Below are 60,948 nucleotides of genomic sequence, written 5' to 3'. Positions count from 1 at the left end.
ATATAATGTTCATATGGGTACCTCACTATGGTTTTAAGACTAAAAAATGTTGAACTGTTAATTAACTACACCTGTATTTATTGTATGCATCACTAACACACGTTATAAACTGTGATGATATGGGCCTTTATGCAATGCCAGATTGTTTACTTTTGAAGAGGGGCGGAGCAATCTGGTTATTTTATGTTTGATGTAATCTCAGTTTAATGAGTACAGTATTATCACAACCCAGAGCAAATATAAACAGGCTGATTCCATCCTGGTTCAAACAATAAGGATAAGGGCCCATACACATGGTTAAATTACATCTATTCACAGTGTAGGGTTAAAGACACCACTGTGTACAAATTGCAATACATACACAAGATGAAGGATGAAAATATTGGTTTAAAAAAAACAAACACATGACAGTTGGAGCTGGAAAACTCACCTGCGATCAGAGTTAGGGCATCAGTTGCTCAGCTGCCACAAAGGAAACATTCAAGCCTTATTGAAGGCCTTAGTGTTTATTTATTGCTCAGATTAGATTTTTTTTGTTTGGCTGTTCATTATTTTTTAAATGTGGCCCCTATTAGATTCCAGTGTGAACAGGTCCTGAAGTGAACTGCATGACGAATGTAAGTCTAGAGTGCATTTCCATCCACCGGTTTTTAAGCACATTTTAAATGTGTGCATAAAAATGGTAAGTGAAAACACAGGAACTTTAAATATGATGGCTATATATTGCAAAAAGGAAGTGTTTATGCCTGACTGAGGTGGAAACGTTGGTGTATCAGTAAAGAAAAAGTGCAATAAAGTGCAATGAAAACTGCAATTAAACATCCTCTGAAGCTTAAAGACACAAACAGCAGGAGATGAGAACATCAAATCAGTGTGGAGCGATGAGGAGACTGTAACCTTCCTCTAATGCATACATGAAATAAACATTAATATCATATTTACACATGGATTTCTATTTGAGCTGTGCCTCTGCAGTGATTGGCACCTGACTGGAGAATTAGTTTTACCTATGACAGTATGTTTTTCTGACAGTTGATGTCAGACTCCGGCTACTACGCTGACTTGCAACAAGGTCAGTTAGTTAGAAACAGTCCAAAGTGTGGCTTCATTTCATTTCACAAAGGAAGTAAAAATACTAAAGTTCAGGAGATAACAAAACAGTTACTAAAACCCTGTGTGGGCCTACTTCTTTCCACACAGAATATTTATCAGAAATCAATGTTGGTATCAATGAAATCTGATCAATTCCCATCCCTAGCAGTAAATTAGGATTTCTGACTTTGATAACAAAGGTGAGACATTGCATTGTGGGATTTCAGCAAAATAATTAGTACATGAGCGAGGGTCACTAATCTGGTACGGACAGACCTCTGTTTTCAGGAACCCCCCAAAAAATCAAGGCTCCCCTGAATTTGGTTTGAACAGATTGGTTTAATTTACTAATCCTTTGTGTAGTAGCCCCCAGCTCAGAGAGATCCCCGAGATGTAGACCCCTTAGTGTTGTGATAAACGGATTACAATTTCAGGCTAGACGTGTGAGCCACTAATTCTCTGCTTTCTCATCAGAAGCTGTTAACGCCCGGGACACACTGACTGTGTGAGCAATGCTTCTGCATTGTGGGACCGGTTGCTTTTCATTTCGGTGCAGACCCACTACGGGTGAACTGACACACTCATTCTCGTCTATATCTGCATATGTCTCAACACTTCCTGTATTCTCTGTGGACAGCTAGATAGCCATCACGCACAAGTTCGAGGTTAAAGGGCAGCGATGCGTCCCGTTCGTTAGAGCCTTATCAGACACCTGAAGGAATGAAGCATGTCAACACAACCCCCCCCCCCAAACACACACACACCCCTCCCTTCTCATGCAGTCTTGTTTGAACCACCAAGGTTAGCTGCTGTGTCCCTGGAGGTAAATTGGGGGGGGGTCTCAGCAGAAAGCACGCTTGTTTACAGTAGAGATCAGAGTCAGGCGCAGCAGACAGATCAGGTTAGGGTGGATCACATCTTGATCTGTTCAAACTGCTGATCAGTCCCACATTCCAGAGTCCTTTCACTTAAATGCCCAAGAGCCCTAACCTTGTCTCTGTCTGCGGCCCTTAGTGCGTGGCTCGCAGGGGATTTCAGCTTTGACATTCAGCTTTTAGTTAGGCTCAGGGGGGTAAATAATCTTGGGGTAGGTAAGTAATGTTAAAAGCAGCTGTTTTGTTAGCAGTTTATGAGGCTTTAAGTTAGGTATGAGACCACATAAATCTACACTTCGTCAGGTTTAAACAGAAATGTTTAAGTTTCAGCTCGGGTTAAGGATCAGGTTTTTATACCAATGAGACCTTCAACAGGTGCATCTGGGCCCTCAAGATCAGTGATGGTGGACTAAAGATGCCACTTTGTTTGGCAACATTTGGGGAGACAAAAAGAGCGGGACCATGGATTCTCTAAGCTGTTTGTGATACGCAACGGATAAAAGCTAGAGATTGTAACGCACCTGCAGCATTCACTTCTCTCTCCATTTCAAATGACTCCTCTTTCTACTAATTACGAGCCGAGCCACAACATGCAGACGAATAAGTGGAAGATGATGTGATTTGTGATGCTCCTTACACACAAGAATAGGTTCACCCCTGGGCAAACTTTTACTACATTTGTGGCCCAGGGGGGCAACTGCAGCCTCCAGTGCAGGTGGGGGAGGAGGAAGGTGGGGTGTCTCCAGTGTCCCCTGGCTGCCCCCCCTCACCCCACCGATGAGTCTGCAGCTCAGGGTCACCGAAGTACAACAGCATACCTTTGATCTCAGACCTGTTTTTGTTAACTTATGAAAAAGCCCTTGCATTCAGAGATACATGCTTTTCACTGTGTTGCAACGGTAATAATAAATTACAGCAGGATGCAGGCCTGTTGCAGCAGCATGTCACGTTTATGGCTTGGAGGTAAGTTTGTGAAAGGTTATAATCATCGCAATTTATTTTCCTCACGCAGTTTTATTTTGAGTGAAGGAGCGTTTGGTGTGTGAATCCTGTACGAAGTTTTATTAATAAGGTCAAAGTATTACTCACTCAAGTATTACACTTAATTCACATTAGTTGTTCCTGTCCTTTCAATCAATACAGCGATGGACTGACCTTGATTTTGTAATGTCTTGTAATGACTTTATTTCTTTTAGTTCAGTGGTCTTGGGGCCTCTGCAGGTATTGTCATCTCAGAGGAGGGCCCCTTCAACGTTTAAGTACAGCAGTTTCTATCCATTTTTATACTCTCACTTTATAGCATCTTATTTGCAGCCAAACATCAAATGAAGGCCTGAAACCAGCTCTCTTCCTATCAACCATTTTTTGCAGGATTTGCATGATCCATTTGATCGTTCACAGAAGAGGAAACATGGAGGGTTGCTGCTGTTTTGTGCTGTCTATATGTTCATGTAAATCTCTGGCAAAACCATTGAATTGAGGGCTGTGGGAGCAGAGTCGGCACCAGGGGGCAGTGCCCCCCGCCACTTCTTTCACTGTGCCCCCTCACTTGTGCATGCAAGCATGTCAGTGTTTTCATTGTGAAGCTAAAATCCTTCTAACATTTTACAAGTTGAGCAGGAGTTTTGAAAAATAAGTCTGTCATTGGGTCTTTAAGTTAGCTAGAGATGAGTATTTCCACCCCATTCACAGCAGAAAGTGGTTGATCGGCTCAACTGCAATAAATTCAAAGCCAACCATTGTTTATGATGTCACTTTTTTGAGTCCTCGGTGTCACTGTCAGTGTCACTGGCTAATACTAGTCCTCCTCTGAATGCTACATCCTGCAGCACTTACAGTGCAGTTGAGCCTGACACCATTGTGGATGATTTTGGAGATGTGCCTAAGCAGGTCAGCCTCCACACCTACCCCATGAGCCTGTTTAGGAGTGAGAAGAGACGTTTCCATAATGCCAAGTACCAGAGGAGGGACTAAAGCAGATGGTGCTTTCTGTCATTTGGATGCATTTCAGTCAATGTAAAACCTGTGTGTTCTTGCATTTACTTATAGCTAAGTAAATTTGCCTTGTGTTTTAGTCTGATTATTAGGAAAATAATGAGAATGCACTACTTTTGTGACTGTGAGTCAATGGTTTAACTTTCACTAGGCACCAATATGTTACCACTCTCCAGTGACTTGCCCCTCCTTTAAGCCTTGTGCCCCACTTTGACATTTGTTCTAGCTCTGACACTGTGTGGAAGCATACCAAATCTGGTGTTTGAGATGAATGTTTTTCACTGACATTCCTCCAGCAGAAACCCACCCAGCTTTGCTCGTGAGGAATATTTAGCATAACACTTATTTAATATTTTGTGTTTTTTTTCTTCAGATTTACATAATCAGAATCAGCCTTAAAAACCCAACATGGAATATGTGTAATAATTCACTTCATTAAACCCTCCAGATTTCCAGAAATGTTGCCTCAGATGTGACCTCCGTGTCCTCAGTTAGAGACCTGCCAGAAAAAACAACATGGCTTCTTTATTTGTACCCTTGTGCTGCTTTTTTTGATGATGCTACAATCGAGAGCCGCCTGCTGAAGGCTGACAGAGCATTCATCGCATGAGTTTTTGCTTCAATGATTTTGAGCCAATTTTCCAAGGAACCTTCACAGTCACATTATCACAGTTGATCCTAGCCTGAAAGAACTAAACAGACATGAGGTCATTACATGAGCACTATGTTGTCATGTCTGTGATTCTTCAATGTAACCCTCAGCCCTAGTTAGTTCTTAGCTTGGATACTTTGATGAAAGACAGACAAAAATCGAAATGATATGAAGCATCAACAGACAGGTGACACATTAAAGGAAAAACCTGAATCAATGAGTGGACAAATGCTGAAGCTTTTATACTGGTTTGATGAGAATGAAAATGTTGTAAATCAGTTAAACACCTGAGTGAATAGAGAGGGTTCCAGGAAAGTTTGTGTTCATTTTGCCCTTTTAATAGTCGCCCATCTGTACTGCATGTGGTACTGATTTCATCATGTCAACATCTTAATAAACCTGTTATCCTGTTAACTTTTTAAAATATTTTTTGCCTTCTCCTATAGTGAACGTCCTCCTTGCAGGTTAAGTCAAATCTTTCAGGATGCCATCATTTCAGTGTTGCATTACAGCACAGTTCAGCCCGACATGTTATCAGCCTGCCTTGTTTATTTTGACTCTCCTCCCATATTCTGGCATATTTTTGGCAGATCTAGAGAAATATTGATGGGCTGGCAAGAGGCTGGCAAGGAAACTTTTTTAAATATATTTTTGGCTTGTTGCCTTTATTGGATAGTGACAGCTGGAGATTGACAGGAAAGGAGGGGAGAAAGGGGATGACATGCAGTAAAGGGCCGCAGGTCGGAGTCGAACCCATGACTGCTGCAGCAAGGACTCAGGCTTGGATGGGGCTCCATCACAGATCATGAAATTAAGTTTAGTTTTTTAACATGTTATTTTTCAAATGAATCTAAATGAATGTGTTTAATTTGACAATATTTGGCACCAAAGTGGGGTGGCAGCTGGGGTCGCCAGGCATGTTTTAGGGGTGTACGTGACTTAACAAGAATGACACAGCACCTGCCCATGTGAATGTCAGCCAATAAAGAGAAATTCATTTTAACACGTTTTTATTTAGTACGGCAACAAGTTGTGTGTATGAAAATAAATCTAGGTAGTAAAAATAAGGAATTGATACAAAAATATCAGCATTTCCATCCATTCAGCATTCATCATATTCACTCCAACAAAGTAGAAGTCACAGAGCACACGCTGAATTGCAAAGCAGACCATCGAGCAAACAGCCATACCAAGAACCTGAAGAGAATCCTATTTACAGTTAAAACACAAAATAATACTGCTCATCATAGTACGTTGTAACACATTTCAGAGCTCATCTGCAAATCCCTCCTAAAATAGCTGTCCTCCACGGGACAGGGGTACACATAGTCTGTGGTGTTATAGTAAGGTGCGTATTCAGGGGCCGAGAAGCTCTCCTGCTGGGCCGGCCAGCAGTGGGACATGCAGTAACAGTCCTGGCGGTTGCAGTGCTGATAGTGGTAGTGGTCGGAGGTGACGCCGTGGTAGCTGGGCTCCATCCTGGTGGGTGAGTCGTAGCAAGAGGAGGAGGAGGAGGAGGAAAAAGAGTCCTGCGGCGAGTAGCTGTTGTGATCCACCGGGTTGCAGAGCTTCAGCGACTCCGGAGAGGAGCAGGGAGCCTGAGGGAGAGAGGAAGACATGGTGGTTGGTGAGGATTATGTCTGAGTAGGAATTCCGCAAATGTGTCATGTGATCAGACTGACACCAGGCCACACCAGGGACGCCTGTGGGCGAAATGTTCCTTTATTAAAGCTACTGAAACATTTTCATCTAGTGGTGAGTTTATGTATTGGGGCTGCAACTAATGATTAGTTTCATTAATGATTAATCTAAGTCATTTTCTTCAATCAATCGATTGGTTGTTTGGTTCAGAAAATGTCAAAAAATGTTGATCAGTGTTTCCCAAAGCCCAGGTGACATCCTCAAATGTTTTATTTTGTCCACAACCCAAAGATATTCAGTTTACTGTCAAAGAGGACAAAAGAAACCAGATAATGTTCACATTTGAGAAGCTGAAATCAGAGAATTTAAACATTTTATTCCTAAAAAATGATTCAAAACTATGAATTGATTAACAGAATATTTTTGACAACTAACTGATGAATCACTTTTTTTACTAAATGTTTTTGACTTTGCTTCTTGTAGAATAATCCAGTAACAATATCAGCTTGAGTTGTACCAGTACCAGTACGGGTCTTGTTCTTGTCTTGTACTAAACAGAGGGATTTGTAGTTGTGGTTGTGGCTGTGGATTTTTCATTTGGGTCACTGCAAACTGCATGCAAATATTGACTTAAATTTTCAAACAGTATGTGGCCACTGTGGGTATAGCCTGTGATTGCTTTGGGTCAGCTTGGATTCAAATGCTGCAGGAAAACTATAGCTTTAAAAAACCACAATACTATTAATTGATTACCAAAATAGTTGACAACTAATTGATTAATCGCCTAGCTTGTATACACTTCCCTTTATAGCCCCAACACAGGTCTGTGCTAGGGAGAAACAGCCATGCCAAACCTCTATTCCAAAGCTATCCAATTTGGTTTTCCCTGGGGTCTTAGAAATAGTACATTACGGTGAAACCATAGTTAATGGAGTAAACCAGTGGACTGAAAACACCCATATATTCGGCATACATCCTGACTTTTAAACTGTGTTTTTTAAAGAAATACATCAGTTTGAAGTAGTACAGATTTTCTTCGAGGATAATAATGGTTATATACGCGCCGAGTAACCTATAGGCTAGATAAGGATGAGAGTCATATTTATTATTTCTAACCGACCTGAAACCTTAAAATGCAACGAAATATAATTAGGTTAGTGTCAGCGGGAGAAACCTACCATCCCAGGGCCATAGTAGTCCGCATCAGAGGAGAGTCCATGGCACCAGGGCAGCGGGAGGGTGGGAGGGGGAGGCAGGGAGGCGTTGTAGCCGCCACCGCCGCCGCCGCCACCGCCGCCGCCTGTGCTGCTGTTGTTGTTATAATTGCCGCTGTAGCCGTTGCTGGGCAACATCGTGTCCCCGAACTGCTGCTGGATGTCGTTAAAGGTGCTCTCTTGGAGCTGGATGCTGCACGAGCTGTCAGGGAACGGGAACGAGGCGGCGCGCAGCTGGAGAGCTCGCTCACAACCGCTCGCCTCCGCTGTGGGGACGGCGGGAGGAGGGTCCACATAGCGACCTAACGGAATTCAAAGTAAAAGATTAGACAAAAAAATATCCCGAAAGTGAATAAAAAGAGAAACTCTGCAGTTGAGCATCATATAACTGTAATATATATTTATCTTCATATCGGCTACACACCAACTCACATCCGCTCTGGATTTCTGCCGAATATCAAATGTTGAAATGTTCAAAGTTGTTAAAAGACTCGTCTACCCACATAGCCCACATAGAGATTAAATGGTCATGAGGAAAATGTCCTCAAGAGCGCACAGTTAGTCTCTGCATGGTAACAGGAAGACATTTAAATGGGCCTATAAGTTCAGAGTGATGTCATGACACCATCAGTCACATTTAAATGTAGCCTTGGTTTATAAGAAGGGACCCTGCACCTTTGGAATGGAGCTGTTAGTAGTTGATTACATTCCAAGTAGACTTTTCTGAGTAGTTGGTCATGACTGGGGCTTTCATGTGAGTATTTTGATCCTGGTTTGGGGCGTTCAGGGCAGCTCATCTGTCATCAGGGAGTGAAGTTATGTTTTTGACTTTGCTTCCTGTAGATTAATCAACATTTGTTGTGCTGCAACCAGTGCGGGTCTTCTGCAGCAGATTACTAAACAGAGGGATTTACAGTTGTGGTTGTGGCTGTGGATTTTTCATTTGGATCGCTGCAAACTGCATGCAAACATTGACTTTAATGTATTTTCAAATTGTACGTTGCCACTGTGGATATAGCCTGTGATTGCTTTAGGTCAGGTTGGATTCAAATGCTGCAGGAAAACTATAGCTTTAATCGGTTCATTTAACATTAGACACTGTTCTGAACTTACTTGCAAAGTGAGTCGCGCAAAGATCCTGGAGATCCAGGCAAGCCTGAGATATCTGTTCACAGGAGGAAGAGGGAGAAAGAGGAGGATTATTAGATATTTTCTCTCAGAACATTTGGATTTGGATTAGAGAGATTTTTTTTTTTCCGAATTCAGTGTTTTTGCAAATGTGTGTATGTGTCTATCTCTGTATGTGTGGGTGTGTGTGCTTTGTTAAACACGTCAGGAGCTGTAGTCAGTCATTAACAGGGGCAGTTTATGAGGGATTTTCCCCTTTCATGCTTTGAGATAGTGGATGGGGCCAGAGTGACAGTAAGGGTGTACTGGAGATAGAGAGAGAGAGATAGAGAGAGAGAGAAAGAGAAAGAGAGAGAGAGAGAGAGAGAGAGAGAGAGAGAGAGAGAGAGAGAGGAGGGGGAGGGAGTTACCGTGGTTTTAACTTTTTTACGGCTGGCCTCCCGAGCTCTGTGCCTCTGCAGCAGCTCTTTGACTGTGGTCTTCACTCGGACGCCCTGGTACACCCTCGGTTTATCTGCTGTGAGGAGAAAAGCATGTCACTCATGTTTACCCAACACCCTCCATTAGAGCAGACAATAGCAGACCCTTCTCCTCTCCACCCCACACTACCCCCTCCCTCCCCACCTCCTACTCCCTCAGTTCAAACCAACAATGTGTTTTCTTCCCTTTAAATTAAAACAATATAAATAAAATGCCATACATTATTATTTTTTCCCAATAAGCTGCGATCTCTTCATGGCATTATCATGTCCCCACACTCTCATACAGCACTCTACTACACACGGTTGAACGTGCATTTTATGGTGGGAAATATATAACATGTTATAATAAACATCAAACTGTCATTTGAACCATACTGTTGCGCTTTAAGGTCTAATTTTTTGTCGAAACCGTGGTGCGTAAAAGTGCATTATCGGCGCTCAGTGCGGGCTGTGGCTCCGGGTATTTTTGCCCGCATGTTCCGACCCCAGCCCCCCTAGAGCCAACGGCCAGCGCTCCCTCTTTACGGCAGCTCGGCGCTCCCTACTTCGCCGTCAGCAGACTCTTGCACTGCAGCCTGTGTGTGCTCCGCGCTCTCAGCCTCCACGCCCAGACCAGGAACAAAGAAGCGGCACAAAATGCGCCACTGTAAGTATCTATTTCTGATCAAAAACGTAAAACGATAGAATTATCATTGAACTGGCAAACCTGGATCGAGCTAGTTGTTGGAATGCGCGTAGGATCGTTTGATAAAGTTGGATAAAGGCGCTTGGGGCGACCGCGTAGGACGCAGGAACAAAGAGCTGAAAGAGTCTGTAAATGGATCGGTTAATAAAGCTTTAAACTTTTCGTAGTGAACGCGCTGAAGTTGTCGGTCTGAGCTACAGTTGTGTGTAAAAGTCGACACCGAAGTAAAGTTTGTTTCGATAAAGTCAGCGCCACAACTATCCGTAAAAACTGTTTACGCATTACGCATTCCAGCTCTGGGTTACCTGAGTCCGCTCATTTAGTCAAAGTTCAGTTTGCTTCACTTTGATCAGATTGTTGTTGTATTATTGAGAATCTCGAGCAATTCCACCCTCGCGCGGCTTATTATTCAAACCTAAACTCTTCTCCAATCTCTGCTACTTTATTCAAATCACCCCTGCCCTCAGCTTGGACACGCAGTGTCGCTTATACAGGGGACATATTGGCCGTATTTGTCCTATAGGTGAAGCTTGATTACGGAACCGAGAAACGCCTCGCATAGGTTCACGCAATTTAGGCCTAAAGGCGTAATTTAATGCACTCAGGAGTGGCAAGCCGTTTGGAAAAAGGTGATTTGATAACAGGACGAAGCATCGGCTGCGAAAACCTCATCTGATAAATATTCATACGGCGAAATGCTACTTGATGATTTGTCTTAAATGTGGCAAATAGTGGGCCAAAAATCACACGGCAGACACATCCCACTCTTAACGCGGTTCAATCATAACGTCCTGTTACGCACAAGCAGCGCGGTGCAGAGAGGCTGAAATGTCAGTTCTAGTTGTAATTCATCTGTAATAGCAAAAGTGTCTTTAGAAACGATCATCTACATGTCCTGGTGTATGTGAACAGGCTCTGATTATGATAATAGAACATATAATAGATTCCTAAAAGTCGGTAAAGCTGTGTTAGAGTGCTTGAATGGAGAAAGCCGACTCTCCTGATCCAGCCATGAATAGGAAACAGGTGGCATTAAAGTACAAAGATTTATCCCCAGAAGTGTTATTTCACTGTTGGTCATCTTATATGTTATTTAAATCTGTGATAAAAATGAGCATTTGTAGGAAAAGCATCCACATTTTGCACGTGATTCCTGTATTGATTTTTAATTTTGCCACTAAACTTTCTCTCTCTCTTGTTTTTTTTTTCTCTTTTCTGTCTAACAGGAGAAAATAAGCCACAAAACGATTTCCAGAAGAAAATCTGACTTCAAACTCACCAGGCATGATGGCTTTAGATGAAGAGAGGCTCCCCTGGAGAAGACCTGTGGGACTCCACAACGTCCTTTTCTGCCTCAGCAAAATGGCCAAGAACGAAATTTGAGCAAAAGTCTCCAAAAATCTCAACACAAAAGTCTTACAGCAGCGTCAGAGCATACAACAATATAGTAATATAGCTGGGGACATATTAGTTTGAGATTTTCTCCCTCCATGCCTACTATTTAAAACCCCTAGAACTCAATGATTTGACAATGATTTGATTGCGCGTTACTTTCAATTTGAATATTCAGAGGCAACAGACTTATATCGATTTTTCAACAAAAATCACCTCGCATTGACATTGTATAAGCTTCACTTTAATGTAATATAATAGTATTTTACACTTTGACCAAAAGAAACCATACTTTTATTAATTTTATCCTCCTTTTGCAATATCAGGGCATCACACCCCCTCATTAAGCACTGCAGCCCTGGCTGCCTCTTGTGCGTCTTAAACACCGCAATTCACTTTATATCTGCGAACATGCGCTTACTGCAGGCACTATACACGCCAGCAATATATTGAATTGATATTTTTAAGCTTTATTTAAAAAAAAACATATTAAAGTGGGGAAGAAGTGGGCGTGTCAAGGGCAGCCATCTTTTTCTTCTCAGGTCTGGAGCTCTTGCAGCAAGTGGCTCTGAGCGCATTCACCTGCTGAAGGCTGCAGGAGAGGACACAGCAGCTCTTAGCTTTTATCACATTATCTTTTAGAAACTTTGAATTATTAAAAAGAAAATCAAATATTTCAGAATAATTACAAATTTGCCAGTGAAGATCCACAGTTTGACACATATATGTATGGGTGTATATATATACACACATGCATATATATATATATATATATATATATTAGAATAAGGGGTGCACATGATACTAACTAATTTAATAGAAATTACAGCAAAATACACAGTTTATAATAATTATTTTCTATTTAGCCAGCTGTTACATCTGAAACAATGCAGTCTCTCTAACTGGTCAAACCTTATCCCTTAAACCCCATTAGGCTATTATTATTACTATAATGATCAGGACTATAATCATAATTACTACAACTATATGAGTAGTAATATTTGTTGCAGCAGCAGCAGCAGTAGTCATACTCCATAAAGAAAATGTAAGATTTGACCAATATTAGGCTACATGTTTCTGTTTCATATTCGCTTAAAAGCTCTCTCCGGTCATCTCAAGCACTTTTCATAAATTTCCCTCTTCACTACCTCACACACACTAAAAGACTTCTTCAACTCTGTCCTCTGCTCGTTCCATCCAGCGGTGTTCTCCCTCACAGCGGCGGTGCAGGATCTCCACCTAGCGGTCGGCCATCGGAAACAACCAGCTCTGAGTGCGGTAGCAGTGTATGGACGCACTTTACACCTTTAATAAAATGGATTGGCTGATATGAAAGGTTTCTTTCTTTCTTTGCTACAGTTTTGATTCGTTTTAGATTCATTTTGCAAGGTGGTGTGTTAAAGATACACACACACACACACACACACACACACACACACACACACACGTATAAGACTGTACACAGTATGAAGCCCGTTCTGTCAGTATTTGTCTGTACTTTGATTGCAGTTGATTTTTAGGTAAAATTCCTCAATTAAAACAATGGTGTGTAATATAATAGCGGGTCTATTAATTAAACATCACAATTCTACATGGTAAACAGAACTGTGTGTTCTGTGTGTGCCAATCTGATTTGACTAAAAGCATTTGGGTATTTTATCCCCCTATATTTAGCACTTTTAGGTTTTAAGATGATCAAATTGGGGCCCACTATAAATTATAATAAATAAAAACACCCAACCTATTTCTTCCCTTGTTTTTCCACTTTCCAAAAATGTGATAAAAGTTAAAATATCCTATTAGGGACCCCCATAAAACCCCCTCAAGTACCTGTTTGTCCCTGAACACCAGTTTGAAAAGCACTGGTTTGTAACACACTGTAGTGTGGTTGTAGGCAGATATAAGGATATTTGTTTTTATTAATTCACTATAACTCCTCCCAGGAAGTGTTCATGCTAGTGTGTTAATGAATGTTTGATTACACAATAAAACATATATAACACACCGTTACCAACCAGTGTTTAAACACTTCATTTGTAATTCAGAAAAACTTTAAACAAACAACATTATAAGTCATTTTTAATTTCACTTAATGTATAACACACATTTATTTTGATATCAATAAATATTAACCCCTAATAACACATATGAATGAAGCATCGTGGACACAAACACAGACCTGACTTTAGTGAAAAGTATATTTATCATTGCACAATGCTGCATGACTTCATCAAACATAGAGAGCAAAGGACTTTGGAGAGTTTTAAATGAGTCTTACTGTTGTCTTTTTTTTTTTTGCCTTAAAAGATCTTTAAAGTTTGTGCCAGTTTTATTCATGTGAGTAACAAAGACATTATTGAACACTGCAAATGTCTGTTTTCAATTACAATATAGTAAGTAACAATGTATTAAAAACCATTTATTGATTGTTTATATGGTGCTTTTTGAATGCTAAGCTATCACAATAAGGGATTGTATGTGACAGCTGATGAAAGGCCTTTCAAGCTTTCAGATATTTTATTATTTGACGTTTTTTTATCACCTAAATTATACACACTTATGTAACTCTGTAAAAAAAAAAAAGAAGAGGATTTGGGAAAAATCTCCTCAAGCGATGGTTGTCAACCTTGTCAGACAAGCTGAAGAACCACTTCATCAACGCCACCAGTCATGCTCCCAATGTGTTCTTTTGCACTGATATTTGTTAAACAACACTATGTATTCTATTAAAGTGGGTGTTGTTACAATATGTTCTATTAGTAGGTTTGAGCAAGTATGCCTGCTGGATTTATCCATTACTTTTTAACACTCTCAAACTCTCAAGCACAACATGTGGTGTTGAAGCTGCAGTGGGTAACTTTTATGAAAATAACCTTCTGTCATATTTGCTGAAACTTTCACTATATCCTGACAGTAGAACATGAGACAGATAATCTGTGAAAAGTCAGGTTCCTCTGGCTCCTCCTAGTGCTCCTAATGGTATTTACAAAAATCAACTGCGTTTGAACAAAAGCAGCCAATCAGAGCCAAGAAAGAGTTTATTGTTGAGTCTCATTCCAAAAGAGTCTGTATTTGACAACCTGGGAATGAGACGGCAATGAACTATCTTTCTTGGCTCTGATTATTTCTTTTCGTTCAGACAATTAGGCGTAAATGCCATTAGGAACAGGAACCTAATGTCTTGTGCGGTTTATTGGTTATTCTGGCAATAAATATACTGATGATCAGCCTCACACCATTTTGAAATGCTACTTGTATGTCTGTTTTCACTAAAACACAAATATGTGGACATACTGTATGTACTGTTGGCTACATATTAGTTCAGCTACTCCACAATCTTACCCTCGGGGAGTCCAAGTACCATGTAAGTTTAGGGTCTTTAGCATGTAACATGGTCACATACACTTACATACTACATCACTTAATCTTTGTTTTTCAAAGTTTTCAGTTTTAAGGCTTATGGTGGGATTTGTTTCTGATCAAGTCCATACTGATCACTCTTTTACATACAAATTAAACAAAAAAGACACACATGCTTTCTTACAAATAAGTAGGAGTTTCCCATCAGATCAGGCTGTAACCGTGGTCATCATAGGCTCCTACCAACATATTCAAACTTGAATCCTCTTTTTGTAAATTGTCAAGTGCTTGTTGAAGTCATTTTTTAATTGTCTGTGAAACCTAAATTCTCAACCTCAGTCCGTCCTCCGGTCAGTAGGCCCTCCTGATCTCGTAGGGAGACCAGGAGCTCACGCCGTCCTCTTTGGCCCAGCAGGATGGAGCCTCGCCGTTGGGAGGGAGGCTGGCATGGCTGTCGGCCGCCTCCTCCGTCACCATCTTGGACACCAGGTCGCTGACAGGGCTGCTCATGTAGGGCGGGCAGGGGAATGATGTGGATGGGACCGAATAGGAGCTGCTGGTGGTCAAGGGGTGGTAGTGGGCGTCTTCCAGGGGGTGCAGGGTGTAGGGCTGGCTGCTGGAGATGGGGCCCATGGAGGAGCCGCGGCTGGGGGAGCGGTACTGCGAGGGGCTCCCTGGGGGTTCTGGGCTGGGCATGGAGGGCGGGACACTGACGGAGGCCAGGCTGTCCGGACACAGAGTCTCCACCTGGGATACTGACTCTGGAACAGACTGCTCCCAGGAGTCTCTCTGAGGCCGGAAGACAAGAGATAGTGTCAGACTGCATGTTCATATCAGTAATAATATTTCTTGTTCTCATTCTTATTCTCAGGACACTCATGTACTGCATTCACCTATTTACCAGAATGAGAAGAGCATTCAAGCTTTTTTAAATTATGTTTCAGAATTCAGGATCTTAAATGGTTCTCCTTGATTTTAAAATGACACATTAACACAGCAATTAAAAATATATATAATATTAAAAAATAAAAAATAATGTTTTTTATTACTTTAAAGCTGCAGTAGGTAATTTATACTAAAACCATATATTCACTACATCCTGACAGTAGTACATGAGACAGATAAACTGTGAAACAATCAGGTTCCTCTGGCTCCTCCTAGTGCTCCTAATAGTATTTACAAGAATCCACCGGGCTTGAACGAAAGCAACCAATCAGAACCAAGAAAGATAGTTGATTGTGGAGTCTCATTCCCAGGGCATCCAATACAGATGTGTTGGGACTCTAGGAATGAGATTCAACTATCAACTATCTTCAAGCTTCCAACGTTTTATAAAATGTACCCACTGCAGCTTTAAACAATTCAAAGAAAACCCATTCACCTCCATTGTTTCAGGCTGGGAAAAGAAATCTCAGAACGTGTCCAAAAAAAAATCTACATAGCACTACAGTCAAAAGGGAACCTCAGCAATTTACTACTAGACTTTCACAAAGTAGAGGGCCTCCCATGAATAAAGAAGAGGTCGACATATCCTGACTTATATTCTCTAGTGAAAATTCTCTGTAAATGTAGCACCCTACAACTTCCATAATGCAACTCAATAGTGCCTTTATTAAATCATCAGGCTTATTTTTACTTGACAAAGCTCCTTCAGAGCCACAGAGGACATCATACGACTGTTTTCACACTCTGAGTGCTGCTCATTTAATGATAAGTTAAGTGAACTTTTTAATTAAAAAAAATAAAATAATAAATTTGGAATAAAAGCATTTAAATCCCTAAATCAGAGGTTGAACACATTTTCTCAAAGCCTAGTTCATAATGTTCATAACACAACAGCTCTAAGAGAGATTTTCACACTAGCTTGGTCTTAAAAGTCCAGTGTGAAAGATTTAGTGACATCTAGTGGTGTAGTTGCAAACTGCAACACACTTGCTTCCCCCTCTCTTTCCAAACAACGGTGGCTGCGAAACTGCCAGTGTTTTTACGGTCTGGGCTACTGTAGAAAAATGACGGTTCAACATGGCAGCGGCAACGGAACGCGACATGAGGTGTCTGTAGATTGAAAACAGCTCATTCTAAGGTAACTTATTTTCAGCTGATTATACACTAATGAAAACACACCTATGAATATTATATTCCATTTCTGACAATAGATCCTCCTAAATGTTACACATTGGACCTTTGAATTTAAGTTTGAGAGTGTGTCAAACACTCTGCATAAGTGTCTGTAAGAAGCCAAATAAACAGACTGTGACTTTGCACTCAGACACAGAGCTCTAGTTCAGTCTGGCAATGTTAGGAGGGTGGGCATAGACACACAATATATAGATAACAAACCATCCAGTTAGTGAACACGGGTGTGAGTGTAGTGTGTTAATACTACTCCTATTAATGTACAAACAGGAATATCTGTCATCAAAGCCTGAATTTATTTAACCACGTATGTGTGCTGTAAACTGATCTGCTGTCAGACTTATGTGGCCTACACTTATTTGTGTCTCTATTAAAAATGAACAACTGGACTGTTGTTTAATAGAGACAGACATTCCTCCCAGGACTGCGCATGTTTTACATTCACCCTTAATACTCATATATCGTGCAGTTCCTGTCCATCCCCCTCATTACTCAGACATGCACAAAGAAGGGACCCCTTCTTACTAGAAACAAATGCGAAGACTCTCCACCGAAGGGGGGCAGCAGGGATGAGAGGGCCGATGAAGGCAGGAAGGACCCTCCGGAGCTGGAGAAGGCCGCAGCGCTGCGGTAATCGCCGAAGGTCTCTGGGTAGTAGCTGTCAATAAGGGAGGAGTAGCTGGTCATGGCAGAGGGCTCGCAGCCCAGAGGTTTACCACCCAGCGTGGACGAGTAGACGTCGGGGGAGAACTGCTTGGTGGACGGGCAGAAGTCTGAGTCTGAGATGAAGGGACGCCTCATGCCGTAGTAGCTGGGCAGCATGTGGGACCCTGCAGATAACAATAGAAAGATATAAGACCCCAAGTCACAATGATATAATTACAGTAATAATGAGAGTGCTGACTGAGACTGCGTGGAAAGATCTGTTTTGCAGGCTGTGAGTGGTGAAGATGTTTGATGCTGTACTTGATTAACAGTCTCACCTGACATCTGGACAAATGAAGGCGGAGTGGTCGATCCTCCCTGTGACAGAAAAATAAATAGAATAAGGCATTTTAGTTGACGGACTGATTGCTTTTATTTATGGATTACTAGACGCGGGAAAAAATGATACAGATCCAAATGATCACATGTTAAAATTGAAACACTTTTTCCCAATTTGTCCCGCCCCTTTTTGCTCTGTGCTCCAATAACAGTTGAGCAAGCCTCGGTCAGAACCTCAGTTTACATCCTCCTTTCCTGTTCTTAGACATGCTAAGAGACAAAGCTACTGTTAGTAAAGACAACCACATTTTGAAGATGATTAAAAGATAAAAGTAACATACTGGATATATAGTAACATCTTTAGTTAGCTAACGTTAGCAAAGCGCCAGCTAACTACACAGCTAATCCACATCAGTTGTTAGCTGGACAGTTTTGCTACAGAGCTAAACACTTGCAAACTAGCTAGCTAATCTACAATAATTAGCTAATAAGTTCTATCTGTGGGAGTTGTTGGGTCTCTGTAAATCATTTTATAAGGAGTACGGTCTAAACATGCTCTATTTGAAAAGTGTCATGTTATGATTTGGCGGTATACGAATAAAACTGAATTGAATTGAGCTGATAGCGAATATTAGCAAAAGTGTAGCTAATTACTTAGCTAGCTAGTATAGCTGTTAACTTACAATGTGTCTATAGACTGTATATGCTGCTGCATAGACGAGACTAGCACATAGCATGTCTCAGCACAGGAAGGAGTCCAACTGTTATTGGACGTAGAGCAAAAAAAAACGGAGTGAAATGGATTGTTTCTGTCACACACGCCAGACACTGTACGCATGTTGTTCCAGTCAAATTCCCTTAAGCACGCACTTTGCTTGGTTCCAGTCCTGAGCAAACACATTAAAGCTACATGGCTACTTATGTTGTTTGTGTTTCTTTTTAGTCTCCATTCTGAGAACACAGCACTTCCAGCTGTTATTTAAAGTTGTCTTTTATATCAAGATTTTGTTAAATGTTTGAGCTGCAAACACATTTTATACATCCACCTGTATTTGCTCATGGGCCTTAGTCTGTGTGGGTCAGTTACGTTTTATTAGGAGTGTCCCTCAAAAAAATGTAAATGAAATGATATACCTACACTTGTTGAACATACAGCATGTCTATCTTCTACAGAATGTACAACACAGACTGCAAATTATTCTGTAATAAAAATGTTTGCACATTTTGCATTTAAGTACAAATAAATGTCGGGCTCCCCTTTTGACTCTTAAAAAGTCCCAGATAAGCAACAGGTTTTTCTTTATTACTTTCATTTTAATGAATAGCCGTGGACTATTATTGTAATAAACATAAAATGTAAGAAAAAGTTATCTTATTTTGCTTACTTTGTTTGTGAAATTGCAAACATAACAAATAGGGACATACAGAGATGTATAAAAGACAGAAGAGTTCACACCCAGAGCACAGAGCATTACACCATCAGGATACAGTTTGGTGCAGCAATATCACAATATAGTTTGTAGTGTATGAATTGTCTGACGTACGATTTTAATATGTTAGCACCATTAGCCATTATTATTACCACATACCCAAATTGACAGAAAGAGCAGTCTGGGGAGGATCTAGCCTTTAAATAATATAATAATAATAATAATAATAATAATAATAATAATGAGACAACCAACCTCTAAAAAGAGGTAAAAAGAGTCAAATGTTCAAATGTTGTTATAGCAAAACTATTGATTATCTACTTTAAAAAAAACAAATATAAAACAATACATGTAAATAATATCATTATAAGTCCTGCATTCAAAATCCTACAACATAAATTAAAGTACAAAAGTGTTATCAACAAAATGTACTTAAAGTATCAAAAGTAAAAGTAGTCATTCTGCAGGACAATGGCCCCTGTGACTGATATATGATTATATGCGACATTATTAAATGAATAACACTGATAAATCCATCTGTAAGCAGTGTTTTACTGCTGTAGCCGCACAAGATGGAGGCACTTTTATCTACTTTATATAAGTAATGTAGTTTGGGCCTTTGGTTCCCAAAGTAAGGGTCGGACCCTCCAAACAGGCAGAACCTGTACATCCTATACCACTACACAAGCTGCTTAGGGCCCCGTCTCCCCTTCATGTCAAACCCAGTGTCAATGTTTACAACTTTGATAAGAGGATGAACGGACTATCCGTCAGAAAAAGAGGAAAAACCACCACAAGAGTGAATTGTGGGAACAGGAGTCAGGTGAACTTGTGTTCTCTCCAAGTTTGATGTCAGTAAATAACAATAATGTAAAGCTGATGTGCAGCTTGCAGCATCTGTCTCTCTCCATTATGTCTGTCTGTACAGCTGACAGTCTATCTGTCTGTTCTGTGTTTGTTAAACACCAACTGGCAGCAGTGTTTATTAACTGCAGCTAGGCAGTCGCATTGTGCATGCACAGAATGAAACTCGCTCTTTCCAGGAGCACTAACGTCTCTTGGCACCAGTCCAGATAATATATGGGCGTGATGGCGCTGCTCACAGACGCTCTTCATTTCTAAATAACACAATGATTAGTTAGTGTCTCAGTCAAAGTTTAGTTTCAGCTCTGTAATGTGAGATGGAAAGCAGTGGATTGAAACTGAGTATTGATTACATTTTGGATTTAAATGTTGATCAGCAGGGCATACTGGGCAATATGGATGCACATCTCTCAGTAAATAATAACCATCAAGTATTCAGCCAAGCCCTGGTATAAATTCTATATTTGAAAATGTATGAAAGGAAATCTGGGGGAGCCAGTAGGCTGATGTTCACACTGTATAGCTGAAGCTAATTGTATAATATTGTGAAGACTGGAGTAATTACCAGGCAGCAGAGCCAAAGCCAGTTTTTAGTTTGAATTATTTTCTACATTTATATTTTCCACAATGTTAATGTTAATATTAATATTATTAATATTCTATAAAATTATTCTGCTTAATAAATCTTATTTGTTTATACCTCATTCATTGTATCGGATGTGCAGCTGACAAAAAAGCAAGTAGACTTCAGGTGTGTACTAAAAAAAAGTGAGCTCCCCTGAAAGCCATGGTATGGTTCACACACTGCACTAGACACATTAGTGTTTAATCTTTATACTCTTAATCTGAAAAGTAATTATTAACCATATCTGTAAGATAAATGAGTAAAAAGTACAATGTTTCCCTCAGACATGTAGGGGAGTAGAAGTAGGATAGAAGTGGAATTACTGTGAAGTACAAATACCTCAAAACTGAACTTAATTTCACTATTTGACTAAATGTAATCATTTGAATCTGAATTTATCCTTGAAAATAACTGCTCAAATCCACATCAACAACTTCATGATTCACTAACTGCTGGAGTGTAACTGTGTTATAATATATATTTATCTCTTACTCTCTTCTCTTCTTTCCACTCTGTGTGACAAAATCTCATACAGGGATCTAGAGTGGCATGAGGTGGTAGCTGCCATCTGATGCCCCAGTTTGGTGTCAAATGCTGTCAAATAAACACATTCGTTTATGTTAATAAAAAATCAAAACTAAAAATAACATGTTACAAAACAGTGAGTAACACATAATTAATTGTTATGGCCTCATTGAAGATATGGCGATTTCTAATGCTACCTTTAGATACTTCTATTCAATGCTTTACTAGGTAGTCTCCATACTTCCCTCTGGACACCCTATGAATATTCACATAAGATGTGCAGGCAGAGCCGAAACAGCTAAAACATGTGAAAGGGTATAAAAAACACCATCAACACAGCAATGTTACGTTTCAGCAAAATAACATCCATGCGCTCATCTGTGCCAACGAGAATCTACAATATTAAATTGGACAAATTCGGTATTTGAAGTTGAAAATGCAGCTGATGACTGTTCCTAGTTTCATATTTACGTCTCCATTAGAACAATGTTTGGCTGCACAGCATGAGTCTATAGTGTTGACAAGATTATGGTCTATTTCCCTGTGCTGCATCCTGTTACTGTTAGCTCCTTCATCTAGTCATATTAGATCAATACTATAATTGACATAAATGTTATGTTTTCATGTTGTTAATCTCTTAATCTTCCTGACCACCAACATGAATCATTTGTCTGTTTCTGTTCTCAAAGCAGTTGGAGATTCGTGCAGAGTCAGACATATCAGAGTGCAGCAGAAACACAGACAGGGTTTGACAGGAGAGGCTCTCGCTTGTTTGCATACTGCTAACATGAAAGAGTTGATATTAAGCCCGCGTTGGCCGGGAGGCAAGCAAATTTTGAGGCCATAATTTGAATGTGATTTGCCAGTGCCAAGACTTCCTCATGTGGCCCAGGTACGGCCCAGTGCATCTCTGAAGGCTGTGTATGGAAATCAGCTCGCTCAAGCTCTGACTGTCGGCTGTGTGTGTGTGTGTGTGTGTGCGTGTGTGTGTGTTGGGGGGGGGGATAATGATGATGGATATATTTAACATTATTTCAGAGAAAAACTCTTCCTTCCTATGTAAAACACTCTTCATATGCTCATATTACCACGCTGATACTTTCAAAATAGTCCCACCGTTTCATACTATAACAAGTGAACACACAGGTTACACAGTTTTTTGTGAGACTATTTGAACATTACACATAAAGTCTCTTTTATCTTTCTTGCTTTATTGCAGTCACTTTACTTACTTTTCATTCATCATGCTCTAGTATTTGAATTTTCATGACTTTTTGTTCAAATGACCCCTATGTTTTGTTTCTGTTCTGTTATTCAGTATTTTATTTGATCAGGATTTGCTGCTGCAGTGCCACAATGTCCCTACAACTATCATTAAAATTCAGTATTATCTTGAGTTCTTGTACCCAGACAAACATCGCACAGTGTCTCCAGCCTCAAAATATGTCATTGACTTCATTTCTCAACGTCCTTAATCATTTATGTAATAGCACTGCAGCATGTTTGGGCACAGCACCTCAATAGAAACATTCTCAGAAAGGAGAGACAGATGAGGTGAAATGATGTAAGGTCTTTATATTGTCACTGTGGCTCTCCGTGTTCCAACATGAGGAGACCGACCCTGTGGTCAGAGTTTGCTCCTCGCTCTCAATGGCCTTTTATTCCCGCAGATAAAAGGTGGCATTAGCTAACATAAGGACGTGGATGGCTTTAGTTACTGTGTGTCTCTGTGCATCGTTAGGTCTTCATGAGTCATTTATAAACATTTAAGCAAACCTTGCGTTGAAAAGGTGCCGAACGGCAGGCCAGATACCTGCATGTACAAGCCAGTGTGATGGAAGTATGTAAGTCAACATATACTGAGCTGACAATAAGAAATTTGAAATTACTTCATAATAAAACTTCTCTAAGCTAAAAAATACTACACCAGGTTCACTTCAGTTCAAATGTATTCATGAAGTGCCCCCTGAACTGTTGCCACAAGTGGCAGTTAGAGCAGTAGTTCCAAACCTTTTTCTTTAAGGGACCCCTTTTATATTATTTAGTAAACTAATGACCCCTGCTTAAGTGACATATTTTATGGGTATATCATATTATATTAAAAACTGTACAATGAACCTAAATAATTAACTCAGTAGGTGCAAGAAGTTTGTGTAAAATTAATGATTTGGATGAATTTTGAGCAGATTATTTCATGTTTGGGGAACTTTCTATACAATTCTCTGTCTGTATTATGTATTTTTCATCATTTTAAAGAATTATACAAACTTCCTTACACTTCAAGAGTGAATTGTGGGAACAGGAATCAGATGAACTTGTGTTCTTTCCAAGTTTGATGTCAGTAATTAACATTACGGTAAGTTAAGTTAGATTCTACATACTTTGTAGGCTTCTTTTTTTGTGACAAATTCAGTGTTTTCTTGGCCACTGTTTCATTTGACAATTTACTTTAAATGTATATTACTCAAGAAGGCCTTGCGGCCCCCCATGAAGCTTTGACGGGCAGCTAAAGGGGTTGGAGGATAATGGTCAGTGCTAAAACGCAGTGTAACCAGGGGTGTTTCCAGACTTTTTTGACTAGGTTGGCACAAGTGGGGCACTGACGTAGGGGTGGCATGAATGTATGTGTCCTAACTTTCCAGGCATTCCCAGTTTATACATATCCAATACTGTTTATGGACCCCAATATGCAGACATCTTCAAGTACACTAGGCAAAAATAACATTTATACCACATGCATGGGATTAGCATAAAGTGGGCATGATTGCAAAAGGAAGACTTGTGAGGACCCATAGAACCCATTTTCATTCAGATATCTTGAGGTCAGAGGTCAAGGGATCCCTTTGAACCTGAAACCTTTGAGTTTTTCCATTGCCAAGATTTTACCTAACTTTGGGGGCCCTTCCCCACATGTTAATATGGACCAATGGATGCCTTAGGTCATAGTTTCACATGATACCAGTATCCTCATTCTAAATCGGGTGGCACTTGGGGCACCCCAGACCCCCCTCTGAGCATGCCCCTGAGCATTACAGTCATTGAACTAACTCAGTAATGTCAAATACACAGCTTCATCTGTCCACCTAAGTTATACAGTATATATACATTTGCTAACATTAGCTAACATTAGCTACCTTAATCTACTGGTCACACTAGACCAAGTATGACTGTAGCAGCAAAGCCACTGAGCTCATTAAACTGATCAAAGGTGTGCTTTATTGCTTGTTAATTTAACTTTTAATTTGTAAGAGTATAAATGTGATATTTCTTCTTTCAAAAGTTACATCATCACACTTTAATGTGGGATTCTTTTGGATTTTATTCTAAATAAGCATTTGAAATGACAGCCTATATGCAAACGAATCTTTTATTTTTAATCCTGTATCTAAGCTCAGCTATCAAACTGAACCAGTAATTCAGCATTTTGAGTTGTGTAACACTGTAGAGAGCTTGTTATTGCTATTGTGAAGAGGCCAAAGCTAGATTCTTGAACTGTTATTGTTGTCTTCTCTGTGGACTCAATTGACCCCTGACAGAGACACTTGTCTCCTCTTCAACACACTGCTGCCTCCACATGTTGGAAGTCATGGTTTAAAGTCAAGTTTGGACAGTTCTGCTTTTACACCATTCATTTCTGGCTTCATTTTGATGTCAGCACCTTGCAAACAACTTCAAATAAGATGTATCTCAGCCCCACTCAAACGATGCAACTTACATACATATTACATATACAGATTTTTCAGAAGCAAAGCTGTTCTGGAGCCAGATTTAAAGCATATGGTTTGCATTATTGCATTTTCTCTTACCGTCAACAAATCCCATAAAAGACCAAAACCACTAATGCATTAGCCTGTCTAACAACACTTTCTGACGTCTCTACCCTGTCTGTCTGTAGCTCTCAGCTGGTACCTACAGGAGATGTATATCTTTACAAAAAGGATCACAGAACAAAGTTTAATTTTCCGAAAAGGCTCAGTAATTTCCTAAAACAGATGGACGCTGTGGTTCTGAGGAAAAGTTACTCAACAAGGAGGAAACAGTGCATTTGTTGGGCATTATTTTCAGCCTTGGAGTAAAAAGGATGGTGTGTGTGGGATTAAGTCTAAATAAACTACAGTGTGTGTTTATTGTAATACAAAAATGTGGCTCATTGATATTTATTAAGGCCCTGAAAACCAATTTCAATTCAGCTTCACACGACAGGTGATGGGTCTTACATAAGCATGTTTTCTGCCAAGGTTGTACAGGAACATGTAGCTATTTTTAGTTTCACACTATAGCACACACAGAGAAGTAACATATATCAGGCTTTGGGCAAACACACAGTACTCGTCAGGAAAATAAATTCATTGTTGGTTTTGGTCTTTGAATGGGATCTGATGACAATTAGAAGTCTTAACCTTAATTATCAAAGAATATTTGGAAAAAATGGAACAAAAGAAGCCAAACTGCGTCAGGAAGACATGAATGGCAACAACTTGAAAGGTTAATTTTAAAGTTCCCCTCCAGTCAGAAATAATTTTTGCTTCTCATTCCTACAGTGAGCTGTTTGAATGATGTCTGTGCAGAGTTTGACACTAGAAGGATGTTTTCACATTCATCTGCTGAAAGTGGAAAGTTTCTCTGTGCTCATTGATAGTGAGTAAGTCAAACCTGGTCCAGTATGCAACTTGTATAGTGTGATGTAGAAACTTGAAGCTAGAAATGAACAACATTTGCATATTCAGAGATTATGGAAGGTTTAATGTGGTAGGAAGAGATGACCTTCAAAGGATTTTAATGGGGAAATTATACTTTTTTGTGGAAAAAAAACCACACATTAGTGTATTTATATATTTGTCTTTATACATGTCTGGAGGGGATCTTTAAAAATGAACATCTTCGGTCATAAGGCTGGATTACATGCTAGCTCAAAGTTACCAGTCAGCCACCTGCACCCTAAAAATCTGTTGGTTTGGCTCTGCCGAGTGAATCTGAACTCGACCACATGTATATTCCATCTTTCAGAGCAGCTCTGAATCCACAACAACTTGTGTTTAAATAAATCTTTCACCAGCACAGCCAAGAATTGCTGCTGCCTTACTGTCCTCTGACTCACAACTCCCCCCCATATCACAGGACCCAAGCCCGGTGCTTGTGACCTCTTTCTAAAGTTACAAACTCTGAATAAAAGTCCAAGCTGGAAATCTCATGCAAAATGCATCTGATGGTATCTCCTCTTGTTGTCTCTCACACAATCCCCTCATTAAGCGAGTCGTTAGCGGCCTGCATATCTATAGAGTGGACATGCCGACGCTAAACAGCAAACAAACAGTGAATGGTGTCCTGTAAAAGCCTTTTGACAGGCGGTTTGGGCAAAATGAAAAGCCGGTCTTGCTTGTGCATGCAGAGGTCTAAAAAGCAGAGCCCATGATTTCTCTGATTGTGTGAGTGTGTTGGCGTGCGTTTCCGAGACAACAATGGGAGGCTTGTCTGCGGCCTGTGCTCAGCAGAGGACAATGTCGGCTGGCAGGTGTGTGTGGATCAAACTTTGCATAGGCAGCCTCCTCCACTGCCCTTTTTCTGTGTCTCTATGCTACCTGTCCAGCTCAGTCTTCCCACCCCGCCTCCACCTCAGGGGGAGTTTTCGGGAGATCGCCGCCATTGCGAGCATTGTGTCAGCGTTCCTTTGTGAGGTCGGGATGGGACTTGGGTGCTTTGTGTCTCTCTCCACACACACGGTGCTCAGCTATTTACAGATTGGCTTTATGAGCGCTTGAGGGGAGCAGAGACAGAAGGTGGGGGGGAGGTACAGGTGGTCAATGGATCAACCATGGATCGTTGGTCCACAAAACAAGCCAAAATGTAAACAAGGAGAGGAGGATTTTTAAAAGGCGACCTCTTAATTGTGCCACCAACAGAATGTCAACTGTGGCTGTGCTGTTTGGTTTGGGAGAAAAATGAAGTGGGGAGAGACAGAACAGGACAAAGGCAAAGGTTTAGAGGAGATTGTGCTTACACTGTATCTGGCCCCATTTGTCTGTCGGGATCGTTTCTCCGCCAGCAGGTCTTTGACTGTGTGCTTGACTCGGACTCCCTGGTACACTCTCTTAGAGTATTCTAGACGGAGCAGAAAAAAGAAGTTTGAACATTTGATACAAATCCAGAAACAGTTTGACTTCACACAAATTTTCATCCATCCCCACAAATGTGTTGTTCATTTGAATGCTTCACAGTTTCATTCATATAGGCGAATGACTCTTTGGGATTGGTGTGTAAATGTCATGGAAATTGCCTTTGGTTTGGTCAATGCAAATGGACCTCTAAAAAGAGGCAATTTACTACAAACACTGGCTGAGATCTTGCAGCGGAGGAGGACTTGACTACAAAAGAATCAAACAGTAGTTACACAGTAGCAGAAGCAGCACATTTGCTATTATATATTACAAATCTCACATATGTGCTGGTGTGATTTGGGGACATTCCTGGGAAGCAGCAGAGGCATAAAGTCAATGAAAATGCAAACTTTATTATGCAAACGGAAATTGCATGCAAAAAACTTTATGTAAAAGATCCCAGCTTTTTGAATGGATATTTTAGATAAGCCCCAATGAGATTCTTGAAAATGTGAAATGTTATGTTGCAATACATCATAAAAATATATATTTTGCACTTTGCTGCTTTGCCAAACATCATTCTGAAAGCTATTGTTCCTTATTTAAATAAATGTAACTATATGAATCTTATTGATTAGCATATGATGACTAAGCATTCTTAATATTAAAAGCATCTTTTAAATATCAAACACTGATTTATGTGAATTGTATCCAGCAGACATCTTACTTACAGGTACATTTCTTATATCATTGCTACTAAATCAACATATTTCTTATAAGAAATCAATAGCAGGAAAGCGCCTGTGTCACAAAAACTAGCCAGAATATAGATGACATTATTACACATAAAAAAAAGATCCCACTAAAAGTCTTGCCATGCACCCTCCAAAGTAAAAGCACTACCTTGTGAAATTAAAAAAGCAAAAAATCTGATTTTTAACAGGTTAAAAAACAAACATATGCCAATAGTAATGACTGCAGGAGCAGCCTGTATATGAATGTGTCTTACCTGTCTCCATGATGCTGTTGAGCAGTCTGACACACACACAGACATACACACACACACACAGAGGCCTCTCTGTTCTCCCTCTGCTGTATTTGCCTACAGTAGCTAAATCCCAGCGTGCAGCACCACACTGAGTGGCGTGCCACAGTGGGAGCTTTAACTAGGCTGTCAGGAGGGCAGGGACACATGGAACATGCCACCTCACAATGCAGTCATGAGGAGGCAGCTTTTCAAAATGACCTTTATCTATTTGTTTAAATGCAAATGTTTGGTAGGGACGTTTTTTAGACTATTTGCATCTGCAGTCAAGATTAGGGGTTGGAAGCATGAGCATGGAGCATGGAAGAGAGAGGCTGGTGAGGATGGCGGTATGTCACTCCTCCCCAAACCCCAACTCATCATCCAAATTTGAAAGGATATATTGTTTCCACATTTTGATTTGTAGCTGCAGGAGTGTTCTCGCTGCTGGTTTGTGGGAGAAACTCTGTTTTTGTTTCAGTTTGAGCTTTGGAATAAATAAAACCTTTACCAGGCAGTGAAGAAGTTACAGCCCAGAATAATGTGGCATCTCAAGTCAGACAGTTGGTGACAGACTTTGATGCCTCCTGCCAAAAACTATTCTTTTTTTTTTTTTTTTTTTTAAAGAGACATTTTTGCATAAAAAGACATTATTGTGCAATATTCTACTCAAATTGATGTGCTGAAATTTGTATGAAAGACTTGTATGAAAGCAAACTGCAAACAAATGAGTCATCTCAACCTTGTGTTTAAAGGAGAGGGGAGAATAGCTGGAGGCATGCTCGGCTAAACAATTTGTGTCTGGCGTTACAACGTTATAACTCCTATCCAACATTTTAATTGTTTCCTGGCTGGAGCTGTTTTCGCCTTCCGACTGTGACTTGCGCAGTTTGTTAGAATGTGATCTGCTGCGATGAGAATTTACATGAGTTTCCCATACTGCGTGATGCTGACGCGATAAAGCTTGAACCTGGTTACATTTTGACACACATGATTTCCTAGTGACACTGACAGCAGTCTGATAAACTAGCTAAACATTAAAGTGGCACAGTTTATGCCTGCTTGGATTTGCATGCAGCTTGGCATAACATATATCATTGTTACTGCATGCTTAACATAATTCCCAATAATGTAATTTGAAAGTCTAAACATCACACCCACTGAGCCAGTGGGGGAAGAATGACTCAAATTAAAACCTAAAAGTAAAGTAAATGTTGCACTAACACTTTACACTAGGGTACACATGTTCACCATTAACTAGTTGCTAATTAGCATGCATACAATTGCTAGGCTATTAACTAAGAGTTTTCCCTCAATATCCTCCTAATTACTGCTTATTTTTGTACATTTGTACATGAATTACAGTGTAGTATACCTCAGTAATGCTCATTCTCCCTTAACAACACTTATGCTGCATTAAAATGGAATCAGGCAGACGGACAGCACCTCACTCACAACGCGGGACCGTCGACGGAATAGCAGGACGGCAAAACAAAAAGTGCATGATGAGATGTTGGTATAGTGATGTGGCATTGTTTACGGACTGGAATAAATATATTAAATTAAATATTATTTTATGCAATTTATTAATTATCAGTGTCTCGTTGTCCAGATTGCCCATGTGCTCTCCTTGTGTGAGAGAGCTACGTAACATCTGGGTTTAAATACCGTTGCCGAGGGCAGCAAAATATCATTACTGACACCACTAACATGACATCCAGTTTGCGGTCTACCATTTGCGTGATTGCATGTGCACGCAGCATTAATAAATGTGGTCTACTCTTAAGTAACAAAACACAAAACTACAAGTGTTAATAGTGTCCATATAACTCAAAATAAAGTATTTTTAACTCTGAATATGTTCCCCATTTTTCTATGTTGCAGCATTAATCTAAATCTGAAAAGTAACTTGTAATTAAAGTTATCAAATAAATGTAGTGGAGTTAAAAGTACAATATTTGCCTCTAAAGTGTAATGTAGTAGAAGTATAAAGTGGAGTAGTAGGAAATATTCAAGTAAAGTACAAATGCTTCAAAATGGTACTAAAGTACAGTACTTGAGTAAATGTACTTAGTTACTTTTCACCACTGACTAAGTGACACAAAAGACATTAACAAGTTAAATAGTAGCACTGCAGCCACACACTAGAAGTGCAGACGAGGAGCTGACAGGGAACACAATGGACATTCAGCTTCCTCTCACTATGACTTACACACATTGATGCGATGCAAGTGATACCGCCGACTTGTATTTGCAGAAAACCCCCAAGCACTGAAAATAATTTAATAATTAACAAAACTACGTTGCTGTTGGGACAGTTTTATGTTAGTCAGCCTGTTCAATGAACATAATGAGCAAACAGTACGGTCACTGTGACTCAAAAGGTGAGTCTTTTTTGTTCTGTTGATAAAAGAGTCAGAATTGATCACACTGAGTAAAGACAGTAGGGCATATGAACCAAATTTCACAACTTCAGCAGAGCCACAGAGCTGTTTAAATGTTTACATCTGTAACCATGAATTTACTGCCTCCACATGGTCAGCTGAGGTTTTACTGTACCGAAGGCATTCAGCATGATGGTACTACATCACTACATTGTTGCATCTGAACAATCTAACAAAATGCTGAATAAAACGTATGCAACAGCATGCAGAGTGGAGAATTTTAAAGGAAGATTCTGTGTCCATAAAATGATACAGACCTACAGGAACATTCTGCAATGTTTACCCTTGTCTCCATGGATTAGTGTCCATTAGAGTATTTGCAATGCAATGTCTCTCTGTGTGCTCTGTGCCTCCACAGTCTACTGGGAGCAACAGCTAACCTATCGAAGCCCATTTCTGCCAGGAAAAAAAAAAAAGACAGATAAAACTTAGCCATGATAATAAAAATATCCTCAAAGTAAGTCGAAATTATGAGATAATTATTTTCAATAACGAAATAGTTTCAGAAAAAAACATGCAAAAAAACACTTTACAGTGGTATTTATCTGCAGATGGACCACTGTGAAAAACAAAATCGGCACTATTAAGCACAGAAAACATGGCCATATACATATAAACTGCATGTCGCAGACAACAATAACTCCCCTCTCCACAGAATTCATAAACAGTGCGTCATGGCGACAGAGCCTTGCGTTGAAAGAGGATAAAGGTAGTGAATGTGACTGGATTGCAACAGCCTGTAACACATACACCCATAATGTATGATAATCCTTTTTTTATGATCCCACCCCAGTATTGAAGCGTGCCGCAGGTGTGCCAAGGGAGCCTGGCCACCAAATTACCAAATGTTGATCTCACTCCGGAGGCACGTTGATCTGTGTCCTCTCACCTACAATTGACTTGTGGAGGTAAACATATTAGATTAGATATTAGATATTCCTTTATTTGTCCCACAATGGGGACATTCCAATGTAACAGCAGCAAAGTGGATAGAGAGAAAAAAAACAGTATAAATAAACAGTAAGAGTAGGGAAATAATAAAAACACTATGTACAAGAGAAAAAAACAGTAAGAATCCACAACAACAGATAACACAAATTACACAAAAATAGTTGCAGTTGGGGGGGGGGGTTACTGGGGACAGACAGATAGACAAATGTGTCCAAACATGTTTAGTTTTATAGTTTTGAGTTTGCTGCAGGTTTAAATACCCTTCATCATATGGATCACATTGTTTATCTGCTGTAATATTTTTCCCATATGAGTTTCTGAAAATGTACTAGTTGTGCATTCTGATTAATCCAGTTAAACATTGATATGCACGTGCATGTAAACAGGGATGGAAACAGAAAGTCTCAACCCTTCCCAAACACACCTCCCATACACAGTGTCAATTATTAAAGGAAAGCCCATGAAATTGCTTTTCTAATTTTAAAGTAGGCTTACTGTGGCATGAGTATGCATTGTGCAGCCGTATTATGTTGTGAGAAATGAACTACATTAAAAGCAAATCAAGGTTCATTGTGTACCTCTGACTTTATGTATTGTTCCATATATAACTTATGTGTGGAAGTGTGGGGAAACACCTAAAAATAGGGCATGGGTGCTGCAAATCTGGCAAAATGAAAACCAGAAGTTCAAATATTTGAACGTATAATGACTTTCTCCTTTACAGGGATTTACATGTGTACACTAGTATTTATGGCAGGAAAGAGGTTTTCCTTGTTTATTTTTAATCAGTTTTATACACTTAAAAGTTAGTTATTAGTTGTTTAAAATGTAGTTGATAACTATCAAATAAGCTATAAATTACCCTGGCCATTCAAATTGAATCATGAGTGTCATGCATTTAGCATTTTGTGGCGGCAGTAGCTTAGTCTGTAGGGACTTGGCTTGGGAACCAGAAGGTCCACAGCACAGACCACAATATGGAGTGTGGACTGGCAACTGGAGTGCCCTTGAGCAAGGCACTCAACCCCTACCCCTCTACTTGGCAACCCATCACCCAACCTTCTCTCCATGTTTGGGTGTCTATAAGCCCTGCATGTGCATGATTGTATTTCAGACCTGTGTGTGAAGTAATTTCCCCTTTATCTTCATCATTTAGTAAGACACCATAATGTAGACAGACTGTGTCTCAGCACACCCTCCTTGCATGAAGGTTATCCAAAGGTTGTTTGAAATGAGACAAACTCCATGTGATTTAAGAAGACTTTTCATGTTTAAAGCTGCAGTAGGTTTTTTGGGTTTTTTTACCTCCGTGGGGCCCTTAGCAAGATTCTGAAAGGGGCCATCCAACCTGACCCATAAACCCCATAAACTATTTGCCATTGCCACACAGTCACACCTGACATCCCAGTGCTCCCACTAGAATCCTCCCTCCTTTAAAACAGTTTACTCCATCTGTTGGTCTAAGAGCCTAGGCTATCGGGGGATTTCCCATGATACACTGAGCTCCTCTCTTCCTCTCTCTCTCTGCACTCATTCATGTCCCATTAATGCATGTTACTAACTTCACTTCTTCCCCAGAGTTATTGTGCTTTCTCGTCACGCAGGTTCTCATGGATCCTGGTGGAGCCTCCTGCCATGGTCTTGCTAGATTGCCATTGCTAATATCACTGATATTATTGTTATTATTATTATTATTATTACAGATACTATTATTACTATAATCACTGCTCATTGTCCCCCATTGTTGTTGTTGTCATTCTCGTCATCTTCTTCATGTTCATCATCATCAGTCACTAGTGTAGTTGTTGCTACTGTTGTTGCTGTGCACCTCTGTCCTTCTGTTGTTACCTCTGTTCTCTCTGTGTGTCTCTTTCTCTCTCTCTCTCTCTCTCTCTCTCTCTCCCCCTGACTGGTCGAGGCAGACGACTACCCACCTAGAGTGTTCTAGGTTTCTGCCTTTTAACAGGCAGTTTTTCCTTGCCCCCGTCGCCAAGGTCTTGCTCATGGTGGTACTGTTGGGTCTCTGTAATTAATGTTTTAAAGAGTTCGGTCTAGACCTGCTCTATTTGAAAAGTGTCCAGAGATAACTTCTGTTATGAATCGGCGCTATACAAATAAAACGGAATTTAATTGAATCTATACAGAACAGAATGAGGTATAAACAAATAAGATGTATTAAACAGAATTTTTTTTTACAGAATATTAAGTAAACATTAACATTAACATTGTATAAAATAACTCAAACTAAAAACAGAGCTTTGGCTCTGCTGCCTGGTAATTAGTCCAGTCTTCACAATATTATACAATTAGCTTCAGCTATACAGTGTGAACATCAGCCTACTGGCTCCCCCAGATTTCCTTTCATACATTTTCAAATATAGAATTTAGACATTAGCGCTGCTGGAAAGAGCGAGTTTCATTCTGTGCATGCACAATGCCACTGCCTAGCTGCTGTGAATAAACACTGCTGCCAGTTGGTGTTTAACAAACACAATAAACAGTTGTATTTCACTCTCACTTTTGTCCAGAACAGACAGATAGACTGTCAGCTGTACAGACAGACAACGTGGAGAGAGACAGATGCTGCAAGCTGCACATCAGCTTTAATGACCAACGGCCCAGTCTGCATAACCTATATAAAGTAGATACAACTGCCTCCATCTTGTGCAGCTACAGCATTAACACACTGCTTACACACTGATTTTTCAGTGTCATTCATTTAATAATGTTTCCCAGGGTCCCAAAACTACTACTGTCAGGATATAGAGAAAGTTTTAGATAATATGACTTTCTTGAATTTTTATAAAAATTACCTGCTTTAAAAAGAAAAAACATCTTTGTATTTCTATAAAAGGGGTTGAACAGCTGTAGTGTACTGTACTGTAAGTTTAGATAGCAAATACATAAGACTGCAGAAATCTTCAAAAAAGAAACAAACAACATTATATTAAACACATTAGCAATAATACATTCTGATCTGATATTTTACTTCAAATTTAAAATATCAGATCAGACAATAACATTCATGCTTATTTCTAGCACTGCATGCAGTAAATTAATCAGAGCTACATTTAAATTTTACAGAGGGAAAATGAAGGGGATTTTACAGCAGGGACAGGGGAGACGGCTCTTTCCTTCCACCACAGTGTGCAGTATTTCCTACTCAACACGGCACCACTGAGTCAGGCCTGGTGCTTATTGAGAATTATGGGAGCTGACTTCCTTGTCAGTAGCAGGACTTTCGCACCCTGCTGATGTGTGCTGACTGCTGTGTGGAGTTTTTATCAGTTAATGACTCAGAGATAAGAGGGATGCACAGCTCTCCTCTGCAACGGACACCTGGGGCAGAAGAGGAAGGAAAAGATCTGCCAGCTGCATCATGTGACCCTCCAGATGTGCTGTTACACTATGTCTCTAATACTCCAGTTTCTGCAACACAACAGTGATTTTACCAGCTTTTCCATTTGATTTCATTAAGAATCTCTCTGCTAGCCTTCCCTGGGAAATTCCTCTGGGGAAGTGAATCACCTGTTTGCACTTTGTGTTGCTACACAGGGCAGACAGTGTTGTGGGCAGTGTATGGAAAATATATGGGTTGAAATGCCAAAAGTAATGTGCTACAAAGAGGCTCACAGGCCTACTAGATTTTACTTTCGGAAATAACAAACATAAATGAATCCCCTGACGTGAATTTTCATGCTTTGAAGGTCCATTTTATTGTTTTAAAAGTAAAAACAATAAAGACAGAGCAAACACAAGACCAAAGTCACACTAAATCGGGCCAGAATACAGGATGAATTCATTCATACTGATAAACACACACATACAGGATATATCATCGTCAGCCGGCCTCTGAACAGGTGAAAACACATAAATAAATGCTTTATCTTACTTCATATATAAAAATTTAAATCTGACATCATCTCATGCTAATTACAAAAAAAAAGGGAAAAAAAGTCAACACTGTTGACTGTTGTCTTGCAATATCAGCAAACAAACTAGCAATAACCAAAAAATATAAAACAACAACCGAAGAAAGTAAAAATGTGATGCTGCACTTTTACAAGTAAAAGGAGAAATGAAGAATTAATTTAATGTTACTACAATATGTTTGGGTTTGTATAGTTTATTATTATGCATATTTAAGTCTGAATATGACAATAACAACACTAATAACACATCACTTATTATTATTGTTGTTATTGTCATATTCAGATTCAGATTCTTCTGCTCTCAGTATCCTCAGTCTGGAAAGAGAAATCTATTTGTGTTGTGTCGATTCAAAAGCTGCTAAACCTGACTCTAATCCGTTCATATTCTCATGTAAATAAGGAGACACACACGGTGTTTGCTAAAATACAAAAGAAAAAACGGATGTGAAGGGAGTAAGAGAGGCGAGTGGGTGAATGAAAGGTGGGAATTTTGTTTTGCATTTGGAACATTTTCAAACTCATATCTCTCTCACTGAGGTCATATTTGGATGACATCACTGCAGTCATGCTAATGGTAGATTAGTCACGAGCTATTTTATCCAATGTGTCTGACCTGAGAGGACAGAACAGTAGCTGTGATGTGGATAAAAGTTAATGTCCTGAAATGTATCAGAAGAAAAATGTTAAGCAGACAGACGAAACAATGCTTTACATATTTGGATTTTATTTTCAGTTCTGTGTATCAGCACAACATTTTTACACACCAGTGGGTGAGGCTTATGAGAACACACTGAACACTTTCTAGAGCATGGATTTGTCGTTTTGCGAATGGGAACACAGTTTTGATGTGGCTGTAGTTTCTAACAATGCATCAACACAATCAAGAAAAACTGCAGACAAAACATTATTTCCTGTGAGTGCTGGCAGCTGCTGGTGCTGCTCAAATACTAAGTGTTAATATGATTGCTTGTTTCACATGAGCAGATGAATCAAGCCGTAACATAGTGCCAAAGGTCGAATGCTGCCAGCACAGCTGCAGCGCCCCTCTGTGGGCGATTGCTCCCAAACTTTACACAGTATTCCAAGATGCACAGCTGCACATATTCATAGGATTTTGCATTGACAGAGAAATTCCAACATTGTCAAATTGATAGTGAAGTGTAGCACTGCTGTAGGTGAAATGCCACCATGTTTCACTGAAGTGTTAACTGTTTATGCACACCTGAATTTGGTGCACGGTTGCCACCAGTCTGCCTCTGTTTATTCCTGTTGCTATTTTCCTCTCTGTCTCACCAACACACGGAAAAAGTATAACGTATGATATCTTTATATTATACTCTTCCTTCCTCAACATCTAGTCTGTACCACGTCATCAGCCATACATAATCTGACACTGAGTATCTCTAGATGTACACTCGTGTCTAGGGTTGGGTACCGAAACGTGGTACCAATAGGGCACCGGTTCCAACGTAAACGGTAGTAACCAGACCGAATAAGAACGAACATTTCGGTGCCTGACTTTTTTTTTTTTTTTACCGCCCCCGGTGTTTCGGTGTCAACTTGCGTGACGTCAGTGCCGCTCAGCACACTTGTTGATCAGAACTGATAGTGAGAGGATCAATGAAGAGGCCGAAGGCAAAGCGCTCCAAGGTTTGGCTGCATTTCATGTCTAAGGATGCAGACTCTGCGACATGCAACAGATGCCATAAAACAATTGCATGCAAGGGAGGTAACACGTCGAATTTGATGAAACATCTGGCGACACATGGAGTTTATTTAAAGCCAAACAATGCACCGCGTTTGATAACCTACGTGACGCAAGGCCAAGCACTTCAGCAGCCGCAGCCAGTGTCGGCCTCGCCGGACAAATTGAAGAGACTCCCAGCCCTGCCACTGTGGTGGTGGACACCACAGATGATGATGATGACATCAGCCTTTCCTCTTCAGGTAAATCTAGTAATTTAATGCCAACCGCAAATCATGCATGTCAAGTAGGCTAGCAAACACCGTTGCCATTCAACAGCATGAGTGACAACGTGTGCTATGTCGTTAACTTAATATTGTGTTCAATTTGGCCCTGGAAATAAAAGGGTGTTGTTTTTTAACAAAGTGTGTGTGGTTTTGTTTTTTTAAGTACCGGTCCGAGAACCATTTAAGAACCGGAACCGTTTAAAAAATACCGAGTAGGCACCGGTATCGGATAAAACCCAACCGATACCCAACCCTACTCGTGTCCCCGTTAAGAGTTTTAAACCAGTATTAGCTGCGGTTTGAGACTACATTCATTTGGCCACAGCCCATCAGTAACAGTTCAAATCAAGTAGAATTTATATTATTATACAGAAAATGAATCTTCTAGAAAGTGAAATTGTTACATTGTTTACATTTCACTTTACTGTGCTTTACCATTTATCAACCACAGCAACAAGGTATTTGTTCATTAATAGACTGTTTGCATGGAGATAAGAGAATTTTGCTCACAGCTTTGGAAAAAATAGACTCGACCCTACAAAGATCACTGCAAGTTAGATCCATTTTGCATCTGGTAAACCCGTCAACTTTGGTTGTTTTTAAAGTGCTTAACAAATAAAGTTGGATTGGATTGGATATGTCATACAGTTTATCCTATCAATTTCCAGGACAACTTGGATCATTTCCAGGCTATTGCGTCATTTTAATCTATTTCCAGGTGTTTTCATAGCTGGAATCTAGTCTCTAAATGTCCAGCTTTTCCAGGATGTGTGGGAACCCAGGAACTGACACAACTAACTGAAATCCTGTAACTGCATACAGATGATCTCCATTTAACTTATAAGGTGACTGGAACCTTTGTACAGCAGACATTTTGACTTGTCAGAGCAGAAAAAGTCAATTAGTGACGAATCACCCATATGCATGAATCATACATCAATAATAATAATAATCTAATGTTACACATGATCCATGATGATGAAGATACAGAACAATAGAAGTGATACAAATAACATATTGTCAATATTGACCAGAAAAAAATGTCACAACTCATGTTTTCAGAGGAGTGTCTTAATAGGAGGAGCCAAGCTCCCCCTGACTCCCCTGTAGTTTGCCCCCCACCTGTCAGTGAATGAGGATGACAATGCTCACTAACTAAAACAAGCTCACCTAAATGGAATGCAGCCATAATTAATGTTACCAATTCCAACTGTGCTTTTGCTGCTTTGACAAGTCACATACTACAGTGAAAAAGGGTCTGTTGGGTCCAGTGATGATTTAGGTGTGTCCCATTAAAGTGGGTGAACACATTCAGGGGTGGACTGGGACAAAAATTCAGCCCTGGCATTTTCTGTCCAGACCAGCCCACTACATTATCAGCAGACACTACATAGAAGTCCACAAATCTCGCAGCATCTCCTCTCATGCATACTACAAAGGAGAGCCATATTCCTTGATAGCAGTTAACAAATAAAGCACGTAACTGAACTCAAGGACTAAAATTGACAGCTATAGCAATCAATCAATCAGTCTTTATTCATTATAGTGTCAAATCACAACAGAAGTTATGTCATGACTAGGGGTGGGACGAGACTAACGGGAAGAACCCTCATGCTACCCTTTCAGTTTTTAGTCTGTGACTGTGAAAATCTTTTGGTGTAAGCCCAGCATTAGTTAAAACCAGACTCAGACAATAATAACAAAATATCCTGACAAATACTCTAAATAGAAACATATTACAGACAGTAGTAGCATTAGAGCTGAAACTGAGTCTGTTAAAACTTTTAACGGACTCAGTCATTATGAAACCATAAATAGAGAATTGAAAAAAATAATAATTACCTATAGCTGTGTGAAAAAGTCTAAGACATGAATTACAGGTCTGAATAGATATGCATTCTCATATACGTGTATGTGCACATGTATATATTGCCCTACTTCCTCGTCCGCAGCCAGCCAGCTCCACTCCTCACCAAATTCATGACCTGCAAGAAACAGCAAACAGAACTTGTACTCAGTATCTGTGTACTGACAAGTATATGTAGCCATGTAGCCTTTTTGTGATTTGGTGATACTTAGTGAACAAATTTATCTGTCATGAAGGATGACTTCAGTCTCAAAAGAGCCCTAAGGCCTACCTGCATAACTGTTAATTGAACTTAAAAGATATGCAGATGTTTGAAATTAAAATCATCAATATGAAAATCTTCAACCAGGAAATAATCATAATGAAACCTTTTGTTTCAATCTGAGACAAAACAAGTTGAATAATAAACTCACAAAGTCAAGACGAAGCTCTCTCTCTCAAGCATCAAAGAAGAACTTCTAGCAGGTCAGGAAAACCTGTTTGACAGGAGATGATGGTAGCAGAGAATATAAAGAGACATTTATGAATTACCAATTGTCATTTTATCACACATATAGTAAGTTTCTTCACATAAACCTTTAAACATACACATATTGCATTCCTCTCACCATATGAAATAAGCTCAGGAACCCAAAAGTGTCCCAGTGAATGATGGAGGAGACAAAGCAGGTCCTCAAAAGGGGACAGAGGGAAAACAACTCCTTAGGCTCTCATATATAGGGTGGTCAACCTAAAAGAGACATGGAAACATTATTAAGTCATCATCACAAATCAAGTATGAATTCATATAACATTATAAGACACATGACATACTCAACAAATCAGACACGTCTCAGTAGCCAAAAAGTGGTGAAGTGGAGGCAGAGAGAGAGCAAGTCCTTGAAAATGGACGGAGGGGGAACAACTCCTCAGGCTCTCACATATCAAGTGGTCAACCTGAGAGGGACATGGATACATTATTAAGTCTCTAATGATCACAAATTAAGTATGATTTCATAAAATCACATAAAAAATGATAAACTCACCATACCAGAGGACTCAACAGCCAAACTTTGGTGCAGTGAAGGCAGAGAGCGGAGGCAGAGAGAGAGCAAGTCCTCGAACATTGACGGAGGGGGAACAACTCCTCAAGCTCTCACATCAACCTGAGAGGGACATTATTAATTCTGAAAAATAAAGAAAATGTTTTCCTCTGTCCTGCACCTAGAGTTGAAAACTTTTTGGATGTGCGTTTCTTTTAAAACTTTTTTAAAATTATTATAATTATGAAGTATTGAAGAATTTATTATGAAGAATTTATATAACATTAAAAAAATACATGATAAACTTACCAAATTCTAACAGTGGTCCCAAATGAGAGAACAATTCCACATATAGAACAGAGGGAGAACGACTCCTCAAATATATCAGAACAACCTGTAATGGAGAATAATTGATAATTTAGTGTACATGATCACACCATTAAGGATCAACACATAAGCACAATAAAACTTCTAAAAGCATCATTAAGATGATAAATAATGAATTACTACATCCATAATGTGTGATGTGTGATAATAACAATAATATTAAATATTTCTCGCCTTATCAGTGGAGCAGCTTTTTAAGCAGCTCACTCTTCTCCAAGTCCAAGGAGAATGTCTTGAATGTCTTTCTCTGTGGCCATCAACATAAATGCCTCCAATTTATCAGATGAGAGGGTGCTTCTGAGTCTGTTTTTAATAAACTTCAAAATTGAAAATGTGCGTTCACAAGCCACCTGCGTGTGGGATAATGTAAGCAGGTGTTTATAAGCAAGGCCTAGGACAGGGTATGCATCTGTTAGCATGTTGAAACGGCAAAGTATCTGGTAGCAGCACAGAGGGCATTCTTTGCAGAAGCAACAGCTTATGGGAGTTATCTCAACCTCTGTGTTGTCCTCCTCAAAACCTGATCCATCTTCTACTGTTCTTGCCTTGTACTCTGCCAATGGGGATGCCTTCAGCCTGTTCCACTGGAGTGTAAAGTTTTTCAACTCAGCCTGCATATTTTCCTTGGTTGCCCTGCTGTCAAATCCTTGCAAGCACTTGCTTAAGTCTTGAAGGGTAGACTGGGGAAGAGCACTGGTGCAGAGCTGAGGGAAGTTTCTGGGATCCAGACATATAGATTGCCGTGTGTTAAAACAATGTTCACATTTTCCCCCCTTTTTTTTGTTTTTTTTTTTTTTAAAACTACTCTAAAAAAAAAAAAAAAAATTAAAAAAAAAAAAAATTCAGGGCCTTATGCCTGGCCCACCAGCGTGTCTCGCCAATAGGAGCAAGGCGTCTACGTCTTTTGTTTCAGCCTGACTCTTCCCACACATTCATCCTTTGACATGACTCTTTGATGAATACCGCAATGCCATTGAGGAGCGCTGTTGAGGAGCGCTGTTACGGCCCCCTCCGTTATCTGGGTATGTGTATCTGTATTGTGCAGCTGTGTCATGTTAAGCAGGATGTGTGACCCGTTGCCGAGGATCGGCTGGCACGAGACCTGCCTACTTCCTGGTTCCAGCCGGTGATCTGATTGGTGCGGCGTCTGGCAATCCCTCCAATCATCTACCACCTCTTTGTTTACCTCTATTTAAATAGCTGCCTACCTGTTGAAAGGGCAGTTGTGATTTTGCCCTTGATCAACTCGCCTGTGTGTATTGCGCTCTACTGTTGTAAATGTGTTAACTTCTGTAGGAGCCTTAGTTTACAAGTATAAGATCCTAGTGTCTCCTGTGTTGCCTTAATCTGTGAACTGTGGTAAGGAAACTGGGCAAGGATCTTAGTGGGGTTAACTGACACCAACCGGACACCTGTAGGTTAATTTGATGTTAGACACACTAGGTTTAGAGGGTGCTGCTTACTTTGTATTTTTGATTATTGATGACCGTTGTTTGACAATTTGTAAGGGAGCGCAACTGGGTAATTGGGCACCATGGCTGAGCGATTTGATTTGGAGTACTTTGTAGCCAATCCTACCTTGAATCAAATAGCTAGTTGTCGGAAGGATGAGTTAGGCCAAATTGCAACCCACTTTGGAATCACTTTCGCTAAACACATGTTGAAAAGGGAGCTCAAAGCTCTAGTAATGGGTAAGTTGGTGGAACAAGGAGTGATTGTAGGACCTGAGCAAATTGAGTCTGCTGCCATTGCTGCTGGCATCCCAGCTCCGGCTGAGGAGGGCCAAAGCCTTGAGGCACAAACAGCCTCCAGGGTGGAAGGCAAGGAAGGTGGGCGGGTGAAAACACCGTTCACGCTTCCCTGCTATGATCCATCCCCTTCGATCAGTACTGGCTCCAGAGACCCGACTGAAGGTCCGCCTTGCCCGTCTCCAGTTGGAAGCCCAGGAAAAGGATTGTGAAAGGCAGGCACAGTTCCATCTTCAGCTGGAAGTAAAAAAGCTGGAGATTGAGGCTGACAAAGCTCTGAGGCTGCGGAAGCTCGAGCTTGAGACTCAGACAGCAGGGCAAGTGCGAGGTGCATCTGCTGGTTCAGGTATGACACCTTCTTCCACCATCTCCACTAATGTTGGTCAAACAGCATTTGATGTTAGGAAGCAGATTGCTTTAGTGCCTGTGCCTGTTTGACATGGGACTGAAGTGGATTCCTATTTTGGTGTGAGCGTTTTGCGGCTGCATTGCAGTGGCCGGCTGAGGTATGGTCACTCTTACTTCAGTGCAAAATTCATGGAAAAGCCTGAGATGCCATTGCTGCCCTCTCCTTAGAAGACAGTTTGAGTTATGATGCTGTGAAGACTGCAATTCTGCGTGCCTACAAGTTAGTCCCCGAAGCTTATAGGCAGAAATTTAGAGGTCACAGGAAAGCTCAGAGTCAAACTTATGTCGAGTTTGCTAGAGAGAAGGGAGTTCTTTTTGATAAATGGAGCACTACTTGTAAAGTTAATGACTTTAACTCATTGAGGGAGTTAATTCTGTTAGAGGACTTTAAGAAATGTTTGCCCGAGCGCATTGTAGTATATCTGAATGAGCAGAAAGAAAGTGCCTTGTCCGCGGCGGCAGTCTTAGTGGATGAGTATGTGTTAACGCACAAGGCTACCTTCTCCTCAGGTCCTGTTGAGGGGTCACGCCGTTTCTGCTCCTTCACCTCCTAGTCCGTCCCGATTGCAGAGCGCAGAGGGGAAGTGCTTCTACTGTCACCAGACCGATCATATAATCGCTGACTGTTTGGTCCTTAAACACAAGGAGCAAACTGCTCGTGTTTCTCAGCCTAAAGGTGTAGGGTTGATTAAAGCTGAGTCTTGTGTAATCCCTGAGTGTGACAAGCAGGAAGATATTGACGTTTGTTTTAAGCCATTTGTTTTCGATGCACTTATTTCTCTCACAGGTGAGCCTGTTGACCAGTGCTCTGTACGCGTCCTGAGAGACACAGCTTGCTCTCAGTCCATTATTCTGGCCACAGCGCTTCCCTTTTCTGAACAATCAGCCTGTGGTTATGGCTCAGTATTACGTGGCATTGAGATGGGATATGTCCCTCGAGCAGTACATAGAGTCCACATCCAGTCTGAATTAGTTACTGGACTTTTTCCTGTTGCGGTCTGTTCTGAGTTGCCAATCCAGGGTATCGTTTTATTGATGGGTAATGACATTGACGGAGGTAAAGTCAGTCCTTCACTGGAAGTGTTGGATTCACCAGTGGGTGATGAATCATCTCCAGTAGCTCAGTTATCATCCACTGTGTTTCCCACCTGTGCCATTACGCGTGAAGAATGAAAATGGTGTCTCTGATTTCCAGTTTTGCAGTCTAGACTATTTAATCAAGTTCTTATTGTAGTGCAGTCCTATTGCAGGAGGATGTTAATGGTGTGGCTCATCCTGTGTGTTATTTTTCCCGTAAGTTTAACAGGCACCAGGCTAACTACTCAACCATTGAAAAAGAAACCCTTGCTTTGCTGTTGGCCTTACAACACTTTGAGGTATATGTTGGTTCCAGTTCTTTGCCAGTTGTAACTTACACTGACCATAATCCACTTGTGTTTCTTTCCCGCATGTATAACCACAACCAGCGACTCATGCGGTGGGCCCTGGTCGTGCAAGATTACAACCTGGATGTATGTCATAAGAAAGGATCTAAAAATGTGTTAGCTGATGCTCTATCAAGAGTATAAAAATAGTCTCAGTTGTAAGGTGGTGGTTTTGTTACAAACTTATGGTTTGCATCTTAAGGGGAGGGGTGTTACGGCCCCCTCCGTTATCTGGGTATGTGTATCTGTATTGTGCAGCTGTGTCATGTTAAGCAGGATGTGTGACCCGTTGCCGAGGATTGGCTGGCGCGAGACCTGCCTACTTCCTGGTTCCAGCCGGTGATCTGATTGGTACGGCGTCTGGCAGTCCCTCCAATCATCTACCGCCTTCCTCTATTTAAATAGCTGCCTACCTGTTGAACAGGCAGTTGTGATTTTGCCCTTGATCAACTCACCTTGTGTATAGTGTGTTCTACTGTGGTAAACCTGTTAAAACTTCTGTAGAAGCTTTACTTAGTGATTGACAAGTGTAAAATCTTTGTTTCCTGTGTTGCCTTTATCTGAGAACTGTGGTAAGGAAATTGGGCAAGGATCTAGGTGGGGGTAACTGACACACACCGGACACCTGTAGATTGATTTTATGTTAGACACACTAGGTTTTAGAGGGTGCTGCTTATTTTGTATTTTGATTATTGATGACCGGTCAGAGTTTTGTTTAACTTGATTTTGAAGTAGTCAGTGGCTATCTCTCATTTTGGAGAGACCTCTTTAAGTTATATTTGTTTCTTTGAGTTAAGCAGCATCCAACAGCCCTTTTCTTGTTTTTCTTGTGAACCCTGCAAATAAATAACTTGCAATTGTACCAAAAACATTCTGGTTCATGTTGCTTCCCTCTCCCCCACGAGCCGGGTCATAACAGCGCAAACAGGGACCCACTCTCAATAACAATCTGGCTTGTGTTTGCAAGCACCAGATTTAGTACATGTGCGTAGCACCATACATGCACCTGGTTTGGAGATTGTGCAGACAACAGTGAGGAGAATCCTTTATATTGGTCTTGCATATTTGATGCCCCATCAGTCGCATTTCCGATGCACATGGTCTTGCTGAGGCCCATTTTGTCCAGAACTTCTGACAGCATGTCGACAAAGGCCTGTCCAGTGGATGAACTGCACTTCAGCACTGCAACAAGCCTCTCATGAACATCAGTAACATACCTCATAATTCTAGAGCATTGATCCTGAGAGGTGATGTCCTGCGTTGTGTCCAGGTGAACTGAAAACATTCCTGCTTTCTTGATATCACTGGAGATGTTTTCTTGAATCAGATTGTGAATTTCATCTGTCACTGAGTTGACTGTGGTTTTGGAGAGTAAAGTTACAAGGGAGCCTCTGCCTCTTGTGCCACCAGACAAATGCAACTTTTTGCTGTTCTCAATGCAGCTGTCCAGGTGCTCCCCAGTAGAAGTATGAGTTCCAAGAAATTACCATGATCAACTGTGTGGTCTTCCAGGGTATATGCTGCCTCATTTTCTGACCTCCTGTATGCAAGCCCCCTCTTCCCAAGAACCTTGATGACATCTATGATGCGCTCCAAAACCTGCCGTCTCTTTCTGACCGGCTCTCTGTGCGCCGACATCTGACTGCCACCAAACTGATTTGCTGCCACTGATATCAGCACTGGCAGATTTCAAGAGGTAAGCTTCAGCACAGTTTCTGTGCTTCTCTCAAGCTCCTCTGTGCGCTGGTGTATATGCCTCCAATCTGACATTCCACTGATGAACAGACTGTTATCAGTTCTCTTACCGAATGCCATGCAGATGAAACAATACAGCATCTGACGCTCTGGACAGTACGTCAGCCACTTTCTACTGGTGCCGTCTCTGCTACAGAACACTTTCTGCACCACTGGATTGCTACTTTTTTGCTAAGGATGGTAATTTAAAAATTACTGGAGATTTTTCTGATCAGGTTGTGAAAACAAATCTGTTATTTGACTGGCACACTCAGGCAACAGCTGTTTCCCTCTCAGGTGATCCTGTCTTTGTGCTGACATACTCCTCACTCTCTACAGCCTTTTCCCTCTCAGGTGGTGCAGTCTTTGGGCTGCCTGCATTGGTCTGGCTTTCTCCTTGAACTGACTAGCTGGACTTGCCCTGAACCTGTCTGGGCTGGACATAGGGAAAGCATTTATCATTGGATGGGGAAATAACTCAAAACCACAGAATAATGTGGTAAAAGATAAAAGATTAGTTCATATTGAAACGTTCACAAGCGTAACAACACTAATGGCTTTGTCATGTTTTCATTTCATCAGATCTTTGTGACAATACCTGAAAATGCTCAAGACAGCACTATACACAGCCATTTGAAAACTACAGTAAAAGTAACACATAAAACTTAAAGTTACACACAAATTATACCTACGAAATAGTTATCACCTCAGTAAACAATAAATGAATTGAAAGATTACAATAAATTCAATGGCAAATATTGCAAATTAATTATTTCCTATAGGTTTACTTGTATTTTGTGCTTAAATTCAAAGTATCTCATCTGTATTTACAATACAGCTTGATTCTGCATCTCTGTTTACAGCTCATCAGTCCATGTCAATGTTTACTGTTGCTATGGCAACAAGAGACTGCTGACGTTAGCAGCTGTTAGCTAGCTTAGCTAAATCATCTGAACAATAATAACCCATAATATCACAATTCGGCATATTTAAACCAAATCAACCACAACTACCAACAGTCACAGCCCTTCAACTCTGGGCTAATATGTTGTCACAAGTATGCAGTTAATGAGGTCCCATCACATTCAATGGAAAAACCAGGCTAACGTTACTCACCATGTCTGCCTCCACTCGCTCGTCTCCCGCCGCAGCAGCACCTGCTGGGGTGGTGACCCCGGCACCAAATAGGTCTGTCAATGTCCAACATTTAGCAGCTTCCACCTCCAGAGACTTCAGCTTTTTAAGTCGTTAGAGTTTCAGCGCCACCCGGGTGTTTCTTACGGTTATCCATCTTCAGCTCAGCAGCAGCCCTTCCCGCCACTCCGGCCCATGCCATGAGGTCCCGCCCACCCTGGTTTGTGTTGTGATTGACAGCATTGATTGATTGACAATGACAGACATAGACCAATAATATGTGTCGATGCTGGCAACACACTGCTAGCCCTCTGTAGCCAATTGGTCGGCCCAATTGGAGGGAATTTAGAGAGAGAAAAAAAAATAAAAAAACATAGCGGACCGGACCAGCCCACATTGGGTCAACGGCCCACCGTTGGCCCGGTATGCCAGATGGCCAGTCCACCCCTGAACACATTATGGATCTGTTTTGATCATTGTTGAAAAAGCCATGCTAAATCCACTTTCATTTGGATTCCAAGTGGAGTTATTGATAAGCACTATAAAAGAACTGGGTAGAATGTTATTGGATTATTAGAAATGGAAATATCTCACAGAAGGTGTGGTATGGGATTGGTACAGCTCTATATAAAGGGGAGAGAGTATTTTCATTGTGCTGTTTTATTTTTGTTTTGTTTGTGTTTTTGTTGAAAGGATGTGAAACATACAGCCAGGCAGTCATGTCCTATCAGAATCTTCTTTCTTAAAATAATACCTGTTCAGAAAAGTATGACAGTGTCAAATGTTTGATAGATAAGCGAATTTCTTCTTCAATAAAAAGAGAATTTAAAAAAAGGAACTATCTCAGATGACCACGCTGTAACGTATGTCCTCACTAGAATTAGTATCCATTAAGAAATGTGTGTTTCTCTGCTGACCTCTGGTGGAAACCTTTAGCTGTAACAACTGAATCACTCTGCAGTCTGTCCACCAGAGGGCAGTAAGAGACAACTCAACGCAGAAAACAGTGTGACACCAAAACAGCAGCAACAGGTGAACGAGTGGACTGAAAACACAAGTAAACACAGGACAGTGAGGTGAAGTCAGTCAGAGGACTGAGAGCAGATATATACAGTAAACACATTAGATCAGACAGTCTGTAGAAGGACTGACATGCGGACAGGTAGGAGGAGCAGAAATACAGTCTCCCTCATCTCTCTGTCATCTGGGCTTGTTCGAACAGCTTTTGCTTTTCATGCTACACTGCTGAGTCATGATTTATCACAGGCTGGGTCTGATCTCACATCTCCTCTGCTGCTGTTAGTCTCCACTGTCAACAAAGAACAGACTGTGCTCAGGTCAGGCTGATATATCAGGCTGAGGTTTTTATTGGAAACTGGATATGAGCCAGTCACTGTCTACTGATACAACCGCTGCCACTGCTACAACTGCTGCTGCCTCTCCTACCACTGGTATCATTATGCTGTGCCCTCTGCGCCTGCTGCCTGTCTAATGGTGGTCCACACATGAGGATTTTTTTTAGGGGGCTTTAAGACAATAAATCAGCAACAACCACTGGAATACACTTGTTTGCTTTCTTGCTGAGAGTTAGATTGATTGATAGATATTGATGATACCACTCTCCTGTCAGTGCAATGGATTTGAAGCATACCACTGGAAACAACTAGCCTGACTCTGTCCAAAGGTATACAATGTCTATAAAAAGTTTTCACCCCCCTTGGATGTTTCACCCTTTTGTTTCTTTTATACATGAAATCATGGTCAATATAATTTGGCTTTTATGACAAGAATTTGCAAAAAAAAAACCTCTTTAAAAAAAAGTGGAAAAGAAGATGACTGCATAAATATTCACCCCCTTTAAAGTGACTCACCTAATTCAACACAAGTCCAGCTAGTTGATGCCAGCAGTGTCACAATTAGTGAAATGGAGTTCAGCTGATGTGTGTCAAGTGATTGTAGTATAAAAAACACCTGTGTCTGGGAGGTCCAGTCTCTGGTTCATCAGTATTCCTACTACAATTACAACACGAAGAAAAAAAGAACACTCCAAGGAACTCAGAGAAAAGATCATTGAAAAGTACAAGTCAGGAGATGGCTACAAAAAGATTTCCAACTCACTGGCCATCCCACGGAGTTCAGTTAAATCCATCATTCAGAAATGGATGGAGTATAGGGTGGCCACTTCCTTCACATCAAAGAGGAGGACACTTTGCATACACAGGGACACGCAAGCAGATATTTGTTTGGTATGATCCGGTTTTAAATTTGAATGTTTTTCCACCAGATTACATAAAGGTGCATACACATACCACATAGCTAATAATAAATATACAAGATACAGCTCATGACAACGTGCCCTTCCAATTCAGATTACATAGGTCTAATAAACATCATACAGAAACTGTTCTTAGTGTTTTTATCTGGATAGATAAAGGGTAAAACAAATACAGCACCTTCTGTTTCAGATGTATAGGCTTTGCCTATATGTATGAGTATGAGCATTTTCAGAATTTCCGTCCAACAACTGACGTTAGCTCACGTTAGTTCTCTGTCGCTGAGAGCTTGATTGACAGCCTGGTGGTAGCAACTGGTGATCCAGTGGCAATCAACACATGGCTCATTTGAATATTAAAATTAGCCATGTGTTGATAGGTCACAACACAAAAATGTAACCAATGAAATTACTTATTTTGACACAAATTTTTAGCCAATAAGTATTAAACTAACAAGGTAATGTGTCAAAAGGCGGACCTTTTTAGTTATTTTCTCAAAAGGAGGACAAATGAGTGTCCGGCTTAAGGCTGTGCCTGCAGCTGGACAGGGCATTTAAAAGCCGGACGAATGGCCACCCTAATGGAGTATGGCACAATCTGCCTAGAGCTGGCCATCCTCACAAACTGAGTGAACGGGCAAGAAGAAGACTGGTGAGGGAGGCCACCAAGACACCTACGACCACTCTGAAGGAGTTAAAGGCTTCAGTGGCTCAGATGGGAGAGACTGTACATACAACTGTTGCCTGGGTTCTTCACCAGTCGAAGCTGTATGGGAGAGTGGCAAAGAGAAAGCCACTGTTGAAAAAAGCTCATATGAAATCTCGCCTGGAATTCGCCCAAAGGCATGTGCTAGACTCCAAGGTCATTTGGTAGAAGGTTCTTTGGTCTGATGAGACAAAAATTGAGCTTTTTGGCCGTCAGACTAGACGCTATGTTTGGCGAACACCAAACACTGCACATCACGACAAACGCACAATCTCCACCGTGAAGCATGGTGGTGGCAGCATCGTGCTCTGGGGATGCTTCGCAGCAGCAGGCCCTGGAAGGCTTGTAAAGGTAGAAAAATATCGCCAAATCCTGGAGGATAATCTGACTCAGTCTCCAAGAGAACTACAACTTGGGAGAAGATTTATATTCCAGCAAGACAACGACCCCAAGCATACAGCAAAAGCTACACAGAAATGGTTCAAAGACAACAAGGTGAATGTTCTGGAGTGGCCAAGTCAAAGCCCAGATCTCAATCCAATCGAGAATTTGTGGCTGGACTTAAAGAGCTGTTCACGCCCGATCCCCGAGCAACCTGACAGAGCTTGAGCTGTTTTGCAAGGAAGAATGGAGAAAAATAGCAGTGTCCAGATGTGCCAGCTTGATTGAAACATCCACACAGACTCAGTGCTGTAATTGCAGCCAAAGGTGCATCTACTAAATACTGACCTGAAGAGGGGTGAATATTTATGCAATCATCTTCTTTACCAAAAAGTTAGGGATATTTGGCTTTCGGATGAAATTTCAGAATGTACATAAAATGCACTATAACCTTTCCAGGTGATCTTAATTTGAACTTCTCTACTTAAATGCCCTACTTTCATGATATAATATCACTGTAGCATCAACCTTTTACATTTTCATTAAATTTCACCTGGAAGTGGAATATCCCTAACTTTTTGTGAGTAGTGTATTTTTAATTTACATTAGTTTGTAAAAAATCCGCCTTCACTTTGATATTAAATAGGTTTTTGCAAATTCTTGTCAAAAAAGCCAAATTATATTGACCATGATTTCATGTATAAAAGAAACAAAAGGGTGAAACATCCAAGGGGGGTGAATACTTTTTATAGGCATTGTAATCTGCCTGCTAGCCATGCCATGTCAAACAGTTCATAATTAACTCCACCATGACCTTCTACAACATTAAAATGCAGCTTAATGCGTCTGTGATAATACTACTATTACAGCTACTACTAATACTTTTATTTATATAACAATATAATAATCTGACGGGGTCAAATCTGCATAACAAGACATTTTGAATGCATGTATTGCTACTTCAACCTGCAATAACTGACTTTTTGTTCACATCAGGGCAGCAGAAGAAAGCTTCAGACACAACATCTGAGATATATACCCTTATAAGATGAATGGTAAGGTTCACCGGTGCACTGGCATAAAAATGAAAGATGTGATTGCCGATTTAAAAAGTGTGCATCAGATAAGATGTAAGCCCTGTGCCTTTATTGTTTAGAAATGTTACCAATCATTTTACATTTAGCTTGATTCCTCCTCTATAAACAGTTTCTCGAGGTGCTCAAGAAGAACCAAAGAAATAAAATCAAACTATCTGTACCATCTTGAATTGCAGAACATCCTTCTTTTGTATCCTATTGTGTTGAATCAAATTGGGTAAAATCATTTTGCATCGCAATAGGGGTGAATCGTTATCACATTTGTAGTAGCTTCATATGTATCTTTAATGTATGGGATCATTGGCAGTGCATTGAGATGCGTATATATGCATTGGCCTCAGTGATGGAGATGGATGTGCATCTACAACGTTAATATGGTGAACATGTTAGCAGAAGGCAAAAAGCAACATTAGCTCTGATTTGTTATGTTAATGTTACGTTTGTGTCCACCTGATGAATGCAAGTTCCATGTTCACTCCCCTTTTAGTTCTGTTTTGGTCTCCACAAACTATATTATCCGTCTCTTTAGCTGCTAAATAATCCAATATGTTCACCAGCTTACTGTGTCTGTCTGCTTTTAAGTGCTGAGTAGGTAGTGTACAGTATGTTTTAGAGCTTTTTTAGGGAAAACAGTTGTTTGCTGTGGCTGTAAATGATGGGTGAACCAAACTGGTGATCTTGTGGGAAGGAAAACCAAAACAATGAGCTGAAAGGAGCTAAAATGCTCAGTAGTAACAGAGTAATTCTCTGTGGGCTTGACAGCTTTCTCATAAATGTGATCAACTGTTGCTATAATGTTGATTATAGCTGCTCTTAGTAAAATCTAAAATGCAGAACTTTTACTTGTTACTTACTTACTTACTGAAATGGCTTCTTTCTCCTGGAATATAAGCATTGATAGGAGTGACAAGATTTTCCAAAAATATTCCTATCACCTTCACAAATCCATTTGAATCTGTCTAGAGATGCTCCTAAGGGTGTCCTCCCTTTTCCACTGCCAGCTGTTACATAAGAATGAACTGATATTGAGGACCAACAGTCCTCATATCTTTGTTTCTTCCTAAAAAAAAATATATTATTTTCCTCTAATGTAATCTAATTTGAAAATGTGTAAGTTCAAACTCAAGTGCTTCTTTGACCACCTATGAAGGCAACAATCACGACTAAACCTGACCAGAGAAGGTCTGTCAGTTTAATATGTGTCTGTTTGGAGTGTGTGACCTGAAAAGTCAAGCCAGGTTTGTAATATCTGTCACATTTGATAATAAAACCTAAACTTTATAACTCATTTTGGATTTTCAGCCTCTTAAAAAAAATCCTAAACTGTTATTTTCTCTGTCACCATCAGGAATAACATGTTTCTTATCGCAGGACATGGTCTTGGAGCGCTGAGTGGAATTTTCCAGGAGGACGGAGTATTCTGTCTCGGATGGAGGAGGAAGCCGCATTGGAGAGGACTCTTTGTGGGCTCCTGTGCGTATCATGCACATATAGGGATTATTCTCATAAAACTAAATTCCAGCTTGTAAAGTTTTGGTATGTCTCTGAGCCCTGGCCACTTTCTCCTTCTTGGAAATTATAGTGCTTCGTCACACTCGAGAGAAATACTTTAAATTCTTCAGAGAGTCTGGAAGATGTGCTTTTGCTGAGTGGGGTAATATAAATGTTTATTCAAGCCCTGCCTGCACAGATATTCACATCACTTTGGCACAAGCAGGACAACATGAATCTGTCCCTGAGAAATCTCAGTGTGTGTTATTATTTCCACGCTCGGTCATTTGGGGAGACTGTGGAGATGTACAGCGTATCTCTGCATTATTTATTTAAACTCATCACAGGCAAAAGGGGCCAGTTTCGCCAAATATGGGTACAAGTAAAAATCCACCAATCAGTCTTATCAAAAAAAAAATGCCATGAAGTCACATTCTGTCACATTACAGTAAAATGGAAATGTGCTCACGAAACAAATCTAATGAACTGAAGCAACCAAAGACAGCCGGTGTACTCTTACATAAAAGTAGTGATATATTACAGTACCCAGCTCTTGGACAAGCACATGGAAACATATTAAGTTGAAGGGAATCTAATCCTTTTCTTCAGCACTTTATAAACAATTTCTCTTTTTAAATGTGCAGGAGTGAGAGTGAGCAGGACACGTTATTTAAGCGGAGACCTCTGTGGCTGGAAATATGAGGTAAACCAGTCTGCTGGAGAGAACGTTCTCCTTATCAACCTGCTGAGGTAATACAGTTAATCCTGATAACGCCACACAGCACCATTACATCTAGCAAGATTACACAAGTATTGTTTCCTCCTCTTAAGTCTTCAGGGAGACAATATGTGCGGGCAAAGTGAACATAGAAAAGGATTTGAACTCTGAAGCAATTTAATCAGAACAGCGTCAGCAGCAACCTGAGGCAGTGAACAGGAGTCCAGTGTGCAGGTGCGTCGGTCAAACAAAATAATAATAAAACATTGCGCAGTGCTTTCCTACGTCAAGAGGAAGAGTCTGGAGCACAGCATGGACAAACTGCATGTCATTCAATCTAATATGGTCCATCTTTGCAGCTGTGTTTTCAATAGTGATTAAAGTTAAAATCCTCTAGTGTGGTTTTCCTAAGCATGGGTTGAGCCTGGCCCTGCTTCCCATAGAAGAGCTCAGGGAAGGTGGTGGGGTTATTGAAGGTGGGAAAATGCCAAACCAACCAGATGTTCTCGTAAAACCAAAACCTGGTGCTAGAAAACAATTCTGGTGAGGCGTAAATGTCATGTTTGTGCTGCTCGTCCAAGTAAGTTTTTATGCGTGGCGAGACTGAGACCGGAGAGCAGAAATCACCCACTGCTACAGTTGGTGAGAGAGGCAGCTGCAGTGATGTATTTCCCTAGCTGCCACAAGAGGCAACAATGAGCCCATTCTGCACTCTAACACAACTAACCTGGACCCCGTGCAAAATGTTGAGCCATATAGCCTATAATATAGAACATGTATCACAATTTTGTAGAAAAGGACAACACATGAAATTCTGTGGTTCGTTTCAAGCATACTGGCCTCTTAAAGGGTTTGTTTGGATTTAGGCATTCATCCATAGTCAGTGTATGACCTACTAGTAGATGGCACTACCAGTGTGGAGAGGCAGATAGGGGTAGGAGAAGTTAGTTAGTTTGTGTTATTGATGTTTTAACATGGTAGCTGGGATCCAAACTAATGTTAGTTACTGCAGATCAAGGCGGCAGTAAACCAGCAACTCCAGCAACTTCTGTGTTCTGCGAGGTAAAATTACTGTGTGGTGTCTTTGGAGAGAGCAATATAAACGCTAAGAGGATGTCCAACTCAACAATGTTGATGTTTCTGAGACAATCTTCACATTTATTGAGGAGATAGCCTGCAGTGGAACTCATTTTCATCAACAGATGAAAGCCTGCTGCCTTTTCTCTTGAAGTGTCTGTCTTTGTGAACTGGTTCTTTTTTCAGCATCCATTGCTTTGTCTGTTTTTACTTGTCCAATTGCACCAAACCATGATCTGCTCCAGCTTCTATGAGCATCCTCAGGCAAGTAAAGTGCTCTGTGCACATACTCTCACTAATAAGAACTAGCATAGCTGGTATTCATCTTTACCAGAACTCTGCAGTCAAGAAGTAACTGTTGCAAATGTATTGCTTCACTCAGCCGTATTTTTGATAATAATATTAAATGAATGAATAGGCAATGTGAAAGGAGTCACACCTGCTGATGAACGAACTCAAGGCTTCTGCCCAACTCAACTGCTTTGGCATCTTTTAGCCTCTTACCTACTTGTTGAGTCCACCTGTGGTTTTTTATGATGAGTTTGTGAGACTGTCATCAAGCCCCGATTAAAAAAATCATAGGCCGCCATTTGCGGCAAACAAGCTCAGACAAGCCAACTGCACACTACCTGCCCAGCACAGAACAGCAGAGAGAGACAGCTGGTCTAACATCATGGAGTATTTAACAGCTAAAGAGACATTTGTCAGGTGGAAAGAAAAAAAAACTGCAATGGGATGATAATCCTGGATGACTGACTAGGTTATTTCTTGGTAACACATTAGCCACAACAACATGATAAGGTCATAATATGTCAAGGTTGATTTTCTGCGCCCTAGTGACCGAAAAGTGTTTCACTTTCAGATTCAAAAGCCACTCTTTTAGTTCAAAATTAAAAACAACTCCTGGTTTAATATTCATGCCATCAAGAAAAATGACCTCTAGTATTGTATTTACATTTGTTTGTCCACCCTCAATAAATTTTTCACATTTCACAATACTGTGCTTATCTCATGAAAATTCCTACATTCAGGCGACATCATCAGATTTTCATACACCCAATTTGGCCTAATTAGGGGATTAAGAGCAGAAGCAAACGTTTACATTCACCCCGTGACTCCTCCAGTCTGGCTCACACTGTACAGTACCAGCCGGGCCCAGCTCACAGACAGAAGCTGCCCCCCTCAGTTCACAGACAGGCCAATGTGCTGCCGGGCCCAGAGGTCAACATGTGGTGTGGCTAGACGTCAGCAGACGCTGCAGGTTCAGCAAAAACACAAAAGCAGAATTAATGTAAGAACAGTAGGAATGTGTTTAAGGGCAAGAGGTTGTGTGTACTGTGTTGGGTGTGTGTGCTTGTGTGTAAAAAAAAAAAGAGGAAGAAGGCAGGAGGGAAACAGAGAGAGGGAGAAGCGCAGTAAGCTGTGTGCTCACACACCATAAATATTCGCTTTTCACTTGATGTGTGAATGTGTGTCTCTTTCACCCAGTTTCTGTGGCAAGGCAGCTCTGACAGCTTCAGTCTCCTTGAATGGAATTACACACCCTTGGCAAAGGCCTTTGAAGTTCTGATGTACACACACACACACACACACACACACACACACACACACACAAACACACACTGTGCCGTGAGGTCTGACAGTAGCATGAATAGTGGGTGCATTAATCCATCAGGCCACCCAGTGTCCAGTGTTTTAGTAGACCCTGAAAACAAAGCCAACCCTGATCTGTTAACCAGCGATCATTTCCACTCAGACAGAAAAGAACCAGAGGAGAAGTGAAGCAGCACTGAAGAAGCCTTAATAAGCTGATCACAAGGTCTTTGTCAGACCGGAGCGCTCAGCAAAGTGGCTAGAATGTATTTTTGACTATTTAAAGTCCTTATGTGAAAAATTTTACGTGACTTAAACATCTTTCAAATTATTCTGATGGCTTTAGAGGAATAATAAAAGGTCAGGGTGAAGGAAGTCCCATTTTTTTCAAATTCTACATAGTGGCTTTAAAGGTGCAATATGGAGGAATTGTAAAGGCAGGGGCAGCATATCGCCACAGTCACCGCTAAGTGCTGCTAGATGTAGCTGCTAGGTAGCGGTACAATTGGTAGTGGTCCTATAGGCTGGCTCTGCTGCTGGCTTTGCTTACAGGCGAGAGCGTATCAGGGCTAATGCTACATCCTCACCAGACACCCTCTGACCACTAATCCCAGTGAACACAGCGGGACCTGGACCGAACACAGCCTTTGAGGCCAACTACAGATAAATGCTAATGTTGCTTTGTGTCTGCTGGATGTGTAAAATTTTTTCTAACATGTTATATATGTTGTATAGGAACTATATACCGCGCTAATATGGCACTGTTTTATTAGGTTGGTACACTGCCACCAAGTGACCAAAAACATCAATTATTGCAGCTTTAAGATTTAACACTCAGTTTGCTTGACTTTTTACTTTTCTGTGTGCTTGGATGAATATTACATATGAATTATTTTAAAAAAGCGTTTTTATTTGGTGCTGTATTTCTTTCAACATTTGCCTCGTATTTACTTTTGTTCACCGTTTCCGGGATATCTTTAATACAACTGATGTTACGAAAAAATTTGAACTCATATTGGAAGAAATGTAAGGAAGTCTTGATTTCACCACTTGTGTGTTATTTTGAATGTTCAGTGCTGGGGCACCTGACGCAATATTTAAAGGAATCGTCTGTCGTCAGCAGCTCTGCGTTTGTAGATGAGGTTTTGTTCATTTGATGCTACGCAGAGCAGCTGGCCAGGAGAGAAATCAAATGCGGAAAGCAATGACATATGAAGTGAGGCCTGCAAGAGTGAAAAAGAGTATGTTCAAACCAAATTGATGTACAACGTGTGGTCCATTTGCAAAGCCTTTTGCCATGGGCACTCTGAGGTCTGATGTTGGACGAGTTGATTTCCAGATGTGTCTTCAGGCCCTGACTTATGTAAGGTAAGGAGTCTGCACAGTGGGGGCAGGCGTTGGCTGTCTGCCGTCCTGATTGAAGAAGTTCAAATGTTGATTCAGTCTCAGTAAGTATTTCTCTTTTCACTGTGGCAGGCATCATTAACCCTCTCCTTATTCATTCCTCTTGTTCAGCAGGATAACTGCAAGTTTTCAATAGGCTGCACATCATCTGTTTGCTTTCCAAACTGACCTCATGAATGAAAACATATAGGCCCATAATGACTGTATTTCATAACTTTTTGGCTCACAGAAGCAGGGCTGACAACTTCAATTAATTTGTTTCAAAAGCAAATGAAAAAAGCATAGAAAGGTGGGCCTGTCGATTGACTTTTCTCTTCGCATGAGCTGACACGAAGGATTAAAAGAAAACAGAACCCAAAGTTTGCTTGAATCACGCCTGTATGTACAGTGTCATCCCTCAGGGCCCAGATATGTGTGTTTGGTTTACTCACCTGTGTGGACCTGCAAGTGCTCCTCAACAGGTGCTTTTGTGGTCCAGGGTTGTGGTTGGTACAGTGTGTGTATAAAGTTTACTTAAATAACAGCAGTGTGTGTGTGTGTGTGTGTGTGTGTGTGTGTGTGTGTGTGTGTGTGTGTGTGTGTGTGTGTGTGTGTGTGTGTGCGTGTGTGTTTGCGTGCGTGTATGTGTTAAGCGGGTGGGGCTGCTTGGCTTCTCAGCTCTCAGAGATGATGTCATTGGTGCATTGATTGAAATACTACCAACACACTGCTCAGAGTGAAAGAGCTGCTTTGCTTGAATTCTGCCCCAGTAGAAGCTAATTTAATAATATAAAAATAGCTCAGCGTACACAGAAAACTGGACTTTTTTTGCTTTTTTGCTAATAAGCTACTTGATTAAAAATGTCATTGCTCCTTGTGTGAATTTCCACATATAGAGAGGACATAAGTTCCACCCTTCCAGCCTAAAGGCCCAGTTAGTGATTTAACCAAATAATCAACAGGTATATTTACACATCTAATGCAGAACTTTGATTTATGGATGGAAAATAAGCATTTTGTGAAGGTAGTAGCTCTGTAACTACCTAAACTTAATTTGTTGGCCACTTGGAGGCAGTGGGAACAACCTGTAAATTCAAAACACTGACATTTTAAGCCTGTTGGCAAACAGTTGGTTATTTAAACATCCAGCGGTTACGTCATTTGTGTCATGTTTTTGGCCACTTGATAAAAGTCCAATACTCACGCTGTGTTTTTGGTCTCTGTATAATAGAGAATATAATATCTGTTTCTTTAACTGCTAAATGCTCCACTATGTTCACAAGCTACTTTGCAAACTTTGTCTTTGTCATTTGGTGCTGGGCAGGTAGCTTAGCTACAGTGGGGTACTGACTTATGACAGGGTGGACTGAAATATGTGTCTCAGTTTTCCAGTCATTCTTAATTTATGCAATTCCATTACTGTTTATGGACTCCAATATGCAGACATATTCAAGTACACAAGGCAAAAATAACAGCATGGTTTTTGCCCAAAACTGCATAGGATTAGCATAAAGTGGGCATGTCTTGGTGACTCGTAGGTACCCATAGAACCCATTTTCATTCAGATATCTTGAGGTCAAGGGTCCCCTTGGAAAATGGCCATGCCAGTTTTCAGCTTTTAAAATTTGGCCTCAATTTGGAGCTCAATTTTGCTACCATGACATTGTTAGTACCAATGGATGTGTTAGGTCATCACGTTTCAGTGCCCCAGCACCCCTGTGAGAGCCATAAGGGTGACTCAAAACAATAAAGTAAAAAAAAAGATGCTCAAACACTATGTAGAGCTGAGGGTAACTGGAGTTGGGTAATAATTCTTTGTGGGTTATAACGACACCTTTCACATTACACGTAGTATTCTGGTCCATATTGATATAAAAATATTTACTGCTGCAGCTTTAAAGCAACATTATGTAAGATTTGTTTTGCGATTTGGCATCTGTTATTTTAAAGCCCTATTATGTAACTTTTTCACCTTCAAAATCCTTTTGATGCTACGATGACTTTTATTCCCCGTCCCATATGCCTGTCCTCGCACAATGTAACTTTAAACTGGATCGTATTTTATGGAGAAAATGTTTTCTGGTTTTCCATCAGATGTCATCCGGCTGCTCCGCCTCAACTCTCTGTGATTTACTTAACTTAGCTTAGACATACTGCCTTGGACGCCTGGGTCTGGATGCTGAGAGACACAGGAACTTTGGGAAAGGGAGATAAAATGAGAGAGAAGCTGCAGGACATAAATAAATGAGGGACTGGCGTTTAGTCATTTACGAGAGCTTCGTGAGGCTGCAGACAGACAATGTCTTGATGTCTGGCCACGTTACCAAAGTTGTCGCTAGCTTTTTGATCAAGTCTTAACAAATGCATGTGCACAACGGTCCATATTTATGACAGTGGTTTCAGGCAAATCTTACATAGTGTTGTTTTAAACGTCCAGTGTGTAGGATTTAGTGACAGCTAGTGGTGTAGTTGCAGATTGCAACTCCCTCGCTTCACCTTTCCCTGCTAAGCGCAAAGGAGAGTGCTTATAGCAAGTGCTTGGTTTGTCTGTGATACTTCTGGGCTACTGTAGAAACATGGCGGTCTCCACAGAAGGTCTGTAGATAAAGCTCATTCTGAGGTACAAATAACACAATTCTTATATTCAGGTGATTATACACTAATAAAAACATACCTATGAATATATTTATTTTCCGCCTGGAGATCCTCCTAAATGTTACACACCGGACCTAGAAAAGTTCCAAATGTTGCTTTGATGTTTGTTTTGTGTGATTCAGCACTGTTATGTTGACACAAGTGGCTTTTGTGGGTTAAACCTGTTTAAAAAGGTTTAAAAGGTTAAAGCAGGAATATTAATTTAATTGGATATAGGTGCATTCATTTAATTCAAACATTCACAAAAAGTTCACTTTTTGACTGTAGGTGCAGACAGAGGAGTGACGGTGAGAGAGTTTTCCTTTGTGTCCCATTCCTTCCTTTATTCTTTCATGTTTGGACAATTCAAGGACA

At 40.6% G+C, this 60,948-nt stretch overlaps 2 protein-coding genes and 1 long non-coding RNA gene across 3 annotated transcripts; 1 reads left to right on the top strand and 2 right to left on the bottom strand.

Annotated features, from left to right (window-relative positions):
• Positions 1 to 5,607: 5,607 nt before the first annotated feature.
• Positions 5,608 to 11,219, bottom strand: linc.pou2af1 (lnc RNA pou2af1). Its single transcript, XM_051398063.1, has 5 exons — positions 11,044 to 11,219; positions 9,008 to 9,114; positions 8,583 to 8,634; positions 7,434 to 7,771; positions 5,608 to 6,212 (listed from the first exon to the last, which is right to left on the bottom strand). The coding sequence occupies exons 1-5, from the start codon at positions 11,048 to 11,050 to the stop codon at positions 5,859 to 5,861; spliced, it is 858 nt and encodes a 285-aa protein (XP_051254023.1). The 5' UTR covers positions 11,051 to 11,219; the 3' UTR covers positions 5,608 to 5,858.
• Positions 9,084 to 12,491, top strand: LOC127362406 (uncharacterized). The gene is made up of 2 exons (XR_007884459.1): positions 9,084 to 9,725; positions 10,991 to 12,491. It is a non-coding gene; the product is annotated as an uncharacterized LOC127362406 (long non-coding RNA).
• Positions 12,492 to 13,218: 727 nt separating this feature from the next.
• LOC127362404 (protein POU2AF2) lies at positions 13,219 to 28,375 on the bottom strand. Its single transcript, XM_051398062.1, has 5 exons — positions 28,185 to 28,375; positions 27,079 to 27,179; positions 17,636 to 17,675; positions 17,178 to 17,482; positions 13,219 to 15,305 (listed from the first exon to the last, which is right to left on the bottom strand). The coding sequence occupies exons 1-5, from the start codon at positions 28,192 to 28,194 to the stop codon at positions 14,868 to 14,870; spliced, it is 894 nt and encodes a 297-aa protein (XP_051254022.1). The 5' UTR covers positions 28,195 to 28,375; the 3' UTR covers positions 13,219 to 14,867.
• Positions 28,376 to 60,948: the final 32,573 nt, after the last annotated feature.

This window comes from Dicentrarchus labrax, unplaced genomic scaffold (genome assembly GCF_905237075.1).
Source record: "Dicentrarchus labrax unplaced genomic scaffold, dlabrax2021, whole genome shotgun sequence".
Taxonomy (NCBI): Eukaryota; Metazoa; Chordata; class Actinopteri; family Moronidae; genus Dicentrarchus; species Dicentrarchus labrax.
This window is presented reverse-complemented; position numbering and strand designations above follow the sequence as displayed.

Bases quoted from the DNA above. Each gene is read 5' to 3' on its own strand.
- linc.pou2af1 (XM_051398063.1), bottom strand. The intron at 8,635-9,007 runs GTAACTCCCTCC...TCCTGTGAACAG, and splicing joins GTAAAAAAGTTAAAACCACG to ATATCTCAGGCTTGCCTGGA. The intron at 7,772-8,582 runs GTAAGTTCAGAA...GAATTCCGTTAG, and splicing joins TTGCGCGACTCACTTTGCAA to GTCGCTATGTGGACCCTCCT.
- LOC127362404 (XM_051398062.1), bottom strand. The intron at 17,483-17,635 runs GTGAGACTGTTA...TGTTATCTGCAG, and splicing joins TTCATTTGTCCAGATGTCAG to GGTCCCACATGCTGCCCAGC. The intron at 15,306-17,177 runs GTAAGAAGGGGT...TTCCGGCCTCAG, and splicing joins AGTCTTCGCATTTGTTTCTA to AGAGACTCCTGGGAGCAGTC.